Here is a 72,089-nt window from a genome sequence, read left to right as displayed (position 1 = left end):
TAGATTTGGGTACAGTTTTTACTGTAGAATATACTGTCACATCAAATAAGCTTTTCTGCTCATATATATAAAATACTATTTTGTCAAAAATAAAGTCATAGACTAAGATGTTCCAATGTTGGCTATATTCAAACTAATGAATACATATGATAAAATGTAGGCCTATAATCTTTTTTTTTTTTTTACAAAGAAAGAGTACTTTTTTTGCAGAAATATTGCTGAAATTGTAATTATTGTTGTAATTGTAACCTTTTTAATAAAATAGCAAAACATATTTACAAGATAGATGTAAGCAAAATCTTAAATGGTCAATATAAGTCTTCTTCTAAATATATAGGCTATTTTGTCCTTGCATTGTGGCTCAGTCAGTGTCACACCTGAATGAATGGCTAATTATGCAGAGTCATTATGCAGAGTGGGTGGGACTGGGTAATCTAAGGTGTAAACTACTCCTCCCCCTCACATATTGGCTTTCCAAGCAAAACCTGTTTTACACCATTTAAATCAATGTATTTTTTTTTGTGAACGATAAAGCAAGACTATTTTCACATAATTTTGAAGCTAGAACTCGAAGAGAAAACATCCATTAGTCAAAAGTCTTGTGGGCACATATTTTGTATGAGTTTTGTGGTCTTATTTCAGCAACTTTCATTTTTATTTTTTTAAATAACCACGCATAAACATTATTCTCTTAAAAATACAAACATCTACATACATGTTGCTCGCATATTATGGTAGGCCTGTTTGTGCTATATAGAGTGAATTTACACCTTTGCCATTAACATGTTTATAAATAACTGAAAAAAGCACAAATGTCAGAGCATGTCAGAACATCTCAAGGGCCCCAAAAACAGCTTGGTCCCCAGAGGGTTAAGATTCTGTAGTGCTTTCTTTGAAGCATCCTGTCTTTCTTTATCAGAGTATAATGGTGCGATGGCTCGACAGACCTGTTTTTGTTGTCTGCGTGTTGCCTCTTCTAACCATTTTACTATGATTTCACCACATTTCTTGTAATTCTCTTTGTCTTTTTTCTTAACAATATGAGTCACCCAATTCACTTTGGTTTGAGTCAACTGTGACACACTTAAACCCCCGTTAAATCCATATTGTCTTATTAAAAACGGCACATAAGCATGGTACCAAGTTCCCATTATTCTATCCATGGCTTTGTACGAGCTTTTAGAGAAATTAACCCGTTCCTCCTCTCCTTTAGAACTTTCACTTCCCATTGATTCTACTTAATAGTATTTATATTTGCGTATTTAAATCTTTCTCCTCACGTGGTCACCACGTACTATATTTACTGTGTTAATTCTTTCCCCCAGCGTGGCCACCACGCCTGCCTAAATCCGTCAATCTAGGACTTTCAAAAATGCCCACATCCGTCGATGCTAGGTCTTTTTCCCAGACAAGTGCCTTGTTAAATATTTGGAAGTTACTTTCAGGCTTATTCCAAACCGCAAACTTGTCTAGACTTTTGAGAAGATTACTTTCAGGCTTATTCTCAAAATTCTGGCCCTTCTGGGAAAACAATTAACACTGGCATTTTAAGAAGTTACTTTCAGGCTTATTCTCAAAATCCTTTTGGAAATTACTTTCAGGCTTATTCCAAAAATCTTGACCCTTTTAGGAAAAATATTCAATACGCAAATAATTTTCTTATTTACCACGTAAATAATTTTCTCTCACCGTGCTTTTTGCAGCTTGGTTCTTTATTCGGGATCGCGTCCACCTAGGCCTGCCGTGGTGTCTACAATTCTCCCGTCCCTTGCAGTTTAGCGTTGGGGTATCGGAGCCAGAGACTTCTTGTCTTTGGGATGATCAGTCAATTGCTTCGTCCACGGAGGTCATCAGTTTTGCGATCCTTCCTCGTCGCCATTTGTTATGGAAATAATTCTATTCGAGAGGAGGAAGAAGACAAGTCGAGACCTTTGAAAAGTCAAAGTATCAAAAAGGTTTATTTCTTGCAAGAAATTGACATTCACATACAGAACGCATCTGGTATGAGAAGGCAAAGGGCTAGTCCCCTTCCAGAGGTTATATACCCCTAATACATCCTGGGTAGGCTTCATCTGTGTCAAAGGATCGCTACCTTAAAAGGTAATGTCTTGTTCAAAATCTTTGTCTGGCATAAATTATATCTAGACAGAACAATATCATGCCTACATACAAGTTCCTGTTTTTAGCTGCAGCTTTTCACACATTTTGCTTATATCTCTATTTTGATCTGAGCTGCACACATACTTTTCACACTTGGAGCACACAAAAGGACACTTGAAGTACAAAAGGTCACTTGAGTGCGTATAGTCTCTCTGTTACTTAGTCTCCTATAACTCAAAACATTTTGTCCCTGCAAGCTTGTCTTAACTTATGCTTTTCTAAACACTTGATTACATATCTTTAATAACGTGCTTTAGCTTATATGAATATATTTCTTTAAATGCTTATGAGTACAAAGTAAAAGATGTTAATACAAGTTGTACACTTCTAAAAGTAAAAACACATCTAAAAGTAAAAGAACACATCTAAAAGTAAAAGAACACATCTAAATGTAAAAGTACACATCTAAAAGTAAAAGAACACATCTAAATGTAAAATTTCTATCACAGTCCACCAGCTCTACCAAAGCCGTCTTCAAAGGGTAGTTGACTCTGGCATTCACCTCCGACCACATTCTCTCGATCACATGGTTCTGTGCAGGTTTTTAAGGATAATGTTAGTCTGCCTGCCCTCATTAGAAATACAGTTGCAAGAAACCTGGATTAATTTTTAACAAAACATTTATTTTACCCTTGTAGAAGGAGTCTGAAGGTAAGGCTGCCTTTGAGGATTGTGTCTGTGTTCTGCCAGCTTTTCCTGTATGAATAATGCCAGATAAAACTCTTTCCCACAGTCAACTCTGACCTGATCCCATAGTCCATAGGAAAGTACAGCAGGTCTGAGGACAAATCACAGACATACATAAAATATAACCTTTACACATATACAGCATTAGTCTCAGCCATAAATGCCTAAAGTGCAAATTAAAAGTCCAAAGCACTTAACATTTTTTCCAGCTGCACTCCACACACACACACACATGGTGGTGTGACACCAAAATCTGTGACCCATCAGATTCTGTGACCCAAATTATTATTATTATAAGTAAAGCACTCAGGGTGGTTGACATTGTGAATTGGTCGCAGTTTGGTTAGGTTTAGGCACCAAAACTACTTGGTTAGGTTTAAGAAAATATTGTGGTTTGGGTTTTGACACAGAATCTGATGGCTCGCAGAATTTGGTGTTACAGCGGCAAGCTACCCCTCAACCACCGAGAAATTTGGGCACAGTGTCTTGCCCAGTGACACTTTGACATGCAGACTACCACTACTAGCACTAACAAAGTTATTTTACCTGTACACATCCTCAGAAATGATGATGTTGTTCTTTATTGGCATAGTGGAGTGACTGACAATCTTCTTGCTGAAACCATCGATAGCCATTACATGGGTCACTCCAAACATAACAAGCTTTTCATTCTGATCCATATGTAGCTTGTGCCCCATGTATTGTGCATTGTAGGGTATTGGGTTCAGATTTCGGGCACCCTAAAATATAGGAACAACATTATTATAAAATCTCAATAATCCTTGATTTGTATGATAAGATTCACCTACACCTAAGTTACAGTGGGGTCCAAACATCTGAAGCCCTATTTCAGCAAGCAGGCTTAACAGACACTGAGCTTATCCCTGAGCTCTGAGTTGACTAAATCTGAGATGGGAAAATCAGAGTTTTAGGTTCCAGAATAGCTGATAGAATTAGTTCAATCAACTCGTTGAACCGGTTGGAAGCACTTGAATGGGGAACTGGGGATGAAAAAAAGCTATCATCAATGAAGCTCTGATACTACGATTTACCATGGCAACGGGTGAATAAAGAGCAGAGCCTCCAATCTAATCCAGTGGCGCTAGAAATATGAATGTGTGCCAATGCGGACCATGACATTTATCTTAAAAAACAGGAGTGGAGGAAGGATCAATAAGTTAAAAATATAAAATTGTATTCAGTGTATTCCACTCGTGGAATATGTGACGTCCATCAGGTTCAACATACTGAATATTGAACTAATTCTATGAGGTGTTCTGAAACTGTGTTTCACCTCTCAGGGTCAGTCAACTCAGAGCTCAGGGTAAAGCTCAGAGTTTGTTAAGCCTGCTTCCTGAAACCGGGCCCTGATGTGTTCTATTGAATCGCAGAAAAACAAAACAATGCTATGACCTTACCTGCTGTCTTGCAATGTGGTAGGGTTGATGAATACTTCTCAACACTTTGCCCACTCTGCCCTCAGAAGCTTTAACCCCTTTTGCAGATAGATAGCCTGTCATAATTTTTCGGCCGAAAGACGATCCAGTCTGGGAGCAGGAGTGCAACTTAGTTTAAATGTTAATTGTTATGCCTAAACATTCTACTTAGTGATGGTGCACCCGCTTCGGATGTTATCACCCGATTGAATGGACATTATCAGTGGTTATCGGCCCATTCGTATGGGCCAGTAGGGCAGGTGCAGTAGGTTGTTATCATCTATTCACATCGCTGATCAGCATCATACAGGAAGACTCTCGATCCAGTCCCCCAGGAATACAGTCCGCCGCCAGACCTCAAACCTCCCGCGACTTTCAGGTAAAATGACAGAAAATTAAGACATTTTCGACTGTTCCTATTTAGTTTATGAGCTAAAAAAAAAAAAATCATTTTTAAAAAACTGTTATATTAAAGCTATAATAAGGTAACATAAAAGAGTTTAAACGAAATACCTGCTTTTTTAATTTGCATTTACTGTATTTACCGGTCAAGCTAGCATTACAGTTTACTACAAAAACGTTGTTGTTTTTTTTAATCGAAACAAAACTGTTAGTATTACTAACAATTTAGCTTCCACCATGGCTAACTAATGAGTTAAAAAAAAGTTAGCAGATGAGGGGAAAAAACGATTTATTACACCGTGAGTTTCCTGTAAATTACACCTTTTAGCCTTAAAGGCGTTCTGTGTAATGACTACACTGTACATATATTTTGTATCTGCTTCATACAAACTCTTCATTCAGGCTATATCATGCTCGTATACCTACTGTATATAGTGATAGTGATATCAGGTTTGTGGTAGCTCTATTTTGATTTATGTAAGCTAGCAACAACAGGCTAACAAAAATGCATTACTTGAATTAACCTTAACCTTAACCTTGAACTTGAAACATAAAACCTATACACAGGTCTTTCTATCTGTCTGCTTTCCTGCTTATGTTTCTCTGTACTTGACTTTGTCCATCTCATTTTACAACTTTTGATTCCCAGATTAGGAAAAACTGTTCCAAGATTGCAGTGGTAAGTTTGTTTATAAGTTGTCCATATTGCATTATTGTAAATAAGGTTTTAACCAAGCTGCATGGATTTAGTGGGCTGATTGTGAAATATATGTAAAGGCAAGTTTATATCCATTTATATTCCAGGTTGAAGATGGCTCAGAGAGGTACTTGTATTTACTAATCTAGAAGCCTAAGTCTAGTGTGTAAAAGAAAACTGGTATGGTGTGCAAAATCCACTCTTTCCCTCAGCAGTATGTTTTTTTAAATAACAGGGCCCGGTTTCCCAAAGCGTTCTTATCTCTAAGTAGTTCTTAACCTATTGCTTAACCTCTCTCTTAACCTTATGGGACGGTTCCCGAAACGTTCGTACGCTAAGTATATCTTCTGTAAGTCACACTTTCGTAAGGTTGGTCTGGACCATTCGTAGCTCTCTCTTAGCGTTGTTGCAGGTCTAAATGAATATAATTCTGAAGTTTTAATACACCCAGACAGTATTAAATTAGGCTAATTCAAGTGTTTTCATGCAAAGAATAAAATTGTCATTACACTGATTGTTGTTAGATTTTTAATTATATTATTATACAATATTTTTAATTGAATTAAAACGCTCTTTTAAAGGCCAGTGAAAGCATAGGCTACTGTCAGTTAAGTCCTATTCGGACGCTAATATTGTTTCTCATGGGCTCGTCCGGTATTTTAAACATTTACAGGGGTAAGTCGGTGATTTTAGTGCCGTCCGAATCCATAATATCAGTATTTTTCTCACCCAATCCGCGTAAAAATCCCTGGCCAAATTAGTACCTTCTGTTTTTTGACAAACAGGTCGTGTGGTAATTTAATTGCCGTCTGAATCCAAATCTCCGAGTTTACAAGAGTTTCAAAATTCACGGTTTGAATCCTTTTTGATCACTGCCGAGCACCGTACGCAAGATGTAAACTTTTATTACTGAAATGCTGGAAAGTATTTACACAAGAACAATATTTCATCGCAGCTCCACCTCAGCGAACAAAAATGGGAAAGAAAAGGCAGCACGTAAATTTTTGAAAAGGTTATTGTGGCAGCAATAGGCTATATGTTACAATTTTAAAATATGTAGGTTATGCTATTATAGGCTATTATAGTTTGGATTATTTTTTATAATATCCAATAATCATAATAAATTGCAATTTCAACTATTTCTGAAGTGCTTCTTTTATAAAGATGACAGCTTTTTCACATAAACAGCCCCTGCACGAGAGAATAATTGATTGTCGAGCCATCGATTTCAAACAATTCAGCACCATGGCCACGGACAGCGCCGGGTAACGTCGCACTTAAGAAGGTATACCTTAAGCAGCTATCTAAGGTATAGTTCGGGGAACACACTTAGGAAAATAAACAAATTTGGTAAGATATATCTTTCGAGTCTTCTTAGCAGGCTAAGAGTGAGCGTTATCGGGAAACCGGGCCCTGGTTTATTACTGACTACCTTTTTTGTTGTTTCTTAACAAGAGCGAACAGAGATAAGTGACGATCAGAGAAACACTCTTAAATCCTTCTATAAGGAGGGAATGACAGGTGTTGGCTCGCCCTTGGTACTACAAGCTGTAGCAGCAACCGGTCTTGACATCTGTGTCATACAAGTAAGGGTTACTTGCTGCACTAATACACAGCCCTTTAAAAGTAATTCATGCTGTATTACTTCTGCTTTTACAAAATGGAATTATTTTTCTTTGGTGGTGGTGGTGGTGGGGAGGGGGGGGGTTATAATCCCATGTCATTAATTTTGTTTACTGTCTTTCAGAACTGTGTAACAGTTCCACTATTACAGAGTGTAATTTTCCTCCCGGTCACTGGGGAGGAAGTTGTCGCTAGGACATGTTTTATCTAAGGTGAGGGAGAAAAGAAGGGCGGGAAGTTAACAGGTGGAGGGGGGAAGATTGTGATTTGCTATGTGAGAGGGTATCCCGTTACTTACCTGTATTCAAAGTTAAGTGAATGTATTTTATGCTTAACTGGTGATGTTTTGACATATTGCTAAACGGTGAATGAGTAGTGATATGCTCTTTGTTTGGAGTCTGTAGAAAACGTCTGCAGGAAGGAGTAATGTGGATACATAAATGACTGAAAGGACTGTGGGCGAAAGGAGATACTGATTTTTTTCCTTGCATCATTGTGGATTGGATTTTGTTGCTTGGACTCGGACTTCTATCACGATTTCTTTCAGAGACTTGGACCACATCTTTCAGGCCCCTTTGGACTCTTATCAGATAAGTTGTGTTTCAATGTGATTGTCTAAAGTGAAGGTATCCAGGGAACTGAGGGTATTTGAACAAATGGGAAATACTTGAATACTACTACTGTGTCCATCTGATATTGAAACAAGAGGCTTGTGATTGTCAAAACCAGTTTATTTTGTTTCCTTTTGGGGTTTTGTTTTCAATCTTTTGTTGTTTCATGTTTATTTTGGGGAGTTGTCATTTTCACTGTGCTCTAAAGCAATATAAATTGAGTCAGATGGTTCATTCACTCTGAAGATCCTGGTGTGCATTCAACAGACATTTTCCATAGGTAGAACCTTTTTTTTTCTGTGTAGCCCTTTGCCTGAGTATAGAGTGGAGGTGGTTACAACTGGATTGGAAATTACAAGAGATCCCAAAAAGGTTCTGAGACCCGGCCCTCAAAGCCAAAGTTTTACACTCGGGATTTGTCTCCATACAACCTTTTTTGCAGGGATGTTCTCCGAAAGAAAGGTGAGAGGGACTGTTTGTCATATTAGAATTTCATGTTGTCAATTTTCATCAGTGGTTCACAAGGGTCATGAAACTAATGTTTAGTATACTATTTGGCAGGCACTTTACATGTAGAAGTTACATAGATTGATATAAGACTGGTCTGTTTGTTGGTGGGCTTTAGGTTGGATCGCTGGATCGCTGATCGATTGCTCCTGTCTGCCTCGCTGCCTGCTGTGAGTGTGTTTGCCTCGGTGCTGTAAGCTCCGTCTTAGCCTCGTATTTCTTTGTTTTGAACCATCATTTACTACAATTTGTAGTTGTTTATACTAAATACAGCTTACCCAACATCTCAGATTGACATCGCTAGCTTCCATTACTACTAGCACAACACGCTAATTCGCTACTGCTAGCCTGTTAACGCGCCACCCGTGCGCTCAGCTGTTTTATTTATTTATTTTTTCTCTCGCGCGCTCGCGCCTTTGAGTTAATAAAAGCTCAGGTAAGTAATAATCAGTCAACAAACACGGTGAGTAATGTCTTGTCCTGTTATTGTCACCTGCACTTCATGTCACATGTTTAGCATAGACTTCTCTGTTGGCAATGTAGGATTTATATGTGATAAATGTAAGGAGACAGTTAGGCTGACAGAGAAGATTTCAGAATTAGAGACACGCATCCAAACTTTAATTGAGGATAGTAAGAGTGCTAGAGCTTTAGATACTATTTTGGATGCGCATAGCATAGTGAACTCTTTAACGTTACATGATTCGGTTCCAGCTGAAGTAGAGCCTGTGCAGCCGGGCAAATGGGTGACGCTGAGGGATCGCTCTAGTCGCGGATCAAAAAACCACTCTTCCGTTCCGATTACCACAACAAATCGATTTGCCCCGCTCAGTGAAACACCCACTGAGAATTCTGTTGATTGTGCCCTAGTAATTGGTGATTCGATCACACGGAACGTGAAAATAGAGACACCAGCGAACATAGTCACATGTTTGCCGGGAGCCAGAGCGCCTGACATCAAAGCAAATTTAAAAGTGCTGGCTAATGCTAATCGTAAATTCTCTAAGATCATTATTCATGTCGGCACTAATGATGTTCGACTCCGCCAGTCGGAGATCACCAAAATTAATATTAAAGAGGTGTGTGAACTTGCAAGTACGATGTCAGGCACTGTAATTTGCTCTGGCCCCCTTCCTGTTCGCAGGAGTGATGAGATAGTTAGTAGATTGTGTTCATTGAATCGCTGGCTGTCTGAGTGGTGTCCGTGTAATAATATAGAATTCATAGACAATTGGAAAAGTTTTTGGGGCAAACCTGACCTGTTGAAAAGAGATGGTATTCATCCCTCCTGGGATGGTGCTGCTCTTCTCTCTAGTAATATGGCTCATAGTCTTAGAGCTCAAACATGACAAATTGGGCACCAGGTCAGGAAGCAGACAGACTGGCTAAACCAACCGTCTGCTAGCGGCCTCGCGTCACCCAGGTCAGATAAATCCCATCACATAGAGCCTCTTTCACCTAGCTATCATCATATAGAGACTGTGTCTGTTCCCCGATTTTGGAAATCCAAAAAATGTTTAAACCTATCTAAGGTTAAAAATTTAATTGATGTTCAACAAATAAAAAACAGCTATAATACAGATGAACAAATGCTAAAGCTTGGGTTGCTGAATATTCGATCGCTTACTTCAAAAGCACTCATTGTTAATGATATGATTTCAGATAATAACCTAGATGTGCTGTGTTTGACAGAAACCTGGCTAAAACCAAGCGATTACATTACTTTAAATGAGTCCACCCCGCAAGACTACTGTTATAAACATGAGCCTCGTCTGAAACACAAAGGGGGTGGTGTTGCTGTAATTTATAGTAATATTTTCAAAACCACTAAGAAATCAAGTTCCCTTTCGAAAGGGAACTCTACACTACGTCAGAATGACGCTATGGGGAACGCCTCAGGCGTGACAGGTGTCTGAAATAAATATCAACTCACGTCAATTATGTTGACCGGCGACAGCCCGTGAATCATCAGCTTGATTGATTAACGCGCAACCTGGATGTATAAAGGGAAGCCTTGCATACATGACAACATCTTTTCGTCTTCAGGGACTGTTTGTCTGTATTGAGAATATCGCTGAAGCGCGCGGGAGGCTCTCGAGAGAGCCTCTTGTGCAAACTGTGAGCGTTTTTTATTTAAAAATGCTCCGCTTTCGCGGACCCTTTTCTCGAGGGAGGAGGGTTCAGCATCTGAGCTGTGGTGCGTGCGATCTGTGAAACAATACTGTTTGGGTACGAGGCGTTCACAGTCAGTTCCTGAGGGTGCTGGCAGTGTTCATTAAGAAATATCTCGGCGCGCGTGAGAAAGAAAAAATCCGTGCGCTGTCGGATGTTTCAACCTCGCAACTGTTGACTTTCTTCTCGAGGGATGAAAGCCAAATATTTTTTAACGGCTCTTTTCTCGCGCTTGCCGAGGCAGTGTGTAGATTACGAGAACGTATAAATGTTAAAACAGTATTGTCTGGTGAGTATGGCTGCATTTAATTCTATGAATTAAAATGATGGAATATTATCTGACTTTTAAGAAGTTAGATATTTAGTAATTCAGCCCATCATCCAGATCGCGTTACCCAGTGTTTTTGGCTGCATTTTAATTGAAAAATGAGCAGTGAACAAAAAGAGCAGGTGTAATTCTGGTCTTTTTGTAAAATGTGAAATTAACATATTTCTGTTTCTTTTCAGACCACATCTCCTGTTTTAGAGTCTGGGGCAAAATGTTATGGGAGTAAATCTAAAGATTTTTTCGATGGTCAGGTAGTAGGTCTTAACAGGCCTCCTTGACCAGACAGTCCCCATTTTGCAACCGGACAGTGCTTGGGCCTCCCTGAGGTGAGCTCCCAGGAATTGACTGTCAAGGAGTAATGTGGTTATCAGGTTATAGGCCTCACTAGGCCTTCCTGAATATGAGCTTCCACATACTATGGTTAAATGAGCTCCCACATATTATGGTTATCAGGTCATAGGCCTCACTAGGCCTTCCTGAATATGAGCTCCCACATACTGTGGTTATCAAGTTATAGGCCGCTCCAGGCCTTCTTGAATATAGCTCCCATATAATGTGGTTATCCGGTCATAGGCCTCACTAGGCCTTCCTGAAAATGAGCTCCCACATACTGTGGTTGAATATGAGCTCCCACATTCTGTGGTTATCAAGTTATAGGCCTCACCAGGCCTTCTTGAATATGAGCTCCCACATACTGTGATATGAGCTCCCACATTCTGTGGTTATCAAGTTTTAGGCTTCACCAAGCCTTCTTGAATATGAGCTCCCACATACTGTGGTTATCAGGTCATAGGCCTCACCAGGCCTTCCTGAGTATGAGCTCCCACATACTGTGGTTGAATATGAGCTCCCACATACTGTGGTTATCAGGTCAGAGGCCTCACCAGGCCTTCTTGAAAATGAGCTCCCACATACTGTAGTTGCCAGGTTATAGGCCTCACCAGGCCTTCCTGGTTATGAGCTTCCACATGTCAGGTTACAGGCCTCACCGGCCTTCCTGAATGTGAGCTCCCACATACTGTGGTAATCAGGTTACAGGCCTCATCCGGCCTTCCTGGTTATGAGCTCCCACATACTGGGATATCAGGTTACAGGCCTTTCTAGGCCTTCCTGAATATGAGCTCCCATACACGGTGGTCGCCACGTTACAGGCCTCGCCAGGCCTTCCTGGTTATGAGCTCCCACATACTGTGGCGCCAGGTTACAGGCCTCACCGGCCTTCCTGGTGATGGGCTTCTACATGTCAGGTTGCAGGCCTCACCCGGCCTTCCTGAATGTGAGCTCCCACATACTGTGGTCATCAGGTTACAGGCCTCATCCGGCCTTCCTGGTTATGAGCTCCCACATACTGTAGTCGCCAGGTTATAGGCCTCACCAGGCCTTCTTGGTTAGGAGTTTTCACATGTCAGGTTTCGGGCCTCACCGGCCTTCCTGAATGTGAGCTCCTACATACTGTGAGCTTCCACTTACTGTGGTTATCAAGTTATAGGCCTTACCAGGCCTTCTTGATTATGAGCTCCCACATACTGTGGTTTAATATGAGCTCCCACATTCTGTGGTTATCAAGTTTTAGGCCTCACCAGGCCTTCTTGAATATGAGCTCCCACATACTGTGGTTATCAGGTCATAGGCCTCACTAGGCCTTCCTGAGTATAGCTCTCACATACTGTGGTTGAATATGAGCTCCCACATTCTGTGGTTATCAAGTTTTAGGCCTCACCAGGCCTTCTTGAATATGAGCCCCCACATTCTGTGGTTATCAGGTCAGAGGCCTCACCAGGCCTTCCTGAATGAGAGCTTCCACATATTTTGGTTGAATATGAGCTCCCACTTACTGTGGGTATCAAGTTATAGGCCTCACCAGGCCTTCTTGAATATGAGCTCCCACATATTGTGGTTATCAGGTCATAGGCCTCACTAGGCCTTCCTGAGTATAGCTCTCACATACTGTGGTTGAATATGAGCTCCCACATTCTGTGGTTATCAAGTTTTAGGCCTCACCAGGCCTTCTTGAATATGAGCCTCCACATTCTATGGTTATCAGGTCAGAGGCCTCACCAGGCCTTCCTGAATGAGAGCTTCCACATATTTTGGTTGAATATGAGCTCCCACATGCTGTGGTTGTCAGGTCACAGGCCTCACTAGGCCTTCCTGAGTATGAGCTCCCACATACTGTGGTTGAATATGAGCTCCCACATACTGTAGTTGCCAGGTTATTGGCCTCACCAGGCCTTCCTGGTTACGAGCCTCCACATGTTAGGTTACAGGCCTCACTGGCCTTCCTGAATGTGAGCTCCCACATACTGTGGTGAATATGAGCTCCCATGTTATATGGTTATCAGGTCAGAGGCCTCACTAGGCCTTCCTGATTTGAGCTCCCACATGCTGTGGTCGCCAGGTTAGAGGCCTCACCGGCCTTCCTGAGTATGAGTTCCCCCCATGCTGTGGTTGTATATGAGCTCCCACATACTATAGTCGCCAGGTTATAGGCCTTACCAGGCCTTCTTGGTTAAGAGCCTCCACATGTCAGGTTTCAGGCCTCACCGGCCTTCCTGAATGTGAGCTCCTACATACTGTGGTCATCAGGTTACAGGCCTCATCTGGCCTTCCTGGTTATGAGCTCCCACATTCTGTGGTTATCAGGTCAGAGGCCTCACCAGGCCTTTCTGAGTATGAGCTCCCACATACTGTGGTTGTATATGAGCTCCCACATACTGTAGTCGCCAGGTTATAGGCCTCACCAGGCCTTCTTGGTTAGGAGTCTTCACATGTCAGGTTACAGGCCTCGCCGGCCTTCCTGAATGTGAGCTCCTACATGCTGTGAGCTTCCACTTACTGTGATTATCAAGTTATAGGCCTCACCAGGCCTTCTTGAATTTGAGCTCCCACGTGCGGTGGTCGTTAGGTCACAGGCCTCACCGGCCTTCCTGAGTTTTAACCTTCCACAATTAGTGGTCACCAGGCTTTAGGCCTCTGCGGCCTTCCTGGTTATGAGTTCTTTCATGTCAGGTGGCAGGCCTCACCAGGCCTTACTGAATGAGAACTCCCACGTATTGTGTCTATCAGGTTGCAGGCTTCTTCTGGCTTTCCTGATTATAGGTTCCCACGTAAGGTGGTTCCCTGGTTACAGGCCTCACCAGGCCTTCCTGGTTTTGAGCTTTTACATGTCAGGTTACAGGCCTCATCCGGCCTTCCCGAATGTGGGCTCACACATACTGTGTTTTTAGAGTGATGAAGTACGAGCAAACCTTTACTTCATTCCTTTTTGGTACATACGTTCCGTACCTTTTTTATACCATGCTTATGGTAAGTCACACGACTTATGTCTTGTGTATTTTCTAAAATCCATTTTCTATGGTAAGGGTCATGCGCGTATCGCTTCTGTCCCTTCCTATGTGGCTCAGACCCTGGTCTTTCTCTTCGGGTCCCATTCTAGATACTTCCTGTCGTCACTTTATTACGACAGATGTTTTTCTCTAGCTAACTTCCACATTCTGATGAGCTCCCACACACTGTGGTCACCGTGTTACAGGCCTCACCGGCCTTCCCGAGTATGAGCTCCCACATGCTGTGGTCGCCAGGTTAGAGGCCTCATCAGGCCTTCTTGGGTTCAGAATGGCTAAGTACATGCACTTTCTTTCATGTACTTTCTATTTCCATTTTTTATATGTAAGGGTTGTGCGCTGTACGCTTTATTCCCTTTCTGAAAGTGAGCTCCCACATCCTGTGGTCGCCAGGTTAGAGGCCTCACCGGCCTTCCTGATATGAGCTCCCACATGACGTGGTCGCCAGGTTAGAGGCCTCACCGGCCTTCCTGATAGGAGCTCCCACATGCTGTGGTCACCAGGTTAGAGGCCTCACCGGCCTTCCTGATATGAGCTCCCACATGTTGTGGTCGCCAGGTTAGAGGCCTCACCGGCCTTCCTGATAGGAGCTCCCACATGCTGTGGTCACCAGGTTAGAGGCCTCACCGGCCTTCCTAATATGAGCTCCCACATGTTGTGGTTGCCAGGTCAGAGGCCTCACCGGCCTTCCTGAAGGTAAGCTCCCACATATTGTGGTTGAATACAAGCTCCCCCATGTTGTGGTCGCCAGGTTAGAGGTCCTACCAGGCCTTCCTGGAGGTAGCTCCCTTTAGGCCCTCACAGGCCTCCTCAGTGTTTTGAAACACAAACACTGGGTAGATCCATGGATCGAGTAGAGAGACTCCCCTCGCTGGCAAGGGTTGTAAAGCACTATGCTGAGTCATACTCTCCAGGGTTTCCCGTCTCTGAGATCCGGGCTGAGTGGTTCACTGCCTGTTTTGCAGTCCCTCGGGTTGGATGCCTTCTTAAGGCAAGTGTCCAGAGGCTCTGTCTTCAGACAGACAGGAAGTGGCCAGACTCTAGTGTCTTATGTAGTGACACCAGGTCAGGCCTGCCTGGTGGTATTTCAGGTGGCACGCTCCCCTGAATAGTGACTGGCTGGGAGTCCCTTGGGCCCCCTAGCCACACTCCCTAGAAGGGACCCCTTCTTTTGGAAGCTGTGGTCCTAAGCCTTTGAGCTGGCCCAGATATACCCCCCATTAACTATGTTCTGGCGGTTTCTTGGTTCATTAGCTTGGGTGATGACCGGTAGGGAGTGCTGTCACTGACAGCCCGATGTGACCTAAGGGTGAGTGGTTCCAGTGTTTTCTGAATTACTGGTTCGGACAGTTGTCACTGCCTTTGGGCATGCACTCCCCTCAGCATGGTGGCGTTGGTATATCGTTCCCCATAGCGTCATTCTGACGTAGTGTAGAGTTCCCTTTCGAAAGGGAACGTCTCAGGTTACGACTGTAACCTATGTTCCCTGAGAACAGGGAACGAGACACTACGTCTTCCTGCCATGCCTCGGGGCCTGCCTGCAACAGTCCCTTCAGACGATAGGATGTTGTCATGTATGCAAGGCTTCCCTTTATACATCCAGGTTGCGCGTTAATCAATCAAGCTGATGATTCACGGGCTGTCGCCGGTCAACATAATTGACGTGAGTTGATATTTATTTCAGACACCTGTCACGCCTGAGGCGTTCCCCATAGCGTCATTCTGACGTAGTGTCTCGTTCCCTGTTCTCAGGGAACATAGGTTACAGTCGTAACCTGAGACGTTTTGAATATAATTCTTTTGAAGTGTTAGTGCTTAATGTAAAAATATATAGTATAAATGATAAATCACGTTTGAGATTTGTGCTGGCTACTGTATACAGGCCACCAGGGCACCATACAGACTTTATCAAAGAATTTGCGGACTTTCTATCAGAGTTAGTATTGGCTGCAGATAAAGTACTAATTGTTGGTGATTTTAATATACACATCGATAATGAAAAAGATGCATTGGGTTTGGCATTTAAAGACATTGTAAACTCAATTGGAGTTAGACAACACGTGTCAGGACCTACTCATCGTCGTAATCATACTCTAGATCTAATATTATCACATGGAATAGATGTTGATGCCGTTGAAATTCTGCAGCAGAGCGATGACATCTCAGATCATTATCTAGTCTCGTGTAAATTACATTTAGCCAAGGCTGCAAAGCCGACTCCGTGTTACAAATATGTTAGACCTATCACTTCTGCTACTAAAGATTGCTTTATCAATAATCTTCCTGATCAGTTTCATCATTTTAGCATCCCGGATAGCTTAGAAAAACTTGATATTGCAACAGAAACTTTTAACTCTCTCTTTTCCAGCACTTTAGACACAGTTGCTCCTTTGCGCTTAAAGAAGATTAAAGAAAATAATCCAACGCCGTGGTACAACGAGCACACTCGGGCCCTTAAGAGAGCAGCCAGAAAAATGGAGCGCAACTGGAAGAAAACAAAATTAGAGGTATTTCGCATTTCATGGAAGGAGAGCTCGATTGCTTACAGAGAGGCTTTAAAAGCTGCTAGATCTGCTTATTTTTCAAACCTATTAGAAGAAAATAAACATAATCCTAGGTATTTATTTGAAACAGTGGCTAAACTAACGAAAAAGAAAGCTTCAAACACAGAAGGTTCCAAGCAGCACAGCAGTAATGACTTTATGAACTTCTTCACTTATAAGATTGATAATATCAGGGATAAAATTATAACTATGCAACCGTCTACTACAGTATCGCATCAGGCAGTGCATTGTAGTCTTCCTGAGGAAAAATTTGATTCATTCGTTGCTATAGGAGAGGAAGAATTTACTAAACTCGTTAAATCATCTAAATCTACAACATGTATGTTAGACCCTATACCGACTAAGCTAATGAAAGAGATGCTTCCAGAGGTCATAGATCCTCTTCTTAATATCATTAATTCATCTTTGTCTCTAGGATACGTACCAAAAAACTTTAAGCTGGCTATGATTAAACCGCTTGTTAAAAAAATACAACTTGATCCTTCAGAATTAGTCAATTACAGGCCGATCTCGAATCTACCTTTTCTGTCAAAGATACTAGAAAAGGCAGTATCTTCACAACTATGTTCCTTTCTAGAAAGAAATGATATCTGCGAGGATTTTCAGTCCGGATTTAGACCATACCATAGTACTGAGACTGCTCTCGTTAGAGTAACAAATGATTTGCTCTTATCATCCGATCGTGGTTGTGTCTCTCTATTAGTGTTACTCGATCTTAGTGCTGCGTTTGACACCATTGACCACAACATTCTTTTAAATAGACTAGAAAACTATGTTGGCATTAGTGGAATTGCACTAGCATGGTTTAAATCATACTTATCTGACCGTTATCAGTTTGTAGCAGTAAATGAAGAGATGTCTTATCAATCACAAGTTCAGTATGGCGTACCACAGGGCTCAGTACTAGGACCGCTGCTGTTCACTCTGTACATGCTACCATTAGGAGATATAATTAGGAAACATGGAATTAGCTTCCACTGTTATGCCGACGATACTCAGCTCTATATTTCTTCAAAACCTAACGAAACTTACCAATTCACTAAATTAACAGAATGCATAGCTGATATAAAAAATTGGATGACTCGTAATTTCCTACTTCTAAATTCTGAAAAAACAGAGATTCTAATTATTGGACAAAAAACGTCCTCACGTAATAATCTAGAATACTGTCTAACACTTGATGGCTGCTCTGTTAAGTCTTCGTCGTCGGTTAGGAACCTGGGTGTGCTCTTTGATACCAATCTTTCATTTGAAAGTCACGTGTCTAGTATCTGTAAAACCGCATTTTTCCATCTTAAAAATATATCTAAATTACGTCATATGCTCTCATTGACAAATGCGGAACAATTAGTCCATGCGTTCATGACCTCAAGGCTAGATTATTGTAATGCTCTACTGGGTGTTTGCCCTGCACGCTTAATAAACAAACTACAGCTGGTTCAAAACGCAGCAGCTCGAGTTCTTACCAGAACCAGGAAGTATGACCATATTAGCCCGGTTCTGTCAAAACTGCATTGGCTCCCTATTAAACATCGCATCAATTTTAAAATATTGCTGATTACTTACAAAGCACTAAATGGTTTAGCTCCGCAGTACTTGAGCGAGCTCTTAACGCATTATACTCCTTCACGCCTATTGCGATCTCAAAATTCCGGCCAGTTGATAATACCTAGAATATCTAAATCGACTGCTGGCGGTAGATCCTTTTCCTATTTAGCACCAAAACTTTGGAACAGCCTTCCTACCATTGTCCGGGAAGCAGACACACTCTGTCAGTTCAAATCTAGATTATAGACACATCTCTTTGACATAGCGTTCACATAATACATTATAGACTTCTATAATTCAATATTAGGCTGCATAGATTAGGTCAGCTGGAACCGGGAACACTTCCCATAAATCCTGATGTACTTGTTACATCATGAGAAGAATGGCATCTACGCTAATTTTAGTGTCTTTGTTTATCCCAAGGTTTTCCCGCAGCCTGCCGGATCCAGGCCGTTTCCAGGCCGTTTCCAGATCTGATGAAGGACCTTCGCCTGGACCCGATGTCAACGCAGTGCTGAAGTGCCAACTAGTCTCTCCCTATGGAGGATCCCTTTCCCACTCTACAGATAACGCGTCGTCGGGAAAACTCAATTTGCGTATCTACCCCGAATTGATAAAATAAAATTCTGAATCAAAACTATAAGGAAACACCAGTAATTTGTTTAGGCTTGGTTTGCAGGGAATTCCAAACCTGCACACATATATTCAAACGCACATAACTATAGAACCCGTTCTTAATGCGCATGTGAACGCCATCAGCGTTTCTCACAGGTTCGCGTTTAAAGTCTGTGTAGAGAGAATGGTGTCGTCTTGGCGGCCCTAATTTAAAAACAAATGATCGTTGCGACGGAAGCGAATCAATCAAAACTAACTTTAGCTGGAAAATAACTTTATTAAAGAACCGCTATAAAGCCAAACAATCTTACGTTAAATTATACATTTATCTCTGTAAAGCTGCTTTGAGACAATCTACATTGTTAAAAGCGCTATATAAATGAAAATGACTTGACTTGACTTGACTTGACTATTTACAAATTATTGTTTGAAAGGTGGATTTCACAATCCGAGGGCAAACCGAGGTGTCAGACACATTTTCTGCAGACTGTAAAGTGTTAAGTTTACTGTGCATACATTTTTCTTCAGGGACTATGAAGGATATAAAAGGCAGGTGGTCCACACTAGAGGAGAAGCAGAAAGACAAATATAAACAGGAAACAGCAGCGCTGAGGGCACAAGGGCAAGACCTTAGCGTTGAAATGAGGGAGCTCAAAATAAAAAAAAATCTGAACCAGCTGAAATTACAGGTTTGGAAAGAAGGGAACTTAAAGGCAGGGTCCATGATGTTTTTAAAATACATTTTTACAATATTGATTTAATTCCACTTCAACAACTGTTTGTGACCAATTAATTAGATGATCTATCACAAAAGAACAACATTTAGTAACCTGGTGAACATACAGGACTGAAAAACACCAACCAGTCATTTCACAAGGATGAAGAAATGATTGAATGGTCATATGTCAATCAAAAACAGTTGGCATTGGTCCCTCCCCCAGACGGGTCCAAGCATTGCATGTTACTGTACTCTGGACGCGTGGTTTCGGGGCGAAGTCTGAAGAAAGGGGTTTGGACTTCTGAATTGTATATTTTCAAAATTTAGCTTGCTCAAGCTGTTTTTCCAGAAACTTGGACCCTGCCTTTAATTTGATTTGATAAGTGGTATTGTTGTTGTAGATTTAAGGATTATTAACCACAAGTGCGAATGGAGCAGAACACAATGGCTGTTTGTGTTCATATTTTGATTCTTTGATGATTCAGCATTCACACCAATTATATTCTCCACATTTTTTCTGCACATCATTTAGACTCATAATGTGTAGTAAATGTAATTTCCTTAAGCACTTATTTCTCACAATATTTTCACCCAGTAAAAGTGTTTTCATATAGACTGCCATGCCCTGTTATGAGTTGCTTCTTCAGTTTATGTTGGAATGTTGGTATGCCATGCCCTGTTATGAGTTGCTTCTTCAGTTTATGTTGGAATGTTGGTATGCATGTTGGATTTTTTAATTTGATATTCTTTTTTACCTGAAAATGGTAAAGGTGTCCAAACTTGAGGAGTTGGCTGTTGAGACGGCCATTTTATCTTTTGACCGACAAAAGTCTGGCCTAGAGGTCTACGAAGTCAGCAGCAAAGGGGCAGCTGACTTCCTTGACTCCACAGACACAGCAAACAACTTTGCACTGCACTTCAAAGGTGATACTGTTTTTATGAAAAGCTACACAAATGGCTTGTAAGAGTGCAAAGATACGTAATACAATTCTGTTAGATAAATGATATGGTTTGTCCTTACGTTTGCAGCCAATTCCTCTTGCACTACCGACAGCACCACCCACAGCAACAAAGGTCAAGTCAATGACCTGGTTAAGAAAGTGCAGGACCTCTTCAATCAAAGATATAGTAAGCATATTTTCTAACTTTTTTTTAGGCAAATGTGAAAAATTTATAAATATTTACATATATTGATAAGCTAATATGCCTCCATGAATCTGTGGCATTTTAAGTAACTTGTTAAATTGTTTACCTATAGCATACAATCTTAAGAATTACATGTTTACAGTCTATGCACTGATTATAAACGGGTAGGGAAGTCGGAATTGTCAAACTGAAAAATTGTGTGCATGCATGAGCATATTCATGTCTTTCAGAGGAGGCTGGAGGTTCTGGAAGGCTCCCTTACCAGGCCTTGTTAAACCGAGGCCTGACGGTAGTTGGTCTGCCAAATGGCCTTGGTCTAAGGAAGCCATCTTTCTATGGAAGAAATCAATTAGATGCCATTTTGAAAGATGCTGAGCAGATTTCATTTGAAATTAGTAAGTCATATTTAGACTTACTAGTGGCAGTTGTATTTCTGCATGCTATTTCGCTCTTTGAACACTGAGCGAATAATGAGGTAACAAAAATATTACAATATTGTGCAGGGCCATTATAAACATCCCAAACTGATTTTTGTGTTTTGTTCCAGAATCAAAATTATAGTGGAACACCATTTTTAAGGCACCTCTCCAGATAGTCTTTACATAGTTGAATATGATTTTGGAGACTGTGATTGCCCATTACAGTGGTTTACATTTACAAACTATGAAATGAATAAATCTATTCCTTTCATTGTTGTAACTTATATTCCCTGTATGATACTGTAGAATTTTTTCCTCCAGCAATTACGTGTCATGCATATCCTTCATACAGTAAGTGTACCTTTTTTGCCTTAACATATAAAGCAGATGCGACACAATGCAGTCCAACTGGGATGGGAGAGGGTGTTCTTGAGGACATGGACCCAGAAGCCATGGCAGACAATATCCATACAAAGGAAGGATGCCAGTCAGTGGAAGAGTTACTGGAACCCATGTGTGGAAATGGTAATTATTTGTAACTGATTTCTTTTTAATGTCAGTGGCTACAACCCAAATGCGTTTTATTGGATTGAGATTGGTGCACAGACAAATGCTCACAAAACTAACAGAAAAAGAGAGAAAAGCTCACAAATTGTTTAACCATATTTATTTTTCAAAAAGAAAAATGAACATCACATAGGTCTTTGCATGCAGTAGGGATCACACCCACAGCGCAAAGAGACGTCCAAACGGCGCATATTTTAAGGGGTTTCTGGACACCCAAATTACATCCCCTACAGGTTCACAACGTGACACCAGACGACTTCTTTTTTCCAACGTCTACTGAATGTCAAGTATTGATGTCCACATTACTTCTGTATAAAGGCTAATTGTGTCCAGATTTGGTCAATGTCAAATTTAGTATGTTTTTTAATACAATTTGTGAGCATATGTCATGGAATCATTGAGATCTGGTGACTGTGGAGGTTGTTGGAGGACAGTGAACTCATTATGATGTTGAAGAAAGCAGCTGGAGATGATCTGAGCTTTGTGACATGGTGCATTATCCTGCTGGAAGTAGCCATCAGAAGATGCTCCACTGTGCTCAGAAAGGGATGGACATGGTCAGCAGCAATACTCAGGTAGGCTGTGCTGGTTAAACCATACCACGTTGGGACTAAAGGCCTCATTATACTTCTGCGTCGGACCTACGCCGGAGCCTATACGCCGTAGGCAACATGTTGGTTTTAATTTATACTTCTGTGTCGTTGTCCGCGTTGACGCGCACCTAGGGAGCATGTGAAACCCCGAGGGAGGGGTTCTGGCAGACCAATCACAGCGCTTGTGTCCGTGTAGAATTGACGCGTTGTTACATTTTTGGAGAGGTGCACGTCAGGGTACGCCGTAGGGTACGCGCGCTACACACAGCCTACGACGTAGCTACGGCGGCAGTTCGACGCAGATGTATAAATAGGCCTTAAGGGGCCCAAAGTCGGACAAGAAACCCCCCCACCACCATTCCAGCAGCAGCAGCTGAAGCGTTGATGGGCGGCAGGATGGATCCATGCTTTCATGATGTCTCCAGCAGATTCTGAGCCTACCATCTGAATGTGGAGCTGAAATGGAGACTCATAAGACCAGACAATATTTATTTTATGCATTTTTAAGACCATTCTCTGGAAACCCTAGAGATGGTTGTGAGTGAAAATCCCAGTAATACTCAGACCAACAACCATGCCACATTCAAAGTCCCTTAAATCCCCTTTCTTCCTCATTCTGATGCTCAGGTTGAACTTCAGCAAGTCTTCTTCACCATGTCTACATGACTAGATGTGTTGAGATGCTGCTATGTGATTGGCTGGTTAGATATTTGTGTTCATAAGCAGTAGCACAACTGTATATAATAAAGTGTCCAGTGAATGTCAATACTAACACTGCTTACTGTATCCAATAGTCATGGGTCATATAAATGCTGACAAATTGGATTACAAATTTTCCATTAAGGTACAAGATATGTATCGAGTTTTTATCATATTGTTTTATGTACTGTAGGTGCACAGCAGATAGCAGAGAACTTCCCTGGAACTTCTTCAGCCACTTATGTCGTTGATGACTGCAGATGAGAGTATGTATTGAAATTGTACTATTCCACAGCAAAATATACATTATCCTTGCAACCACGAGTCTTATTGTCTATTGCAGAGTCTTCATATGAAAATGTTTAAGTTAAATTATTTTAGGATAACATTTATGATGTATATGATACAGCACTTTGAGACTTGTTTCACAGAGATAAAGTGCTTTATAAATAAAATACATTATTATTATTATAATATGAGGCTTGTGTGTCTCTGTATTTTTTCAGGTTGTCACTGAGTATAAGAGATGACTTTTGTAGTATTCAACCACCATATCAGATCAACTCAAAGTCGCTGAGCTTGCAAGCTTTCAGTTGAGCTGGCCAGTTGTAACAGAAATAGCCGCCTTTGAGACATTATTTTAAATATGTTTAATACTGTTGGTTGGTTTGGTTGGTTGATTGATTGATTACAAAATTTACATAAAAAAACGTATCTTTTGTTTTTCCTTACTTCCTTTTTTCTTGGTAGGTGAAGACACCTGCTGTGTCTGCCGCATCCATTTTGGTGACAAGAGAAAGAATGCTACCAAAAAATGGCGTTCATGGTCACAGTGTACAGTGTGTCAGTTCTGGTCACATACTGCATGTGGTTTTAAAAGCAACATGTGCCAACACTGTCAGTGCTGAAACACCTAAAATAAATGTCTTTGTGGTTTTGTTTAAAATGTTTTTTTGCATGCCTTTTGTAAGCATGGTTTTAGTAATTTCTTTACATGTATGTTTGTATACATGTGAACGGGGTGGGGGTGGGATATTTTTGTTTTAGGGCGTGCTGTTTATGTTCAGATGTGTTTGCTCTGTGCAGTGCGTGATTGTTAAACTGTTAAAAAAATAAAAAAGATATTGTTGGAAAAAAGAAGCATATGGTTTACTGTGAATTGGGGAGTTATTTGAGTTCATGTGATGCACACTTACAGAATGTTTATTTTTTATTCTGAGAAATACCTGGAACATAAATGTTCTCAATCTCCACCACCACAATAACGTTTTTATTCACAGATATGATGGATATAAATGTATAAATCGTAATACATATGTACAGTGTGTGCAGAATTATTAGGCACGTTGATTTTCTGATCATATTTTATTTCCAGGAACATTTTGCCAATTCCAAACCATATTATGCAATACTAGAGATTGCAGTTAAAGCATGACCATTGGACAGTGAAATGCTCATTGGGTCAGCAGGGTCAGGGTCAGCAGTGAAATGCTCATTGGGTCAGCAGGGTCAGACAAAAACAGATGGAGAAGAAAAAACACATGTTAACTGCAAAAGAATGAAGAATTAAGGTGAAGAATTAAGTGTGAAACCATCGGGAACCCTTTAGTCTCCAGCACCACCATTTTCCAGAACTGCAACCTACCTGGAGTCTCCAGAAGAGCAAGGTGTCAGGATATCAGAGACTTGGGTTAGGCAAAGAATCCTAAAAAATGACCCTCTCTTAATAAGAGTCACAAGCTGAAGTGTTGTTAAATACATGAAGACTGTTTTTTTTATAGGACCTCTTGAAGGACCAGCACCAGATCCTCTTCTACCACTGTTTGAAGAATTCATCTTCCAGAATACGTTTTAATACGTTTTGTGAGTTTATTTTTAGTCCATCTCCTACCCTGAAGTCCGTTTTGCAGAGATGGACTAAAAATTAACTCCCAAAACGTATTAAAATGTATTCTGGAAGATGAATTCTTCAAACAGTGGTAGAAGAGGATGTGTTGCTGGTCCTTCAAGAGTCACTCTCAATCTGTCTGTCTATAAAGCCTATAAAAAAACAGTCTTCATGTATTTTACTACTCTTCAGCTTGTGATTCTTATTAAGAGGGGGTCATTTTTTAGGATTCTTTGCCTAACCCAAGTCTCTGAGACCCTGACACCTTGCTCTTCTGGAGACTCCAGGTAGGTTGCAGTTCTGGAAAATGGTGGCGCTGGAGACTAAAGGGTTCCCGATGGTTTCACACTTAATTCTTCACCTTAATTCTTCATTCTTTTGCAGTTAACATGTGTTTTTTCTTCTCCACCTGTTTTTGTCTGACCCTGCTGACCCAATGAGCATTTCACTGTCCAATGGTCATGCCTTAACTGTAATCTCTAGTATTGCATTAGTTTTGCATTCTTCTCATGGGGATTTAATAATTTTTGACTTTTCAGTCTTTGTTAAATCTCTTTTTTGGCTTATTTTATCTGTAAAAGAAAACTTGCCTAATAATTCTGCACACCTGAAAATAAGACATTTTTCATTTCCAGCCTTCATGAACAATTATATATCACTTATACATGATTAAATACAAAATGAATAGTAGTTATTAAGATTAATATGGTTTGGAATTGGCAAAATGTTCCTGGAAATAAAATATGATCAGAAAATCAACGTGCCTAATAATTCTGCACACACTGTATAGATACATGTACACTACCGCTCAAATGTTTGGGATCACTTTCCCATTAAATCCAATGGGAAAGTGATCCCAAACTTTTGAGCGGTAGTGTACATGTATGGATATATGCCTGTATTCCTTATTTACTGAGACTGCTTCAAATGCCCAATGAGATTAATAAATCAGACTATTGAATGGGAAGGATTAACACCCAAAAGTTCAATCTTGGTCTCATTCAACCCAGTCTCATTTAAAAACGTACCCTGACTACGTTGGTCCAAAGTGCAAAACGTAGAGGGGTTACAATAATGGCCCTTAAATTGTATGAATGTTAAAAAAAAATTTTGCCTATTCTTTTCCTATTGTTTTCCGTCCGAGTCACGTGACTTTCAAGATTCCGGCTGTGAGAACAAAAAACATGGCGGACATTTCTTTCATTTTTAGTGAAAAAATCAATATTTTGAGTTAGTTTCTGCATAAAAATAAGTTTTGATTACATTTCTAGCGAGAAATATATATTTTATTTTCGTAATGTTCACTCAGTGAATGTACATAATCACTCGTTTGCTCGTTGTTGCGAAGATTTTTCAGATCTCGCCAGAAAAATGCGAAACTGAAACGTTTTGTTAGAGTCAGTGCTTTAAGTGGGCCGGTACGCGCCGGTACTCAGTACCGCCACTTCCAAATATAGCTCTTGAGAGTACCGCCACCTCTCCATGCGCCCAGAACGTGCTTTTAGCGTACCGGTACTCTCATTTGCACATCTGTTATAATCATTTGGCTGCGCTGCCGCTTTTCAGAGCGCCCTTCACAAGCACGCTTCCTAATTCATCCCACCGAGAGCAGAGACTACATTACCCACACACCCTTGTGTTTTACAAGTGAAAAGCGCATGCGTCGCTTTTGCCATTGTCATGTCAACAACTCAACGTGGTCCGGAGAGGGTGTGTAAAACGCGCAAACATAGCTGCTCGGTTAAAATACAAATACAATGAACACTTAATATGCTCTCCTGGCTTCAGACTCTGAGTAGTAAAAGAACAAGGTCAGAATCAGAGGACTCGCTGGCTGACACCCCACCAAGCCAGAATGATATCGCTGCAGGTCAGACGCAAGCTGAAAGCAGCACTTGTGCCGCAGCCGCGGACGAGAGTGACACCATTTCTACCGATGACAACAGCCGCGTTAGCGAGCATGAGTGGCCAGAATGTTGGTCCCAAGCACAAGTCCGGTATTTCTCCACAAATTACAAGTGGCTGATCAGCAGAAATCAAAAGTTGGGTTGTAGTGTGTGTAGTCAAGTTTGTGCTCGCGTGGACATGCAGCAAGGGCAGAGAGTGTCGCAGGAGTGGAGTGGGTGCTTAATCTCGTCTTTTGGAAGGGACAAGGCTGCACAACAAAACTCACTACGAAAGAAAATAAAAGAGCACAGAGACTCAATTTATCACAAGAAAGCAGTTGAAATAAAAGAGAAGGCAACACAAAATACAATGCAAAAACACATTGAAGATATGAGAAAGGCTGACTACGCTTCAACTTGCAATGTTTTTAGAACAGCTTATAAGATTGGCAAGCATGGGCGTCCCTTTACAGACATGCCAATAGATGTCCAGTTGCAAGTCTTAAATGGTGTCAAGATGGGCAGAGTTTTGCACTCTAATAACTCATGTGCAAATATACTGGATCACATTGCAGCTGAAATGAAAAAGAAGGTAGTCAATGACATAGTGATGAATGAAAGAAAATTGTGTGTGCTCATTGATGAATCCACTACAATAAGTGGAAAGTCTGTGCTTGTCGTGTGCCTGCGGTCAGCTATTTGCAGTGAAAATCCAGACACAATATTTTTTGAACTGATTGAGCTGCAGGGGACCACAGCAAAGGACATCACTGAAGCACTGTTAGGATGTCTTCATAATAATGGCTTTGACCCTCACTACCTACAGGAACATTTGTTGGCATTTGCTTGTGATGGAGCCTCAGTGATGCTTGGGAGGAAAGCAGGAGTTGCTGCGCAGCTTTGCTCCAAATTCCCTTACCTGTTTGTCTGGCATTGTTCCAATCACAGACTGGAACTGGCAGTTTGTGATGTTTTGAAGGAGGTAGGAGGAATCAACCACTTTAAAATATTTTTAGATCAGCTTTACTCCCTCTACCATGCATCACCAAAAAACCAAAGGGAGTTAACCGAGAGTGCTCACAATGTTGGACAACGTCTCCTTGTGATAGGCCGTGTTTTATCAGTGCGTTGGGTTGCTTCAAGTGAGAGAACAGTGAAAGCAGTATGGGAGAACTACCAAGCTCTGCAGGTACACTTTACAAGTGCTGCTGCTGATACCAGCAGGGACTCAAGAGAGAGAGCAAAATACAAAGGACTCAATGATGTTCTCACTACTGTTTCTTTTGTGGTCAATCTTGGCATCATGTATGACGCTCTCACAGAACTCATTGACCTCTTAAGAATGCTCCAGAGACGGGACATGACTTTGGATCAAGCCGACAGGCAGCTGGACCGACAAATCCGGGTGTTTGAGTCAATGGTATCTACACCTGGTCCCTACACACAAACTGCCATTGAAGCTGAAAAGAAGAAAATCTTCGGAAATGTATGCCTGCATGAAAATCAGAGGGTTATAAAAATCAACCATGGGCAATTTTTCCGTAGCCTGGCTGAAAATGTTAAGTGCAGGATGACTCCAACAACTTCCTCACATGTCAGTAGAACCTCATCTGAAAAGACAGATAGTCACCTCCTCTCAGACATCAAGGTCCTCCAGTCTGACTCCTGGCCTGCATCTCTAGATATTCAATATGGGGATGCAGCGGTCAGACGTTTATGTCAGAGATTCAGAGTTGGGGAGAGGGAAAGTGTCCTAGGATTTAGGGAGTATAAAGACCTTAAAGCTTCCAAGACATCAGCAGCCCTGAAGCCGCTTCTTTCAGCTGTCCACACCATTGCAGTATCAACAAGTGAATGCGAGCGAGCTTTCAGCTCAATGAATGATACTTTGACAGATAAAAGAAACTCTCTCGACATCAAAAGGCTTTCAAATCTGATCTTCCTGAAATGCAACGGACCACCCTTGGATCAGTTTAATGCACAAACATATGTGCAGACATGGCTGGCACTAGGGAGGAGAAGTGCAGCATCCACAAACTGCGAAGCCCAAAGTGAAAGGAAAGTGGAGCCCAAAACGTGCTGGAGCCTTTTCTAGGTAAAATGATTTGTACAGTATTTCTCATTTTTCATTTGGTGTACTGTGATTGTATTTTGCTGAATCTGCTTTTGTATATTTTTCAGGGGTAAAGAAATGAACCATCTTCAAGACTCAAGTTTATGTTCTACTGTTCTATGGTTATTATGTTATTATGTTTGGGTTGCTTCAAGTGAGAGAACAGTGAAAGCAGTATGGGAGAACTACCAAGCTCTGCAAGTACACTTTACAAGTGCTGCTGCTGATACCAGCAGGGACTCAAGAGAGAGAGCAAAATACAAATTATTTTATAATTTATTTTATGTACATTTTGTTAAAAAAAAAATTCAATACCCTTTTGCACATTTTATTTATGTTCAGTAGCTCTTTCTACAGTAGCTCTTTCTAAGGGTATTTTTTCAATACCCTTGTGCACATTTTATTTATGTTCAGTAGCTCTTTCTAGCTCAAAGAAATCCACAAACTAATAAAAGGATTTATTATTTTGTATAAGGTCGTCTGTTGACTGCTGTATATAAAACCCCTTCAATATAGTTGTTGTTACCTCAGGGGAGGAGGGGAGTCAGCTAGAAGCAGGAAAAGGAAGCAGGAAAGAAGCAGGAAAAGGTAAACAAGGAGGAAAAGGAAGCATGGAAAAATAACTTGACCAAGCTGAACAAATGAATCACCTTGACCCAGAAGATGCCATATTCCTGGTTGATGCGTTCCTGGATGATTGCAAGGTAAACTAGAAAAAAAAAGTTTGTTGAGACAAACTTTAAGTTGGCTTGAGAAAGCCGGACCAGAGAGTTTGAAGAAGTTAAAAGTAGTTAGAAGTTTAAAGTAGTTAGAAGTTTGAAGTAGTTTGAAGTTTAAAGTAGTTTAAATTTTGATTTATAAATTAGTTAGAAAGAAAGAATAGTTAGAAAGAAAGAAAAGTTAGAAAGAAAGAAAAAATAAAGAAAGATTAGTTAGAAAGAAAGAAAGATTAGGTATAAAGAAAGAAAGAAAGAAAGAATGAAAGAAAAAATAAAGAAAGATTAGGTAGAAAGAAAGAAAGAAAGAAAGATTAGGTAGAAAGAAAGAAAGAAAAAGATTAGGTAGAAAGAAAGAAAGAAAGAAATAAAGAAAGAAAGAAAGAAAGAAAGAAAGAAAGAAAGATTAGGTAGAAAGAAAGAATGAAAGAAAAAATAAAGAAAGATTAGGTAGAAAGAAAGAAAGAAAGAAAGAAAGAAAGAAAGAAAGAAAGAAAGAAAATTAGGTAGAAAGAAAGAAAAAGATTAGGTAGAAAGAAAGAATGAAAGAAAAAATAAAGAAAGATTAGGTAGAAAGAAAGAAAGATTAGGTAGAAAGAAAGAAAGAAAGAAAGAAAGAAAGAAAGAAAATTAGGTAGAAAGAAAGAAAAAGATTAGGTAGAAAGAAAGAATGAAAGAAAAAGAAAGAAAGATTAGGTAGAAAGAAAGAAAGAAAGATTAGGTAGAAAGAAAGAAAGAAAGAAAGAAAGAAAGAAAGAAAGAAAGAAAGAAAGAAAGAAAGAAAGAAAGAAAGATTAGTTAGAAAGAAAGAAAAAAGCAAGATTAGTAAGAAAGAAAGAAAAGTAAGAAAGAAAAAAGAAAGAAAGATTAGTTAGAATGAAAGAAGAAAGGAAGAAAAAAGAAAGATTAGTTAGAAAGAAAGAAAAGGAAGAAAGGAAGAAAAAAGAAAGATTAGTTAGAAAGAAAGAAAGAAAAGTAAGCAAGAAAGAAAAGAAAGATTAGTTAGAAAGAAAGAAAAAGAAAAAAGAAAGATTAGCTAGAAAGAAAGAAGAAAGATTGCTAGAAAGAAAGAGAAAAAAGAAAGAAAGATTTGTTAGAAAGAAAGAAAAAAGAAAGATTTGTTAGAAAGGAAAGAAAGATTAGTTAGAAAGATTAGATAGAAAGATAAGTTAGAAAGAAAGAAAGAAAGAAAGAAAGAAAGAAAAAGATTAGGTAGAAAGAAAGAATGACAGAAAAAAGAAAGAAAGATTAGCTAGAAAGAAACAAAGAAAGAAAGAAAGAAAGAAAGACAGATTAGTTAGAAAGAAAGATAGAAAGATAGAAAGAAAGATTAGTTAGAAAGAAAGAAAGAAAGAAAGAAAGAAAGAAAGAAAGAAAGAAAGAAAGATTAGTAAGAAAGAAAGAGAAAAGAAAGATTAGTAAGAAAGTAAGAAAAGTAAGAAAGAAAGAAAAGTAAAAAAGAAAAAAGAAAGATTAGTTAGAACGAAAGAAGAAAAAAGAAAGATTAGTTAGAAAGAAAGAAAAGTAAGAAAGAAAGAAAAAAGAAAGATTAGTTAGAAAGAAAGAAAGAAAAGTAAGCAAGAAAGAAAAGAAAGATTAGTTAGAAAGAAAGAAAAAGAAAAAAAGATTAGCTAGAAAGAAAGAAAGAAAAGTAAGCAAGAAAGAAAAGAAAGATTAGTTAGAAAGAAAGAAAAAGAAAAAAGATTAGCTGGAAAGAAAGAAAGAAAAAGAAAAAAAGATTAGCTAGAAAGAAAGAAGATTGGCTAGGAAGAAAGAAAGAAAAAAGAAAGATTTGTTAGAAAGGAAAGAAAGATTAGTTAGAAAGATTAGATAGAAAGATAAGTTAGAAAGATTAGAAAGAAGAAAGATTAGTTAGAAAAAGAAAGAAAGAAAGAAAGAAAGAAAGAAAGAAAGAAAGAAAGAAAGACTAATTAGTTAGAAAGAAAGATAGATTAGTGAGAGAGAAAGAAAAAAGATTGATTAGTTAGAAAGAAAGAAAGAAAGAAAGATGGATTAGTTAGAATGAAAGATTAGATAGAAAGATAGATTAGTTAGAAAGAAAGATAGATAGATTAGTTAGAATGAAAGAAAGACAGATTACTTAGAAAGAAAGATAGATTAGTTAGAATGAAAGAAAAAGATATATTAGTTCGTTAAAAAGAAAGAAAGATGGATTATTTAGTTAAAAAGAAAGATAGATTAGTTAGTTAAAAAGATAGATAGAAAGATAGATAGATAGATAGATAGATAGATAGATAGATAGATAGATAGATAGATAGATAGATAGATAGAAAAGGTTTGAAGATAGATAGATAGATAGATAGATAGATAGATAGATAGATAGATAGATAGATAGATAGAAAAGGTTTGAAGATAGATAGATAGATAGATAGATAGATAGATTAGTTATTAGTTAGAAAGAACATAGATAGCTTAAAGCTTAATTGAGTATCAATGACTTCTAGCAGTTTACATTAAACATAGTTCAAACAGACATGGACTTTTGGTCAATGAAAGTCTATGGGATTTTTATGATTTTTAATATTAATTTTTAAGAAAACCATAACTCAAACCAGTCTGAAAAGATATAGCACACCAAGTCAGAACAGTATGAAGGTCTATAGCAGGGAAGAAGTATCAAGGTGCAAAACTGAAAACACTCCAAACAAAGTGCAACTATACAGTACCTGGTTCAATGTCTTGTCTTTATTCAAATGCAAGCTATAGTGCTGAGCTGAGTTCACACATTAGAGCCAGTGAGAGTTTAATTAAATATTCTGTCAAAACGTTTCACTTTCTTTTCTTTTTTTTTCTTTTTTTTTTTTTTACGTAGAAAGGGTTTTCTAGATCTGTCAGTACAGTACAGGACCACAACCGTTAGACTGAATTTTTACAATATAATATTTATTAGCCTATAACATTGGTTCTCTTACGAGAGATTCTCTCGTACTGCGTAGAATACGCTAGGGGAAAATCCTTTTCCACGAGAATACTGAAGCCAAAAAATTATCCTTAATTTTGTATTAATGTAAAACGCGTTGCGGCAGCATACAGACATAGGCGAGGCAGCTCGCGCACCTATTGGCTGGTCTGCTGGCAACTGCTTAAGCCTATCGAGCGAGACCTAGAGTGACGTCAGACCCAATGAGGGCGCTTCGCGGCGGAGAAAAGTGTTTACAGTCCCGTCGAGACCGGACTGACCTCATTTCTCACACATGTCTCAGTTCCCTGATCAGGCGACTGGAAATGTCTATACTGCAGCAAACGTGCCTGTTTTTTAATACACGCACGCCTGCAAGCAAACGCCGAAGAAAACATGTTGACGCTCTTTATATGCTCGTGCATCTGAAAGCCTTTGTGTTTCCCCCCTGTGGCTCAGTGGCGGAATCCTAGGTTTTTTCACACAGGAGACCGGTGTTCGAATCCCGGTCTAACGGCAGATAAATTATGCCGCCAATGCTTTGTTCTGTCAGTTCCCTGGAAGGCGACTGCAGACGTGCATTTTGCAGCCGACGAGCGCGTTGTACAACCCGCTCGCCTGCACCCAGACACCGTTTCTATGGTTCCCGTGCGTCACTGGCGAAAGGAGAAAAGAGTGTTCTAGTCCCGCTGCGGCCGGGTCGATCTCAATTTCTCACACATTTCTCATTCCCCTCTGAAATTCAGGCGACTGGAAATGTCTTTATTGCAGTGAGCGAGCCTGTTGTTACACGCACGCCTGCAAACAAACGCCAGCATGTTGACGGTCTCTGATAATACTCGCGCTGACTGAAATCCTGTGTGTCTTCCCCTGTGGGCCAGTGGCAGATTCACAGATTTCCGCACGAGAGACCCGTGTTCGATCCCGGGTCTACCGGCAAATAAAATTATGCCGTCAATGCTCGCTCTGTCAGTTCCCTGAAGAGGCGACTGCAGATGTGTATTTTGCAGCCAACGAGTGCGTTGTACAACCCCCTCGCCTGCACCCAAACCTTGCCGCTCGTCCAGTTCCAAGAAATGTGACTGGTCCAGCGTATTTAGCAGCCAACAAGCCGGTTCCATTGCCCGCTTGCCTGCACAAAAAAGCCATTTTTACGGCTACCCAGATAAATCCCTTAAAGAGTGTATTTTCTGGTGTCCCGGCCACGGCCGATGGTGTTTTCATGTGTAGAAAAAATGCCCACTACTCAGTGCCCATTCCTACACACAAGCACAGCCCTTCACACAGGGCTCGCGGACATAAAATCGACTCAGATCGATTGCGCTTTAAACGTAGCAAACGTGCCCACTACCCAGTGCCCACAAACGCTACTTCCCACATGTCTCATGGTCTCTGTAAATACAGGACCAGTATGCATACGCTCTGCTCACGCGAGCAATGCTGTAAAAGTGGTGTATGTGCCCGCTGCTCTGCGCCCACGCCCACACACAGACATGAAACTAGCCCAGCCCTCCCCCTCTCAGTTAGACACTGCAGAGGAGTCGAGCGCGGGCATTCTGCCCGCTGTTATCAGCGCGCCCCCTGCCTCAGATGTCATGAGCGCGACGCTTATGTCACAGCACACAAAAGCCGCTGTATCGCGAGCCGATCAGAGCGTGCTTCGCATCCAGCCCCTAGCTACTCGCGCACTTGCGTGGGAAAAGCTTCCCGGGGTTTCGAGATGGGTGCTGAACATCATAAAAGAAGGCTATTCGCTGCAGTTTCGCCGGCGCCCTCGCCGCTTCATGGCGCGCGTCGAGACCACGGTAGAATCGAAAGTAGCTCAACTACTTCGAGCCGAGATTCTGAAACTGTTGAGCAAAGGGGCTATAGAACCCCTATCTCAAGCTCAAAGCGAAGGGGGGCTTTACAGCAGAGACTTCCTGGTGCCCAAGAAGGATGCGTATTTTCAAATACAGATAGCGTCACGTCACAGGCAATTTTGAGATTCGCCTTTGAGGGCCAGGCATATCAGTACACAGTCCTGCCTTTCGGCTTGTCCCTGGCACCCCGTACATTTACGAAGTGCATGGACGCAGCGCTCGCACCCCTCAGACTACGGGGTATGCGAGTGCTGAACTATCTGGACGACTGGCTGATTCTAGCCCAATCTCACTCGGAGCTTGTAGAGCACAGGACCATTTTACTCGATCACCTCGAGAATCTCGGTCTCGCAGTGAACTGGGAAAAGAGCTCGCTATTCCCCAGTCAGATTATATCTTTTCTGGGAATAGAGCTGAACTCGCTGCTAATGACAGCACGCCTGTCATCTCAGCGCACACTGGACATTCGGCGCGCAGCCGGCTCGTTCCGCTGCGGCGCGATAGTCCCTCTCAAAACATTTCAAAGGATGCTAGGTCTGATGGCCTCAGCATCTTCAGTTCTCCAGTTGGGCCTTCTGCACATGCGCCCACTGCAGTTCTGGCTCAGAAAGAGAGTACCACGCACAGCGTGGGCCTCCGGTCGGCTTCGCTTCAAGGTCAATCAAGCGTGCATTGCAGCTTTGAAACCTTGGGAGGCAAAAGACTGGTACCAATCAGGTGTAAGCCTGGGGACTTCCTCGAGAGTGATGGTGGTGTCCACGGACGCATCCACCTCGGGATGGGGAGCACTGCTCGAGGGCAGACCGCTTTTTGGCCAATGGTCAAAGCAGGAGAAGCTCTTACATATCAACTGCCTCGAAATGTTGGCAGTGAGCAAAGCGCTCACGCGCTTTTGTCCCCTCATAAAGGGACACCACGTGCTAATACGTTCAGACAACGTCTCAGTGGTGTCCTACATAAATCGCCAGGGCGGCCTCAGGTCCCTGACTCTGTACAGGCTAACCAAGCGCCTCCTGATATGGGCCCGCAGCAACCTGCTCTCGCTGAGAGCGGCGCACGTGCCAGGGCTCCTAAATATAGGACCAGACAGACTGTCCAGGAACCAGGTTCCGACAGGGGAATGGTCTTTGCACCCACAGACAGTCCAGCTGCTGTGGAAGAAATTCGGCAGAGTGGAAGTAGACCTGTTCGCGTCTCAAGAAAACGCTCACTGTCCAGAATTTTTCTCGAAGAGCAAGGACGCGCTGACCCACGAGTGGCCTCGCCGTCCTCTCTACGCTTTTCCCTCCGTCTCCCTCCTGACTCAGGTGGTAGAACGGGTCAGGGAAGAAGGATGCTCAGTGCTGCTTGTAGCCCCACTTTGGATGAGCCAACCTTGGTTCCCAATTGTGATGCAGTTAGCGAGCACCGCCCCGTGGCCAGTGCCTCTGAGGAGGGATCTCCTCTCTCAAGCCAACGGCTCGATCTGGCATCCTCACCCAAGAACTGTGGTCCCTCCATGTGTGGGCCATCAACGGGTACCCGCTGACCTCCCACAGGGAGTGTTAAACACTATCACACAGGCCAGAGCTCCGTCTATGCGACGTCTCTATGCCTCAAAATGGTCAGTGTTCTCTAGCTGGTGCACAGCTCGTGGTGTGTCACCCCTGCATTGCGGTGTGACGGAGGTTCTCTCCTTCCTACAGGAGCTGTTGGATAAGGGCAGGTCCCCTTCCACGCTCAAAGTCTATGTAGCGGCCATAGCAGTGTTCTCTTCGACCACGCTTGGCCAGTCTATTGGAAGGAACGATTTAGTCATTCGCTTCCTTAGAGGAGCTAAGAGACTGAATCCTCCCAGACCTCCCACAGTCCCTATATGGGACCTTTCTACGGTACTGGAAGCCATGAAAGGTCATCCATTCGAGCCCTTGCAGAAGATTGATCTTAAACACCTGTCTTTCAAGACGGCGTTTCTTCTGGCTCTCGCTTCAGTGAAGCGCATAGGGGACTAACAGACGTGCATGGAATTTGGGCCGAATGACTCTAGAGTTATACTCAAACCTAAGCACGGTTATGTTCCTAAATCCCTCAATACACCGTTCAGAGCACAGGTCATCTCCCTGTCTGCTCTGCCGGTCACTGAAGGAAATATGGACGAAAGCTCCCTTTGCCCAGTCAGGGCGTTAAGAGCTTATGTGTCTCGCTCGTCTGTTTTCTGACAGACGGAGCAGCTCTTTGTTTCGTTCAGCGGGCGTTCTAAGGGACTAGCCGCTTCGAAACAGACCCTATCCAGATGGGTAGTGGACGCAATAGCGCTAGCTTGCATAACCAAGGGCATGCAGTGCCCGCTGGGTGTCAAAGCGCACTCCACGAGAAGCATGGCTTCATCGTGGGCCTGGTCAAGTGGGATTGCCTTGCAAGATATTTGTATGGCGGCAGGCTGGGCCTCTCCGTCTACATTTATAAGGTTTTACAACCTAGAGGTTCCCGCACTACAGGCCAGACTACTGTCGGTCTAGTATGGCCAAATCTCATAAACTGACGCTGTCAGTTATGCAGCTATTTGAGTATTGCAGTCCTTGCTCTATGCTGCCATAAAGGAAGATAGTGGCTAAACCCCTCCTCTTCCAGGATTCCCTGTGAGTCCCCTGGGTGATTGTGTACTGTATGAACTCCGGGCTGTCGCCCTTGAGTCTATAGTATCAGATCCCAGCACGCACGGCGTTTTACAGTAGGTTCCCCTAGCGTATTCTACGCAGTACGAGAGAATCTCTCGTAAGAGAACGTACTCGGTTACTAACGTAACCTCGGTTCTCTCTAGAGAGAGGAACGAGTACTGCGTATCCTGCCGTGCATGCACGCGCTCTGGTTGCTTCGACTATGAAAAACCAGAGATATAAGGCCTGCGAGCGGTATTTATAGACCTAAGCCACGCCCGTTTCGGCGGGATGTGACGCAAGAGGGCGCGAAGCGCCCTCATTGGGTCTGACGTCACTCTAGGTCTCGCTCAATAGGCTTAAGCAGTTGCCAGCAGACCAGCCAATAGGCGCGCGAGCTGCCTCGTCTGTATGCTGCCGCAACGCGTTTTACATTAATACAAAATTAAGGATAATTTTTTGGCTTCAGTATTCTCGTGGAAAAGGATTTTCCCCTAGCGTATTCTACGCAGTACTCGTTCCTCTCTCTAGAGAGAACCGAGGTTACGTTAGTAACCGAGTACGTTTTATAATGATATGTTTGTAGGTGGCGATAACCTTAGTGGGTGGAGGTTTATTCTGTGGCTCAATTGTTTATTTAGGTGGATCAGCATGGACACACTGAAGGAGGGTCAAAACAATCCACAAAGCTGTGTGTCTGGCTTGATGAAGACAAAGATGGTCAACCTCTGCCAAAAAGATGTAGAGCTGGGGAGAGACGAAAGCAAAATTCAGCTAACGTTACTGGTTGTTGTTTTTTTGTTTGTTTTTTCATCATTCATTATTCATTGAGCAAGTTCTAAATGGATATTCATATTTTTACAGTTTCTTCAGCAAGCGTTACACCCTCCTGTTCTCCGTCTACCAGCACAACTGAAGACAGTGTGACCATAGAAAATTTTGTTTTTTTTCACTTAATACTTGTTTCCTCATTTGTTATGTGGTAATTGCCCAGATTTACCATTGCCGCCTTCTATTTCATTTTCAGACTCCCTCATTCAAGATGTCCGAGACCTCTTGGGAAGTGGTGCTGAACAACCTCTCCCCTCACATTGGAGGAACAGGCAAACTTCCACTCTGGAGAATTGGACAGTAATGAGGCCCTTCATGGTGAACAATATGTTGTCATCTGAGAAGCCCAAGGAGGGGGTTTGCCATCATTGTGGACACAAGGCTGCAGTAGTGATGTGTAGGGACTGTTTACCGCGATCACTCTACTGCACAGCCTGTGACCTTTCCACACATGAGGCCCTGGTGCTTCATAACAGAGCATCCATGGTGGAGGGGTTCTTCAGACACCTGCCGCCATCCACTTTTGTTCAGCAGGATGAGGGAGGGAAGTTCTCCTATTATGAAAAAGGTAGTTTTTAAGTCTCAGGTTAAATAGGCTGTTTTACATTTTACATGAACCCTGGTTTAAGTCAAGTCAAGTCAAGTATATTTGTATAGCGCTTTTCACAATACAGATTGTATCAAAGCAGCTTCACAGTATTAAATTTAAATAATACAACAATGTTTGTTTCTAGTGGAATTTATTGATAAAATCAAATTAGATATCCCCAGAATATACCCAACTGAGCAAGCCAAAGGCAACAGTGGCAAGGAACCGAAAAACTCCATCAAGTGACCTAATGGTGTCCTAAAACTCCATCAGGTGACCCAATGGAGAAAAAAAAAAACCTTGGGAGAACCCAGGCTCAGTCGGGGGCCAGTTCTCCTCTGGCGTTTATTAACTAGAGGCCGGATTGTAATTTGAACTGTAAGATTAAAAATATTATATGAATGCCTGGCTGAAGAGATGCGACTTTAATCTAGTTTTAAACTGGGAGAGCGAGTCTGAGCAACGAACACTATCAGGAAGGCTATTCCAGAGTTTTGGAGCTAAATGTGAAAATGCTCTCCCTCCTTTAGTGGTTCTGGATATCCTAGGTATGACCAAAAGCCTTGAATTAAGTGATCTTAAAGAGCGCGATGGATTATAGGGCGATAGAAGATCCGTTAAATAGACTGGAGCTAAGCCGTTTAGGGCTTTATAAGTAAGTAGCAATACCTTGTAATTAATACGGAACTTTATAGGTAACCAATGCAGTGATGATAAAATCGGTGTTATATGATCATATTTTCTTGATCTAGTAAGAACTCTAGCGGCGGCATTCTGGACTAACTGTCAAGTCAAGTCATTTTCATTTATATAGCGCTTTTAACAATGTAGATTGTCTCAAAGCAGCTTTACAGAGATAAATGTATAATTTAACGTAAGATTGTTTGGCTTTATAGCGGTTCTTTAATAAAGTTATTTTCCAGCTAAAGTTAGTTTTGATTGATTCGCTTCCGTCGCAACGATCATTTGTTTTTAAATTAGGGCCGCCAAGACGACACCATTCTCTCTACACAGACTTTAAACGCGAACCTGTGAGAAACGCTGATGGCGTTCAGATGCGCATTAAGAACGGGTTCTATAGTTATGTGCGTTTGAATATATGTGTGCAGGTTTGGAATTCCCTACAAACCAAACCTAAACAAATTACTGGTGTTTCCTTATAGTTTTGATTCAGAATTTTATTTTATTTTATCAATTCGGGGTAGATACGCAAATTGAGTTTTCCCGACGACGCGTTATCTGTAGAATGGGAAAGGGATCCTCCATAGGGAGAGACTAGTTGGCACTTCAGCACTGCGTTGACACCGGGTCCAGGCGAAGGTCCTTCATCAGATCTGGAAATGGCCTGGATCCGGCAGGCTGCGGGAAAACCTTGGGATAAACAAAGACACTAAAATTAGCGTAGATGCCATTCTTCTCATGATGTAACAAGTACATCAGGATTTATGGGAAGTGTTCCCGGTTCCAGCTGACCTAATCTATGCAGCCTAATATTGAATTATAGAAGTCTATAATGTATTATGTGAACGCTATGTCAAAGAGATGTGTCTTTAATCTAGATTTGAACTGACAGAGTGTGTCTGCTTCCCGGACAATGGTAGGAAGGCTGTTCCAAAGTTTTGGTGCTAAATAGGAAAAGGATCTACCGCCAGCAGTTGATTTTGATATTCTAGGTATTATCAACTGGCCGGAATCGCAATAGACGTGAAGGAGTATAATGCGTTAAGAGCTCGCTCAAGTACTGCGGAGCTAAACCATTTAGTGCTTTGTAAGTAATCAGCAATATTTTAAAATTGATGCGATGTTTAATAGGGAGCCAGTGCAGTTTTGACAGAACCGGGCTAATATGCTCATACTTCCTGGTTCTGGTAAGAACTCGAGCTGCTGCGTTTTGAACTAGCTGTAGTTTGTTTATTAAGCGTGCAGGGCAACCACCCAGTAGAGCATTACAATAATCTAGCCTTGAGGTCATGAACGCATGGACTAATTGTTCCGCATTTGTCAATGAGAGCATATGACGTAATTTAGATATATTTTTAAGATGGAAAAATGCGGTTTTACAGATACTAGACACGTGACTTTCAAATGAAAGATTAGTATCAAAGAGCACACCCAGGTTCCTAACCGACGACGAAGACTTAACAGAGCAGCCATCGAGTGTTAGACAGTATTCTAGGTTATTACGTGAGGACGTTTTTTTGTGTCATCCAAAAAAAGTCATCCAATTTTTTAAATCAGCTATGCATTCTGTTAATTTAGTGAATTGGTAAGTTTCGTTAGGTTTTGAAGAAATATAGAGCTGAGTATCGTCGGCATAACAGTGGAAGCTAATTCCATGTTTCCTAATGATATCTCCTAATGGCAGCATGTACAGAGTGAACAGCAGCGGTCCTAGTACTGAGCCCTGTGGTACGCCTGACTGAACTTGTGATTGATAAGACATCTCTTCATTTACTGCTACAAACTGATAACGGTCAGATAAGTATGATTTAAACCATGCTAGTGCAATTCCACTAATGCCAACATAGTTTTCTAGTCTATTTAAAAGAATGTTGTGGTCAATGGTGTCAAACGCAGCACTAAGATCGAGTAACACTAATAGAGAGACACAACCACGATCGGATGATAAGAGCAAATAATTTGTTACTCTAACGAGAGCAGTCTCAGTACTATGGTATGGTCTAAATCCAGACTGAAAATCCTCGCAGATATCATTTCTTTCTAGAAAGGAACATAGTTGTGAAGATACTGCCTTTTCTAGTATCTTTGACAGAAAAGGTAGATTCGAGATCGGCCTGTAATTGACTAATTCTGAAGGATCAAGTTGCATTTTTTTAACAAGCGGTTTAATCATAGCCATCTTAAAGTTTTTTGGTACGTATCCTAGAGACAAAGATGAATTAATGATATTAAGAAGAGGATCTATGACCTCTGGAAGCATCTCTTTCAGTAGCTAAGTCGGTATAGGGTCTAACATACATGTTGTAGATTTAGATGATTTAACGAGTTTAGTAAATTCTTCCTCTCCTATAGCAATGAATGAATCAAATTTTTCCTCAGGGAGACTACAATGCACTGCCTGATGCGATACTGTAGTAGACGGTTGCATAGTTATAATTTTATCCCTGATATTATCAATCTTATAAGTGAAGAAGTTCATAAAGTCATTACTGCTGTGCTGCTTGGAACCTTCTGTGTTTGAAGCTTTCTTTTTCGTTAGTTTAGCCACTGTTTCAAATAAATACCTAGGATTATGTTTATTTTCTTCTAATAGGTTTGAAAAATAAGCAGATCTAGCAGCTTTTAAAGCCTCTCTGTAAGCAATCGAGCTCTCTTTCCATGAAATGCGAAATACCTCTAATTTTGTTTTCTTCCAGTTGCGCTCCATTTTTCTGGCTGCTCTCTTAAGGGCCCGAGTGTGCTCGTTGTACCACGGCGTTGGATTATTTTCTTTAATCTTCTTTAAGCGCAAAGGAGCAACTGTGTCTAAAGTGCTGGAAAAGAGAGAGTTAAAAGTTTCTGTTGCAATATCAAGTTTTTCTAAGCTATCCGGGATGCTAAAATGATGAAACTGATCAGGAAGATTATTAATAAAGCAATCTTTAGTAGCAGAAGTGATAGGTCTAACATATTTGTAACACGGAGTCGGCTTTGCAGCCTTGGCTAAATGTAATTTACACGAGACTAGATAATGATCTGAGATGTCATCGCTCTGCTGCAGAATTTCAATGGCATCAACATCTATTCCATGTGATAATATTAGATCTAGAGTATGATTACGACGATGAGTAGGTCCTGACACGTGTTGTCTAACTCCAATTGAGTTTACAATGTCTTTAAATGCCAAACCCAATGCATCTTTTTCATTATCGATGTGTATATTAAAATCACCAACAATTAGTACTTTATCTGCAGCCAATACTAACTCTGATAGAAAGTCCGCAAATTCTTTGATAAAGTCTGTATGGTGCCCTGGTGGCCTGTATACAGTAGCCAGCACAAATCTCAAACGTGATTTATCATTTTTACTATATATTTTTACATTAAGCACTAACACTTCAAAAGAATTATATTCGAAACTTGATTTCTTAGTGGTTTTGAAAATATTACTATAAATTACAGCAACACCACCCCCTTTGCGTTTCAGACGAGGTTCATGTTTATAACAGTAATCTTGCGGGGTGGACTCATTTAAAGTAATGTAATCGTTTGGTTTTAGCCAGGTTTCTGTCAAACACAGCACATCTAGGTTATTATCTGAAATCATATCATTAACAATGAGTGCTTTTGAAGTAAGCGATCGAATATTCAGCAACCCAAGCTTTAGCATTTGCTCATCTGTATTATAGCTGTTTTTTATTTGTTGAACATCAATTAAATTTTTAACCTTAGATAGGTTTAAACATTTTTTGGATTTCCAAAATCGGGGAACAGACACAGTCTCTATATGATGATAGCTAGGTGAAAGAGGCTCTATGTGATGGGATTTATCTGACCTGGGTGACGCGAGGCCGCTAGCAGACGGTTGGTTTAGCCAGTCTGTCTGCTTCCTGACCTGGTGCCCAATTTGTCATGTTTGAGCTCTAAGACTATGAGCCATATTACTAGATAGAAGAGCAGCACCATCCCAGGAGGGATGAATACCATCTCTTTTCAACAGGTCAGGTTTGCCCCAAAAACTTTTCCAATTGTCTATGAATTCTATATTATTACACGGACACCACTCAGACAGCCAGCGATTCAGTGAACACAATCTACTAACTATCTCATCACTCCTGCGAACAGGAAGGGGGCCAGAGCAAATTACAGTGCCTGACATCGTACTTGCAAGTTCACACACCTCTTTAATATTAATTTTGGTGATCTCCGACTGGCGGAGTCGAACATCATTAGTGCCGACATGAATAATGATCTTAGAGAATTTACGATTAGCATTAGCCAGCACTTTTAAATTTGCTTTGATGTCAGGCGCTCTGGCTCCCGGCAAACATGTGACTATGTTCGCTGGTGTCTCTATTTTCACGTTCCGTGTGATCGAATCACCAATTACTAGGGCACAATCAACAGAATTCTCAGTGGGTGTTTCACTGAGCGGGGCAAATCGATTTGTTGTGGTAATCGGAACGGAAGAGTGGTTTTTTGATCCGCGACTAGAGCGATCCCTCACTGTCACCCATTTGCCCGGCTGCACAGGCTCTACTTCAGCTGGAACCGAATCATGTAAAGAGTTCACTATGCTAGGCGCATCCAAAATAGTATCTAAAGCTCTAGCACTCTTACTATCCTCAATTAAAGTTTGGATGCGTGTCTCTAATTCTGAAATCTTCTCTGTCAGCCTAACTGTCTCCTTACATTTATCACATATAAATCCTACATTGCCAACAGAGAAGTCTATGCTAAACATGTGACATGAAGTGCAGGTGACAATAACAGGACAAGACATTACTCACCGTGTTTGTTGACTGATTATTACTTACCTGAGCTTTTATGAACTCAAAGGCGCGAGCGCGCGAAAGAGAAAAAATAAATAAATAAAAGAGCTGAGCGCACGGGTGGCGCGTTAACAGGCTAGCAGTAGCGAATTAGCGTGTTGTGTTAGTAGTAACGGAAGCTAGCGATGTCAATCTGAGATGTTGGGTAAGCTGTATTTAGTATAAACAACTACAAATTGTAGTAAATGATGGTTCAAAACAAAGAAATACGAGGCTAAGACGGAGCTTACAGCACCGAAGCAAACACACTCACAGCAGGCAGCAGGCAGCGAGGCAGACAGGAGCAATCGATCAGCCTGTAGCTTGTTAATTGAGGATGCAGGACAACCGGCTAATAAAGCATTATAGTAATCTAGTCTCGAGGTCATGAATGCATGAACTAACTTTTCTGCATCAGAAACTGATAGCATATTACGTAGCTTAGCAATGTTTCTTAGGTGGAAAAAGGCAGTTTTTGTAACATATGAAATATGATTTTTGAAAGACAGGTTGTAATCGAGTATAACACCCAGGTCTTTTACTGTAGAGGATAAAGTAACAGGACATCCTACTATATTAAAGTTGTATTGCGAGAGGTTTTGTGGGCGGTTTTTTGAACCGATAAGTAGTACCTCTGTTTTGTCTGGATTTAATAAAAGAAAATTACGCGTCATCCAATCTTTTATATCTTTAACACACTCTGTCAATTTGGATAATTTAGCGTTTTCATCCGGCCGTGATGAAATATATATTTGAGTGTCATCAGCATAACAATGGAAACTAATTCCATGTTTCCTTATAATATTTCCAAGTGGCATCATATATACTGAGAATAATAGAGGGCCTAACACAGATCCCTGCGGCACTCCATAGTTTACTGGAGTTATGATCGATTTTTCTCCATTTAAATAGACAAAATGGTAGCGGTCAGATAAGTATGATCTGAACCAGCTTAATGCTTGTCCTTGAACACCAGTATAATTTTGTAGTCGATCTAAGAGTATTGTGTGATCTATAGTATCGAACGCAGCACTAAGATCAAGTAAAACTAGTATTGAGATACAGCCTTGGTCAGAAGCTAAAAGTAAATCATTTGTGATTTTAACGAGCGCAGTTTCAGTGCTATGGTGCGGTCTGAATCCTGACTGAAACTTTTCATAGATATCATTTTCTTGCAAGAAAGAACACAATTGAGCGGACACCACTTTTTCTAATATTTTTGACATAAATGGAAGATTTGAAATGGGTCTATAATTTGCTAGGTTATTATGATCTAATTGTGGTTTCTTAATGAGAGGTTTTATAACTGCCAGTTTAAATGTTCTTGGAACATGACCTAAAGATAAAGACGAGTTAATAATATTGAGGAGAGGCTCTTCCACTACAGGTAACACTTCTTTCAGTAGTTTAGTTGGTATAGGATCTAATAAACATGTTGTAGTTTTAGATGAAGTGATAAGTTTATTTAACTCTCTTTGTTCTCTAATTGTAAAGCACTGTAACTGTTCTTGCGGGGTGATAATTGAGGCTGAATTATAAGGCGCAATTGAAGATTGACCGTTTACAATTGTGGTTCTGATGCTTTCTATTTTCTCCGTGAAGAACTTCATAAAATCATTACTACTAAACTGTAACGGGATATTTTGTTCGGGTGACGTCTGTTTATTTGTTAGTCTAGCCACGGTGTTAAATAAAAACCTTGGATTATTTTGGTTGTTTTCTATTAGTTTGCGGAGGTGCTCAGCCCTGGCCGCTTTTAGGGCCTTTTTATAACGTGACATACTGTCTTTCCACGCGATTCTAAAGACCTCTAAATTAGTTTGTTTCCATTTACGCTTTAAAATACGGGTTTCTCTCTTTAGAACATGCGTAGTATTGTTGTACCACAGTGCTTTAATTTTCTTTCTGACCTTTTTTAATCTAATAGGTGCAACTACATCCAATGTTCTAGAGAGAATAGTGCTCATAGTGCTAGTTAGTTCTTCTAGTTCATCTGTTTGTTTGGGTTCAGGCAGCAGCTGAGACAGATCAGATAAGCAATTTGAGAAATTATCTATGGTGGATGGAAGGATTGTTCTGCCTGGTTGATAACGCGGCGCCGCATGACATATTACAGCAGTACGTAATATGCAAGTTACCATGTAATGGTCAGTGACTTCATCACTTTGCGGTATAATATCTATATCGGTTGGATCGGTTCCATGTGATATAATTAAATCGAGTGTATGATTAAGACGATGAGTTGGTCCGGTGACGTTTTGCTTGACCCCAAAGGAGTTTAATAAATCTGTAAACGCAGCCCCTAACGCATCATTTGGATTATCTACGTGTATGTTAAAATCTCCAACAATTAATGCTTTATCGACATTGACTAATAGGTCTGAGAGAAAATCTGCAAACTCTTTTAGGAAATCAGCGTAAGGCCCAGGCGGTCTATATACGGTAGCCAAGGCTAGAGATAATAGCGATGTTTTTCTAACATCTAAGAGCGTAACATTTAGTACAAGTACTTCAAACGAAATAAACTTATAACCCGCTTTCTGAGTAACATTGAGAATATCTCTATAGATTGTTGCAACACCACCGCCACGACCAATCAGACGGGGCTCATGCTTATAGGAGTATCCAGGAGGAGCAGACTCATTTAGACCGAAATAATCATTTGGTTTAAGCCAGGTTTCAGTAAGGCAAAGTACATCGAAGCTATTATCTGTGACTGTTTCATTTACAATAACTGCCTTAGGTGTGAGTGATCTAATGTTTAGAAGACCTAGCTTTAGAAATAGTTTTTTTTTACTAATAGCAACATTTTCTGTTTTAATAACAATTAGATTTTTCCTAGATCCTGCAGTAGATTTATTATTTGATCTCACTAAACGAGGAATAGACACGGTTTCTATGCAATATTCTACACTAGTATTTATATCAGTTAAATTGGTGCAGCAGAGACTATGATTTGGACTTTTGGTTACTAGTCAAAAGGTATTTAACATTTTGGAGATGTTATCCGACAGAAGATCTGCTCCGAATCTGCTTGGGTGTAAGCCATCGGCACGGAAAAGCCTAGGACGCTCCCAAAACAGATTCCAATTATTTACAAAGAGCAGTTTCTGCTCATTGCACCATGACATTAACCATTCATTTAGCGCGAGTAATCTGCTAAACTTTTCATGTCCTAGTCGGTACGTGGGAAGCGGTCCTGACACTATGATCGTTGTTTCAGGCGATGTGCTGCGTACCGTATCGATCAGATTCCTGAAGTCTTTCTTCAGAATCTCCGTCTGGCGCATCCTGATGTCGTTCACTCCCGCGTGCAGGACAACAGTTCCGACGCGCTCGTCACCGTTCAGAATCTCGGGAACGTGAGTAGCGATTTCAGAAACACGAGCACCAGGAAAGCAGTGACTGTGCACCTTACTTTTACCTAACGTTGCGCGTACGTGCCGAACGATGGAATCGCCAATGATCACAGCATGGCGTTCTGTTTCGCGAAGAGGGGAGAAGCGGTTTTGTGTGGATAACTCGAAAACCGGGAGGGTCGGAGAGAGTCTTGGTCTAGACCTGACTCGCGTCTTCCGCTGCGGAACCACCCAGGCTTCGTGGTGGCGTGTTGGAGCCGGAGTGAACGAGACCATGGCTGATCGCGACCTCGGCGCTCGGGACCGATGTTGAGAAACGCACGGAGTAGACGAAGTCGGAGTCAGCGGGTTAGTAACGTTAATCTCTGATTTGTGTGCATCGGCGCGTGATGTTTCAAGAGCTAACCGCCGGTCTATCAGCTCGGCTTGTCTCAATAAAAGGTCGTGGATCTGTTTCTCAACAGCTTCCAGCTCAGACTGTAGTGCGTGCAGCTCAAATGTGTCCTCACCTGCACCAAAAGGTAGACTACTTACATCTGATATATTCGCCATTTTAACAGATGGACAGTAAGTTAGCAACGAAGCTACCAGTGATGCTATCAATATTAATACTAATTTATGACTGAAGTCTTAGATATAATCCGTCTTTTTAGTGGTACGGGTGTAGAGTAGACGCACGACAGGCGAAAAATGTTTGTAAGTGAGTGTTGAGAAGACGCGTTCAGCCGTGATCCACGGACGTAACCTATAGGAGTATCCAGCGTTGGATCACTAATAGGCTTGAGAAGCGTCTGCTCAACAGTCCGCGTTGTAACTATGAGGGTTGAGCAGTAGTGCTTCTCAGTGAGGTAAAGTAGAAAATGTTTGTTGTAAGTTTAAAGAATAAAATCAAGATTTATAAATCAAATCGATGGAGCTCCAAAGACAACAACGCGTTCAGACGTGACGCATGCGCATTCGAAAACAGTTTACTCCAACAAACATGCTGGATGAAGTTTTGTTTGATAGAAACAACACCCTCATTGTTTCATTTACACTAATACTGTATGTAAACTAATTCTGCTTTTTAGATTGCATGTTACCAATCATTCCTCCCTGCTGCGACTGCTCCACTGGGCAAACATGCTTTTCCAAGGGAAAGCCAGTTATTTTAATTGGAATGAATGGTAACTTTTTTTTATTTCTTCATATTGTGTTTTTTGTTTCTTGCGAACAAGAGATAATTGTTTTTCTCTGAAATTTCAGGAAGATACAACCTCTTCCTTCCATCAGTAAACTGCTCCTGTGGAAAAACTTTGCCAGTGACCATAAGTGATCTGGTTGAAAGTGGTTACTGGCCAGCCACTGTCAATTTTGAGACCTTGTACATGGTAGACTTGTTCACCACGTATGAGGATCTAAAAATCACTGCCCCAGGGATGTCGAGACAAGCTTTTGTCAGCATGCTCGAGTGTCGTACAAAACTCTTCGGGCGAGTGAGTGGACTGATCTTATTAGGATTACCTTTTAAATAACTGATTCATTGTTAGGACTTGTTCTTACAATCCCCAAAATTTCAGTACATATTTCTTGACAGAGCCCTTTCTTCGTCATGACCACGGTCTGTCTGAAGCCAACCTTCGAAACAGTTACTTACTGTTTTGTTTTGTTTTGTTCACTTTTGCTCTCAGAGTGGTAAGATATGTGGGGACACAATGCAGAGGGCTTTCCTCTAATGGGCCTATGCCAAATTTAAGGTTGACAAGCTGTCTCAGGTCCAGCATTTTCAGTGCCCTGCATGCACACCCTCCATGTTGGCAGTTGCAGTGGGAACCGCAAATTATATCGTTTCAAAAGCCAACCAGGGTGTGTAACATTCATGTACAATGAAATGCTAGTGAGCCACAAATTACTTTTATACAATAAATTTTACCCACATCTACATATATCTTTCAAGACCTGATGGAAGAGTCTTTTTGGCCAATGATGCTGAGGTGTCCTCCTTTGTTGATTACATCCATGGAACAACTGGACATGTAAGCTAAATTGATATTTCTTAATGTGTAACACCACAATTTCACATTTTTAGGAATGCTTGCCAGTTTTTTCCCCCAAAATTTAAACATTATTTGGTTTATTTAAGTAATAGAGGGGCATTGCTGCATCAAATGCCATAATACCATGATTTACAGCTTATTTTGTAAAATGTAACTGTGTAAATGTCTGTATTTGCCCTCATCTGTTTAAGAATCCAGGGAAAGGGAGATGTGGTGCGGGTCAGTGGACCGCAGCACGAGAGTCTGCTAACAAGTCTGCAAGCAAACTACACGAGGAAGGTGTTGAAGTTGCTGTCTGCCGTCTGCCGTCATGGGGTTTTGCTGAAGGGACTGAATATGTTCCGTGGAGAAATATTTACATACCCATTATATCTCCAGAAACAGCTAGCTTCACAGACCGTCCAGTTCTTTTGCTCTGATGTGGTCTGCAAATATTGGCCATATCTGCAGAGAGTTGTGGACCACTGTCCAGAGTTGGAGGACTTGCTGAACATGCGCCCATTTCTCTCCATCATGCATGCAAAAGCGCATTCATGGATGTGTGAGGTAATCATGACAATTAGATGTATTTCTTACCATTTGTACCACACATTATGATTGTCTGTCCTCTGCTCCTACTTGTTGTTTTCCAAATAATAACATTCATGTAAATGTGTTACAGTTAAAATGGGGGGGACGCAATCAAGAAGGAGCTGGAACAACAATCGGGAGGAGGTTGAACAGGTTAACAGCTTCCTCTCCCGAGCAGCCATATGTTCCAAGTACATGTCAAAAGCCGGTAAGCATTTTTCATGTATAGTTGTGTCCAAATTGAGACCAAGGGGTTTGAACACTGATGCTCGGCCTTTGCATTTTACAGTTGCTCCCTTATAAAACAACTGTCTAATCAGTACTTTTACACTGATCAGGATTCTATTTTTTTATTTAACTTCTGACTCGTTAATTAAGTGTATGATTATTTCCCAGGTTTATGTGACAATATTAGAGAATGATCAATGTAGTATCTGACCTTTGGTCCTCACTGTGAACAAGAGATAATTGTTAAAATTACTGCATATACATTGTGTGTCAAGTTCGCACAGACATGCTAACAATCCAGGCAAGTGGCTGGAACAAGCGAAAGGCAGAAAATCTTGACCGGGCATTGGCCAAAAGATACATCAAGGTACTAACTAGGCAAATATGTATAATAACATTTTTGTTTTTAAATTGTCTCAGCATTTGTTAACATGGACATTTCTTTTGGACAGACTGTACAAAGGATTGCAGAGGCAACAAAGGACCTGGAGAAACTCAGCGCTCAGTTATCTCTACAGCAAGACAGTCCAGCAGTGGGTGTCTGATGTTCAGCAGTGGACCTCAGGTTCTTTGAAAAAATTATTTAATGGCATATTTTAAAGAATCATTGGCTCTTGTACAGGGGATCTGAAAAGAGGCTGATTGTAAACTGAAATGGGCATTAATTTGTTTGTTGTCGTACAAAGGAGCAACAATCCAAAATGACCTGCAGAGGACCATCGAGGGGCTATATTTGGGCATCAAACAGCGAAAATTTCAGCTGTATCGTCAGTTTGGTGAGAGCATGACAGGCCACTAGTAATGCAGATTTGTGAAAAAATGAATTCACTACTGATTTATACATAGTAAAAATAGCAAAGCCATTTATAAAAAAAAAAAAAATCTGTTTACTACAAGTCAGGGCAGCATACTGAAAAACTGTCAAAATCATAATAAGGTTGAGTGCAATATCCAAATATTTCCAATATTTCTGCAAAGTGCAGGGATGTCCTGACCTACCAATTTTGTCCTCTATTTTAAAAAAAAATATGATTGTTTAAAATAGATTCTGAAAAAAAATCCCAAGTTTTTTCACAATTTTTCAAATGATAATGAAACTTGTGATGCAAAAATGATCACACAAAATCTGTCACAATAATCATAACACATACATGCATATTGTGAAGTCGTATTTTGTATGGTGCTATTGTGTAGTCATCGTGTGAATGCACACTCATTGTGTGTTTCTCTTTGTAGGTGGGAATAAGCGAAGGCATCAACTGAGAAGAAAGATTGCTGTTGAGAAGAAAGCCTTGGAAGTTGCCATCAATGACCACAATGCTACTGTGGGGGAAGTTGAAAAACTGCCTCCTCCCAATGAACTCCTGGCTGTGAACAACTACTCCTGGCCATGGGAATGTAAGTACTTCCTCTGAAATGCACTGAATACAAATTGTTTGATGCACACATCTTGATGTAAATATGGAATCTGATGTAAAAAATGTTAAAGGTCCCATTCCATGGATTATTTTTATTATTTTATCATGTTTCCAGGGGTGCCCTTATAATGTTAGTATGTTTTTTAGATCAAAAATTGTTATAATTTAGAAATAAAAGGCATATTTCCTAGCCTGATTTCATTCCCTGGTTTGAACACTCTGTTTGAAGGGGCGTGTCTGCTGAGAGACTTCAGTGTAAACGCCCTCTGCTGTGATTGGCTGACATGCTTGCATATGAAATATCTGGCATTACATGTGGAACTATCTGGAAAACTTTTACTATTACAGCTATTATATGTTTTTACTATTACAGCTATCGGGATTAACGAATCGTGAGAAGTTTTTTAAGTATTTAGATTTCTTTCAATCACATAAAAAATTGCAGTGACGAGCATTGAGCAGATGACAGCCTGTTGATCGCGTGAAAGATCTTATCATTGCAACGCAGTTTCTGCACTCACTAATGATTTCACCAATGCAAACATGAGGCATATAAATACAGTAAGAGCTTCGTTGTGCAGTGTAACAGCGTCATTGATTTCATAACGAGTGTTGGCAAGTGTCCATATAAACTCGCGCTGTGTGATTGACAGCTTGGACGATTGGAAAGGGATTGTTCTTTGATCGCTTTCTGTATATTAATCACAGTTTAAGTTAGATTATTTTCATCCTACTAAGAGAAACGACGTGAAGTTGATCGCTACTTCCATATTAAATCACTACTTGTACTTACCGCTTGCTGGAATATAGTTGAAATAGTCCCCTTCGTCAGTATGAAACGCTGAGAGAAGTCTGCTTGATATTATTCCAGGTTAGAAAAACAGTCCGTGGTGAAATGGACAGAGCAAACTAACTTCGAATTAAACTTTTGCGGTATCCGATTATAGATAAACATCAACCATCTGTTGACATTTCGCCATCAATACGCCTGTGTTCCTGTGGGCGGAGGTTAGTCTAAACACGGTTCTGGTGATGTCATGTTAATGAAAAATTCATTGTTCTTGTGTCCATTCATTTAAAACTTGTTGATTTCATTTGAGTGTGTGTAAAAGCATTTCTAACAGCTGAATTGGGGGTAGGAAAGAGCAGATGTAATAAACCAGATAGCCCGGGGAGATAACAAACACCTAGGCACGAGAAAGAATCTTAGTCGAAGAATACAGGATGTCATATAGTAGGGTCCCAGGCCCCCTCCTGAGGAAAGCAGGAGGTCATTTAGATTGTAAATGAAGGCCTTTTGGCTTCTCAGGGACAAAGAACAGCATGACCTGCCCAGGGGGGGTAGAACCAGTCCATACTAGCTTGAGATATAAGATGTCTTTAAGGAAATTTACTGAAACTGGGAAAGGAGGAGTCAAGAGTGTCAGAAACCTGTATAAAATGTCTCAGTTTTATTATGTCAGTAGGCTTTCTGTTTCACATCTGGGTGGCTGCGGTTGCGAAAAGATTCCTCAAAGAATAAAAAGCCTTTTCTTCTATATTACAATTTTGCCTTTTGAGTGTTCCTTAACCCTGTGATGCTGTTTTTCCCAGTGAGATAAAAATTGCTATTACAGCTGGTGTCAAGAAGAGGGATCCTGTGCGGACGCTTCTTCTCCTGGTCCTGAGAACGGATTTGACGGGAAAGTGCACAACCTCGGCAGCACCTAGGCAGCCGTCTCATACCTCGACAGTTTGGGATAGAAACTCAACAGATTACGGGAGAGAGAGCAATTCCGCATTCAGGGCCAGTGAGGGAAGCTCCCACCAGGACAATAAAGAATCCGCGGATTGCGGGAGAAACAGAAAAAAGCATCTGGGTAAGACACGGCAAATTGTTTTATTGAAGTTGAGTGTAATTTGATAATTGTGAGTGAACGTGAACCATATTGGCTGAGTTTTGCTTTTTGGTACGGGCGAAAGGTGATTCAGGGGAATCACAATTTTTTTGGGGGTAAGGGAATTGATCTGAGGAATTCGAATCAGTTTCTACCTCACTTAGCTCGTTGGTGGACGGAAAGCCCACAGGTGATTCAGGGGAATCACAGATTCAGGGGAATCACAGTTATTGATTAATTAGTTTCACTCAAAAGTGCTAGTAACCAAAAAAAAAAAAAAAAAAATAATCGATTTAGGTGGACGGAAGAGCCACGTCAAATCAGAATTAATCGAGCGCTGGAAAGTGCTTATAGGAAGTTTTTGAGTGAAACGTAATTACAAACCACCCGACCGATCTTGGGGTAAGGGAAAGATCGGGTCTGTCGAAGACGTTTGACAGATTCTGTAAGACACGTGTCGAATTGTGAAATCCAGAAAAGAGGAACTCAGCCAAAAATGGGGTCATCTAACAGTAAAGTAGATCATTTTTATACACCAATTTTCTGTTAAAAGAGAAATAATGATGGTGGTAAATGTAAATGTATTTCCCCGAGGCGGGAACCTTGAGTAAGATAAGACTCAATGTTGTAAAAGAATCAATAGAAAAGAACGAGGGAAAACAGAATGGTTGTTGTGTGTGTGTTAAACGTGTGTAAAGGATCTTTATGTGTGGCTGATGAAACTTTGAGCAAAGCTATGACTGATGATTTGAGCAGTGTTGTGAATGATGAGCATATGAGATTGTACAAAAGTAGCCTACAGGGTTTTCTGAAATGCTAACTTATCCGTTACTAGTCAGAAAGGGTTGTTGAAGTTTGTTCATGAGTGTAAAACTGTGAACGGACAGTGAATTGTTGGATGGGAAAGAAGCAGATAAAAGAGAACAGAGTCGATGCAGAAGGAACTGACATGTAGGGGAAGATAGGATGTTTTTCCTGATGGAAACAGTGAATCGTTGGATTGAGCACATGCAGAAGGAACTGACATGTAGGGAACGATAGAGTTCATGGAACTATTTATGAACGCCTGATTAAGTCAAATTAAGTTGAAATGGTACGAAAGGTGAGTTTTAGATGGAAATGGGGCGTTGAGTATGATTAACAGGGATTGGCATGATATAAGGATAAGGAATGTTTCATTAAGTAAAACGATTGTCTTTTGAACCTAAAGGGTCCAGCTATGCTGGGAGTACAGCAACAGCGCTTGCTTGTTCAAACCAGCTTCTGAATGTTAAATGTATACTTGTTTTGTATGTGTTGTTGATGATAATATCAAATTAGAAAATGTCCAGAGATTGGATATTTTGTTGATATTAAGCCATTTAAGGAAATATATTGTTTTATAAAGGAAATTATGGGTTGGAGATAATTTCCCCAGAAACGTGTGACTAAAGTTAATCAGAAACTTTGTGAAACCCGTTTAGAATATTTAGATTTTCCGTGTCGCTTATGAAAATTAATGTTCTGCCAATAATGACGATGTGAATGCTTTATTGTATTAATGTTATGAAAACAAGGGTATTGAAGAATAGATTGCCATATTTTTGTAACAAGAGTTGAAGGTGCAAGCGGCTAGGATAGCTGTCTGTGTAATTTAGAGACTGAGAAGATTTAGAGAATCTTGTGTTTTCTGTGAAACAGTAGAGATAAGTAGGACTGAATAATTATAATACAATCTTGTGATTTATGTTGAATCTGCAAACTAACCATTTGATAGAAGAATAAGCTTTTAAAACCAGTGTTGATGAAATTAATGACACGTTAAAGTTTTAATACTGTATGAAGAGTAACTGAACAGTCCTGATAAATAGTGAGATAATAGAGAGCAAATGCTATAAGCAGTTCTGCTCATGCTCTGAAGAGATTTGCAGATGATGTTTTGTAAAAGTTTGATTGTGATTGGAAAGATAAACAATAACTTAATTGGCTCCAAACAAAGAAAGTGCCAAAATAACACAAATTTAAAGAAAAGTCTGTGTTAATATGGATTAGAAAGTAGATCAATGTTAATATGATGAAGATTATAATTTCGGCTGTTGTAATTGAATTTGCAGCTGGGACAGTGGGGGAAAATGCAGAGAACTTATCAGTGGCTCTGTTTGCATTTCCTGAATAGGAACGCTCTGCTTCAGGGGCGTAAAGTAGGGTGGAGATGTTAAAAAGATCACAGTGATTGTAGGTAGAATAACAGAGAGTGTTTTATTGCAGTCAGCTGGGTCATTCAGTGACTGTATGCGCACTGTATGACTGTAAAAGTAAATGAGGGAGAAATAAAGTTGATAGTTGGAACTTTTGAAAGTTGTAAGAAGATTGAAAGATTTAAGTGTAAGGAATTCCTTTTGAAAGGAAGGAACTATAACAAGTACCGGTTGACGTAAAATTACGGATAAGACTAAATGAGTTGCAAAATATTTTAAAAGTACCGGTCACTAAAAGGATGATTGTGTTTTGAATGAAACGCTTTGATAAGGTTTTAGATGGTATGGAGAGACAAATCTAATGAATGATTTATAATGATAATCAAAAAAATGTATCACAAGCAGGGAGCAGCCTCAAAAGTTGAATCATAGAAGCAGATTGATAAACTCCTAGGGAAAACATTGAAGTAAAATTGAAATGAAATTGTTATTAAGAACTAGAATAATTCGTATTATTTCTTTAAGATAAAATAAACAGAAGCAGTGTTACAGGATTAACAGTTGCTAAATGTAAAATGTGTAAAAGGCATTTGATTAAACAAAGGCTTGTTAATGTTGATTTTAAAAGATAAGATTGTGATTTGGCCAAAACAGGTTTGCTTATCTAAATCTGGCATGTGCTGTGACTGAAACTGCCACAGTTTCAGTGCAACAGAGACTCATTCGGAGTGGATATTTGTAATGTCTAAATTACAATACATGTAATTTATGGAAAAGATGCCTTAAGATGGGCTACAGTTAAAGAAAAGATGGCAGATAAAGTCTGAAGTTAAAAGTTTATGAGAATGCAGTGTACCAGTCCTGAATGCCTCAAGAGTCTCTCTCTCATTCAATATCAGCGGAAAGCTGTTGTCTGAGCCTGTGTAAAGCACAGTGTTTCAACTGAACAGATTCATAGATGCGGAAGAGCTAAAACAAATCATGCTACAGGCAGTTCAGATTTGACAAATTTAGAGGACAATTTGTAAATGTTTTAAAAATAAAACTGAATGATTTTAAAGAAGTCTTTAAAATAATAATGCAGACCTTAAATGATAGAAGTGACATTTTTGACTAGTTTATTTTAGGACCGCTTCTTTGTCTGATTTTAGCCTCCACCATAAAACAGGGCTGATGGCTCCGGCTACAGAAGTAACAGTACACTGAATGTACGATTGTGATCTAAATTCACTGACTACAATCTAAGCAGGTTGCTACCTTTAAGATGATTAATGAATTTAAGTGATTAAATACTGTTGTTATTAACCTGTCTCCCTGTGAACACTATTAGGTCAGAATGGCTCTGATGACTCTTGAATGTGCCTTTTCCTAAGCTCCAGAAAACAACAGATTATGTTGAAGAAAACGGTCACAGATTCTGTGATGGTAAAGAGCGGTAACCACGTGTGTACGAAGTGTTTACCCCAGAGACGGGTAAGACCCTCTGGCCAAAAGGGCAACCTAAGACAGGGGAATTCACGCAAAAACACTGGGCATTTCCTGATGGAGGTGTTTTTATGTGAGATGGATATGAGAGTGGCGCTGATTGACTGAGTGGCGACCAGCATCAGCAGATCATTGAGAGGCGAGATGAGCTGTGAGAAGTTACGGCCGTCTGACCCAGAAAATGTGAGTTCCTCTATATACCACTCACCAGAAACCGCGTTGATTGAATGGCTTGTTTTTTTCTGACAAGTGTCTGCAACTATGCCAGGGGACAACACCCTGAAGAAAAGACAATTATAGGTTAAGAGCTGATCTGAATGGGCATTCAGGAGCCAGCAGAGACCATTGAACTAGTGGTTATCTGTTGTGGAGACAGCTTAAAAAAAATAAAAAAATAAAAAAATAAAAAAAAAATTGTAATGTTAGTTGCCTGATGAGCAAGGAAAACACAGAGATTTGTGTCGATGCTGAACTAATGTGTCAGTTCTGACTCCTGTAGATCATTTAGACATGACAAAGGACCACTATAAGACATGGTGGTGGCTAAAGATGACTCAAGAGAATTTTCTGGAAAACAAAGGTTAGGTAAATTGAGTATTTAAACTAAAGATAACCTTAGAAAAGATCATAGAACGATTGAATATGACTATGATTATTTTAGTTACAGTCCTAGGAGGCTGTTGAAAAGATTATTTGCTTATAATGAGAGAGAAAGAGACTGCTTGAGTGGAGGAAGAGGATGGTACTCTGTCTGTCTTTCTGTTATCAGTCAGCCAAAGAAAGCTGGAGCAAAATAAGATAATGCACCAAAACAATCCAGCTGACTTTTCTAAAATCAGATGGATAATGAACAGACATGCTTTGAAACTGGTTAAGAGGCCATAAAAACATTAGATAAAAGATACAGGAAAATGTAAGGTTAAAATGTCATTTAAAATTTAAATCTTTTTAGAGAAAAGATATGAATAAGAAATATGAGCAGTTCATAGTCAGGGATGAGTGTGAGTGTTAATTCATGTTTGTACAGTATGTGTTAGTTTAGGACAACTATTCTGTCTGAATAGTGTGTATAAATTTGTCATTAACCTCTGGAAAGAGTGTTTTAGCATTATAGATGGGTTAAGGCGAATGACAAATTTGAAAAGTAAGCTGAGGATTGTGAGTCAATCTGATGAGAAGGCAACACAGAACAGGATGAGCTTTAAGTTGATTGATCATCGAGCTCTGTCTGTTAATTATTATTTTGGTCATTCATGATGTGCAGTAGATTTGAATTACTTTCTGGACAGGTTTAAGTATTGATAAATTAGAATTGTGAAGTCGTAGATAGCCGTCAGTCATGTGTTGAGAAAAAGTTATAAATTTGACAGCAACAAACACGTACAGTAGGCTAAGTAAATATCAGATTATCCAGAGAGCCCTTAACAGTTATGTATTGTAAAAAGGGGAAGATTGTTATTCGACTGACGTTGACAAAGTGTACACGACCTGACCTGACCAATTGATGACCTGGAGAATGTTCGTAGATGACAGTTGATTAAGAGACCAAACAATAGGCTTGAAAAGCAAGAAACGCTGTGAGACTAGGGGCCGTTGCCTTAAAAAATAATTTGATAAGAAGATGAAATTGTGGCTTTAAGTAATATTTTTATTTCAGAGGCAGAGAAAGATGGGAAATTTGGCTGAAGGACAACGTTTGGGTTAGCAAACTTTATCCAAACAAATGTCACCAAATAAATATTAACAAATATTGTAGTTTTCTTGTAGCTCAAACATTAGAGTTTGACACCTGTAACGCCAAGGTCATGGGTTTGATTTCAGAGGGAAAGCAAGAACTGATAAGAATGTAAATGTGTACTTTGAAATGGAAGTCACTATGGATAAAAGCGTCTGATAAAAGTAAGAGAATTTTATTATATTAAATTTATGCACGAGATGGGTGTTGTGCATCAAGAGGAGGATGAATATGCTCATGGCGGGAACAAGAGAACGCACAGTAAAACAAGTGGTCAGATGAGTCTTTGAACTTTTTAGTATGGATAATTTGTATTCAGGCCACAAACAAAGACATTTCGGCCTCACAGGTGGGAAAACAGTAAATCCAGGGGGGGAGGGCTAAACCCATTGTCTTCACAGCAGGCTGAGAGGTTATCTAGCTTTGACCTCATCGGTATATGAGGACAGTAAAAGTCCAGGAGGGGTTTATTTGAAGAACTTTATTTGTATTAACCAGCTAGATCTGGTTTACTAAGGGGTTCACATTTGCTGAAAGCCATCGCACAGGTGGGAAGATAAATGTTGGGAGGACATTGGGTTTAATTGTGTGTATTGTTTGTATTTTAAGTGTGCTAATAACAAGAATTGTTTTGACAGGAAACGCCGGAGCAGATGTGGCAGCACAGCAGACAAAAGAAAACTATGTGACAATAACCTCAACATTTGTTTTTCTTTACAGAAGATGCAGACTTTTGCGCATGGCATGAGCAAAGTGAAGAAACAGTGCCTAACCCTGTGTAATGCCTAACTTAAAATTTATTTTGCAGGATGTCAGGATGGATTGAACCAAACAGAACTGATTCTGTATTGTTTTGTTAACATGAACAACATGGGTTGAATGTTTTTCAGGGGAACAAGGACCCTGAGTGCTATTCAATGAGCAAGAAATTATCCGGTGATATGTTTCAGGTTGAAAATTTCACAGGTCACACCAAAGGGACGACAAGACACGCGCTCACTAACAAAATCACTTAAGGCCTCCATTCGCAGGTGACAGTAGACAGTAAACGACTCATTCCAGTGGGGGTGCGATCGTGATCTAAGGGAAAATCTTGTAAGGATTTGAAAATGATTGAAGGATGTTAGACCTGGGTCCGAGCATCTGACCTAAACTATACCAACCAACATCAACAACCTCACACGCCAGCGCAAAGAATAAAGTGGAAGATCAAGGATATGCGCTAGAACATACCTCTCCTGCCAACGTTGGAAAAAGACCATTTCAACAGCACACAAAGTGTCATATTGGTGAAGATGGAACGTCCATGAGGCAACGAGATGATCAACATATCTGGAGAAAATGTTGACCAATTAATGGTTGAAGAAAAGTTTTGCGATTTTATTTGATTGAATCAAATTAGGGCTTAGTATTGATATACATGCTTAAAGATTTAATAGTAAAATGGGTTTGATTGATTTTAGAAAATAGAAATGAATTTTTATTATTTTATTGGTTATCAGAGAATGATAAACAGGGGGGAGATGTTAATGAAAAATTCATTGTTCTTGTGTCCATTCATTTAAAACTTGTTGATTTCATTTGAGTGTGTGTAAAAGCATTTCTAACAGCTGAATTGGGGGTAGGAAAGAGCAGATGTAATAAACCAGATAGCCCGGGGAGATAACAAACACCTAGGCACGAGAAAGAATCTTAGTCGAAGAATACAGGATGTCATATAGTAGGGTCCCAGGCCCCCTCCTGAGGAAAGCAGGAGGTCATTTAGATTGTAAATGAAGGCCTTTTGGCTTCTCAGGGACAAAGAACAGCATGACCTGCCCAGGGGGGGTAGAACCAGTCCATACTAGCTTGAGATATAAGATGTCTTTAAGGAAATTTACTGAAACTGGGAAAGGAGGAGTCAAGAGTGTCAGAAACCTGTATAAAATGTCTCAGTTTTATTATGTCAGTAGGCTTTCTGTTTCACATCTGGGTGGCTGCGGTTGCGAAAAGATTCCTCAAAGAATAAAAAGCCTTTTCTTCTATATTACAATTTTGCCTTTTGAGTGTTCCTTAACCCTGTGATGCTGTTTTTCCCAGTGAGATAAAAATTGCTATTACAGTCACTAATGACGGAAGTAGAGGGGTGTAGTCCAATCGAGACGTTTTTTTTGTAGTCAACTTCTGTTAAATAAAATATCTCGCTTGGCATTGAACTTTGAGCTTTATAATTTTACAGATATTATTTATACTCTAACAACAACATTACACACTAACTAAAGTTTGAAACATGGGATCACGTAGAACGGGACCTTTAAGACATTAGGCAATATGCAAAAAAAAAAGAATGCAGTAATTTGTAAATGGATGTGATCGAACCCCTTCGCGAAGCGCTGGGGTTCTATCTCATCCTTTCAGGGTTTATTTCTCTATTGTAGTAGTACAGCATGCAAAATATCTTCTGTCCCAATATTTTTATAGGTTGTAAGATAACAGTTTGATGTAATGTATTGCAGGTCATGGTGATGTTTTTGTGATGGGTAAAAATGTTTTTGACAAGGTAATGCTGCTGGCTAGACTGAAAGAAGAAGAAGTTATTGTGGTTCGTGAAGTCAAGCAGCACATGGAGTACATGAGGAGTGTTGCTGGACTGATTGTAGAGTTTACCTTTCAGCTCACTGAAGACACCAATGGGAAATGTAAGGACAATAAATAGTTAGACTTTTTCTTCAATTTGCTTCTCTGGGAACCATTGGCTCATTTCTTTATATTTTAATGTCACATTTTCAGGCAGTACAGAGGGCTTAATAGAGAAAGGAGGTGAGGGACTACTCTGTGTGCTGAAGAGAAGATTGTGTGAAGTTGGGGGGGGGGAGCTGTACAGTGTGTGGTCATTGAAAATGTGTTCTGAAATATATTCTTCACAGAAAATGAGCCAAGACCAATGAGTCTGAGGTTGAAAAAATAATTAATCGTATAATTTTTCTTTTGATATATACAGTGTCACAAAAGTGGCATCACGTTTTTACGTGTGGGCAACGTAGCTGTCGCTGATTGACAAGTGGGTTGCCCTATCACAGAGGCACAGAGGTCAGCAGATTGACAACTGAGTGAGGGGGGGGGGGGGGGGGGGGTGTCCGCTCTCTCCGCCACCATCATACTGTACAACCTCAAAGGTAGGTAATGAATACACGTACTGATATGAACATATGCTTACGGAACCTGAATAATAAAGTTAGATAGCGCTGTCTAAGCCATCATTCATTAATTATTTATCACCATTAATTTATAGGAATGTATCTAATGACATAGGGGTTTATCCAGCATTATTATTAGCCACCGCATTTAACGTTAGCTGCAGTTGGCAGCAATGTGCTAACCGAGGTCAGAATTATGTAAGTTGAAAACTTTATTGACTCCAATACCTAGATGAAAACAGAAATCAACTATGGAGTATGGGTTATTGTTGCATAAAAGTCATATATCGATATTTTTTCCGTGGTCGGATAATTTCATACGTCTATCATTAAATCGCACTCCCACTACACACTCATACTACAAATCCCACAATGCACTGCGACAGCTGACACACAGATCTGGCAGCTCAAGGGCAGAAATGTATAGTCATTTAAACGCAAAATAAACTATATCGATATTAACGATATCTCGTGCTGTATCGCGTGTGAAAATATGAAACACACATGAAGTGTTGTCTGACACTACTGATAATACTGAAGTAGGCCAAATTACAAACATTTGCAATGTAACACTTAAATAATGCAGTGCCTTTGTCACTTTGGTTGTCATTAAATGTTGTCATTAAATGTTGATTGTTTTATATTCTAGTTTTAAGATGCCAAGAGGGTCAACAATAACAACCTGCGTGAGTTGCAAAGCAGCTATTGGTGTGGCCACCAAGACCTGCAAATATTGCCAGTCAGTACAGCCAAGAAAGCAAAGACTGGCAAAAAAACTCCAGAAATTTGAGGCCAGAAAGGAGACGTGGTTGAAAAACAAAAACAAAAACCAAACCACCTCTCATGTTATTGATGAGGCATCTGTCTTGGCATGTGTTTAACGTCTGTAGTTATTATTATTTACATAATTACAGCCCACAATGCTTCAGACATTTATAATTGCTTATATTTCTGTATAAATTATATAATATATATCTTTATTTTCAGGTCGAAAAGTTAAACACATTGGGGTACAAGGCCATAGTCTTCATTGGAAAGAAAACAAAGAAGCAGAAAACCTGGTCCGCACAAGTCCTCCAGCCAAAATGGCAGCTGTCAGACCATTCTGAAAAAATGCCTTGACAGGATGAAGGCTCTCTATGAAGTGTTAATTAATAGTAAGTGTGTGCGATTATTTAAAATCTTACTCCAGTCAACATAAAAATAAATGTGGCACAGACACAGCAATTACAGTTGGGAATTGTCTTGGTAGCGCTGCCACAGGGCAAACCACAGTGGACCAAAAATAGCTATTCACCTGTTCATCAAATTTGATCTTTGCTTTATCCAATAGGTTTTTCGGTAACACTTTAGAATAATGGTCCGTCATTAATAAGTAACTATGCAGGAACTACTAGTGATCTGGACCATCTTAAAGTGAAAAACATATTTTTTTACTTTAAAATAATGGTCCAGATCACTAGTAGTCCTTGAAGACTGGCTAGGTAACCCTTGAGTATTTAGTGATGCATTTTATGACCATGTTGAGAGTAAAAAAAGACAATTGCTAACGTCTCAGACACGTTAATGTTGTGATTAGTAATGAATTTTATTAGTAATTCTTTATAATTTGTCATAATTACCTATTAGTTCTTAATTATGCGAATCTCATTAAGTAATTATTGATTATCTAATAATGAACTATCTCCTAAATTTGATATTACTTACTGATTAGTTAAGCTTGTTTCTATATTAGTTAATAGTAGTAGCTGAAGTGTTAATGTAGTAATACTCATTAGTCCTGCATTACTTCCTGCATAGTTACTTATTAATGACAGACCATTATTATAAAGTGTTACCGATTTTTCTTTTAGAGCTGCGACAATTAATTGATATTTGAGATTATTAATCAATTATACAATTAATCACCAACGATTTTGATAATTGTTTAAATAAAAAATGCTCTGCTTTCAGAGTCTTACATTTGTATATATATATATTTTCATACATCATCTTTTAGATTATGATTAATAATTTGCAGACTTAGTTTCTTTTACTAGTCAGTGAGCCACATAGCTCACTGATTGTCTGCCATACATAGCAAAAGAGTCAACAGCAAGATGCATTGCTCAATTCAACTTCAAAAAACTATAAACACATATCTCCACTTCACATGGGGTAATGAGATCCTACAATTTGCACCAGAGTACAAAATCAGCCTCGCCTCAGTTCTATAGAGAGCATAGAGTCCATAGGGCAGCATTTATAGACAGAAGAATACAAAAGACAAATGTACTGGATGTTTCCTTATGGAGCACAGTCACTGCTAGAAAAAAAGGGTACATTTGTTCCTATTACAGGAGGTGAATAATTTCCTCTTTTTGTACCATTTGTACAGGTTGTACTAACCAGCAGTCCACCACCAGTCCTCCTCCCATCCGGTCCCTCATCCAGCCCACCACCAGTCCTCTTCCCATCCAGCCCACCACCAGTCCTCCTCCCATCCAGTCCCTCATCCAGCCCACCACCAGTCCTCCTCCCATCCAGCCCACCACCAGTCCTCCTCCCATCCAGTCCCTCATACAGCCCACCACCAGTCCTCTTCCCATCCAGTCCCTCATCCAGCCCACCACCAGTCCTCCTCCCATCCAGCCCACCACCAGTCCTCCTCCCATCCAGCCTACCACCAGTCCTCCTCCCATCCAGTCCCTCATCCAGCCCACCACCAGTCCCTCATCCAGCCCACCACCAGTCCCTCATCCAGCCCACCACCAGTCCTCCTCCCATCCAGTCCCTCATCCAGCCCACCACCAGTCCTCCTCCCATCCAGTCCACCACCAGTCCTCCTCCCATCCAGTCCCTCATACAGCCCACCACCAGTCCTCTTCCCATCCAGTCCCTCATCCAGCCCACCACCAGTCCTCCTCCCATCCAGCCCACCACCAGTCCTCCTCCCATCCAGTCCCTCATACAGCCCACCACCAGTCCTCTTCCCATCCAGTCCCTCATCCAGCCCACCACCAGTCCTCCTCCCATCCAGTCCCTCATCCAGCCCACCACCAGTCCTCCTCCCATCCAGTCCCTCATCCAGCGCACCACCAGTCCCTCATCCAGCCCACCACCAGTCCCTCATCCAGCCCACCACCAGTCCTCCTCCCATCCAGTCCCGCATCCAGCCCACCACCAGTCCTCCTCCCATCCAGTCCCTCATCCAGCCCACCACCAGTCCTCCTCCCATCCAGTCCCTCATCCAGCCCACCACCAGTCCCTCATCCAGCCCACCACCAGTCCTCCTCCCATCCAGTCCCTCATCCAGCCCACCACCAGTCCTCCTCCCATCCAGTCCCTCATCCAGCCCACCACCAGTCCTCCTCCCACCCAGTCCCTCATCCAGCCCACCACCGGTCCTCCTCCCATCCAGTCCCTCATCCAGCCCACCACCGGTCCTCCTCCCATCCAGTCCCTCATCCAGCCCACCACCGGTCCTCCGGTCCTGTAATATGTAGGTCTGGATAACTTACCTTTCAAATATTACTTAAAGGGAAATATAACGTTTCAAAATTCTGACAGGATGATTGACATGATTTCCAAAAACTATTTTAAATGTGGACAGCACTTGTAGTAGCGACAAACTGTGTTAACTGACAATTGTTTTCCAAGGTGTTCCTGAGCCCATGTTAATATCCTTTATAGTTGTGATTCCCACCATCACATACTGTAGCATCCCCAGAAGGCTCAGTCATTCACAACCAAGGATGACTTGCTTGTGAATGAATTCCGGGGATGCCCCTTTTATGCCCAATCATGACACTCACTGTTTTCAATGAACCTGTTCACCTATGGATGTTCCAAACATTCCCAGTCTTGATCCTGTCCCAGGTTTTTAGGAGTATGTTGCAGGCCTCAAATTCAAAATGAGTTAATATTAGCTAAAAAACAATAAAGTTTTTCAGTTTGAAGATTAAATGTCTTGTCTTTGTCTTGTCTTGTCTTTGTAGAGTATTCAATAGGTTGAAAATGATTTGCAAATTGTTGTATTATGTTTTTATTTTCGTTTTAGAGTTGATCCAGCTTAATTGGAATTGGGGTTTGTAAAACCCATTGAATCAGATTGACAGAATCTTCATACTTAGTAAATCATTCTGTGAGACCCTGTGCCCTGTGAATTGAAGCATTATCAGTCTGGAAGACACATCTCCCATCAATATTAAAATTATAGGACAAAAGTGATATGTGTAGGAGGAACTACATTCATTTTTTCCCCTCATCTTCCAGGCTTTTCCTTCAATTGATCACCTGTTTGTACATCTTGTACTCTATAACCCTTGGTAGAGTGAATAAGTGACCATGCAGCATATGGTTTAACAATTTCCATGTATTTCAATGAGTGCCCTGCAAAAAATTACAATCTATATCTTTCCAATTGTAATGTGACATTATATATTTGTTATTGGAATAAAGGTATTTAGACCAGTATTCATTGTAATAACAGCTCTTCACAGATACATTTCCTTAATCTCAACAGATATGTCTGCAAACAACAAAAAGAAGCGGAAGAAACTGAGGGGGATACAATCACCCAAAGGTTATTAAGCTTTCCTAGATTTACATTTCACCATTTCAAATCAGATTTCAAATACAGTGATTCTTTTGCCTTAGCCAGATATACTTAAGTCATAAATATATCATGTGTTGCCTGTCAAAATCATTTTTTAATACATTGATGAAGATGTATGAGGTCAAACTCATACTCATGTACTTTTTTTGCTCTTTCAGAATATAACCATGGGATCCTAGAAGGGGAACCTTACTACCCAGTGAAGAGCCCTGTTCACTCTGGTATGTACAATTTATCATAGTTTTGATTGGAGTAGCCTAATTCTTAGTACTTCAAAACTTAAAGTAATAGCCTTGGCTTGTATTTGTGGGCGGCTGTGGCTCAGTGTGTCAAAGTGTCCTTGGGCAAGACACTGAACCCACACTTTCCCCCCAGTGTGCCATTGGGTGTGTGAATACGTGGGAATCCAATCTCCAAAGCCTGTCTGCAAACAGTGTTGTATGAATGTGTGTGTAAAAGGGTGGTAGTGATGAACATTGTAAAAGTACTTTGAGTGGTCCCAAAAAATTATAAAAGCACTATATAAGTGCAAGTCCATTTAACATCCACAATTGCTTCAGCCACTTAACTGAACGGGTTGTATTTGGGATAGCCATCTATATGTGGCTTGCCTTTAATTTATTTTGTGCAAAGCTCTTGCTCAAATCTAAATGAATTATAATTTGGTGCATGTGGGTACCATGAGATTAACTGGATGTAACGGATGATAGACAGGATGTATATGCAAAAACATTCTCTTTATTGAAAACACACAGATGGTCAGAAAACTCAGCACACAGATGAACGCCAGACAGCGGGACAGGTGGGCGGACACAAACGCAGGTGGAGTGGTGACGCAGGGACCTCGGTGGGCAACTGGTGCTGGTGCTGTAATCCTGAAGTGATCCCTCGTGAAGTGGTTGATGATCAAGTGAAGAGTGCAGGTAATCCAGGAAGACTCAACGAAGACAGGAAGATCCAAACGGCACAGGGAAACACAGGAACAGGCACGGGAAACACACCGGGAAACCACAACGATCTGACAACATGAGACACCAGTTACTGAGCTTATAAAGGGACATACAATTGAAACCAGCTGGCGCTACTGATCACTGATGATCAGTGACCACGCCCACAGACACACACACACACACACACACAACAGCACGTTAGACGAGAGAGAGACAGTGAATTCATGAACCGTGACAGTACCCCCTCCCCTAGGAACGCCTCCTGGCGTTCCCCGACGGACTTACCTGTCGATTGTAATCATCGATAAGGGAGTGATCCAGAATGTCTCTAGCAGGAACCCAACTTCTCTCCTCCGGACCGTAACCTTCCCAGTCCACCAGGTACTGAAATCCGCGTCCCCTCCTTCTCGAGTCCAGAATACGGTTAACCGAATAAGTTGGTTCCCCATTTACGAGACGCGGCAGGGGGGGGACCGGGACTGGCGGATTAATGCGTGCCCAAAACACAGGTTTAATCTTTGACACATGAAAGGCGGGATGAATTCTCCTGTACGCAGGAGGAAGTTTGAGTCGGACTGCCACCGGACTAATGATCTTGGTGACAGGAAACGGGCCGATGAATTTGGGAGCAAGTTTATTAGAAACGGAGCGGAGAGGAATGTTCTTGGTTGAAAGCCACACTTTTTGACCAACGACGTATACGGGAGGCTTCGACCGGTGGCGATCGGCCTTAGCCTTGGTGCGCGCCCCCACTTGGAGAAGAGTCTCACGGGCTCTAGTCCAAGTGTGGCGACACCTCTGGACGAAGGCGTGAGCGGAGGGGACCGCGACTTCGGATTCCGTACTAGCAAAAACTGGTGGCTGGTAACCTACACTACATTCAAACGGAGTAAGGCCCGTGGATGACACTGGTAATGAATTGTGGGCGTACTCCACCATAGAGAGTTGTTGGCTCCAGGAGGAAGGATTCTTGGAAACCAAACATCGCAACACTCTCTCCAGATCTTGGTTGGCTCTCTCCGTTTGACCATTGCTTTGGGGATGAAACCCCGAAGAGAGACTGACAGTCGCCCCCAGTAACTTACAAAATTCTTGCCAAAATTTGGACACAAATTGGGGTCCCCTGTCGGAAACCACGTCCATCGGGAGGCCATGTAAGCGAAAGACGTGATCTACGACAGTTACCGCTGTCTCCTTGGCTGAGGGTAATTTGGGCAAGGGAATAAAATGAGCCGCCTTCGAGAACCGGTCCACGACAGTCAAAACGACCGTCTTGCCCTGGGAGGGTGGGAGGGCGGTAATAAAATCTAGCGCAATGTGGGACCAGGGTCTCGAAGGGACAGACAGCGGTTGGAGTAACCCATCCGGGGGTCGATTGGAGGTCTTGCCAGTGGCACAAACCGAGCAAGCCAAAACAAAACTGCGGATGTCGCGAGCCATTAATGGCCACCAGAATCGTTGCTTCACCAAAAAACTGGTGCGATTTACTCCTGGATGACATGCTATACTGGAACAGTGACCCCACTGAATGACGTCGGACCGACACCCCTCTGGCACAAACAAACGATTCGATGGGCAATCGGGCGGAGGCGTTACCCCTTCTAAGGCTTTCATAACCTTCGATTCGACCTCCCATCTGAGAGTGGAGACCACTAATGTCTCGGGTAAAATACACTCGGGAGTAGACGGGCGTTCGGATTGGTCAAAAATACGAGATAATGAATCGGGTTTGATGTTCTTGGAACCCGGCGGTACGAGAGAGTAAAGTCAAAACGTCCGAAAAAAAGTGCCCACCGAGCCTGCCTAGAGTTGAGTCTTTTGGCGGTTCTGATATATTCTAGGTTCTTATGATCGGTCCAAACGATAAAAGGTACCCCTGACCCTTCTAACCAGTGACGCCACTCCTCCAGCGCTAACTTGACTGCCAACAATTCTCTGTTACCAATGTCATAGTTACGTTCTGCAGGTGATAAACGATGAGACAAAAACGCGCAAGGATGCATCTTGTCGTCTGTGGAAGAACGTTGGGAAAGAACTGCTCCTACCCCCACCTCTGACGCGTCGACCTCCACCACGAACTGACGTGATGGATCAGGGGCAACAAGGATGGGAGCCGAAACGAAGCGGCTCTTAAGTTTGGCGAATACAGCTTCCGCTGTATCGGACCACCTGAACGTCGTTCTGGGGGAGGTCAAGGCGGTCAGAGGTGCGGCTAGTTGGCTGAAGTTGCGAATAAAACGCTGATAAAAATTGGCAAACCCCAGAAACCTCTGTAGGGCCTTACGGGAATCTGGACTTGGCCAATCTATCACAGCCTTAACCTTGTCAGGATCCATACGCATTCCCTCAGACGAGACGATGTACCCTAGAAAAGGAACAGACTGTGCATGAAAAACGCATTTCTCCGCCTTGACAAAAAGCCCATTCTCTAGCAACCTCTGAAGCACTCGTCTGACGTGCTGAACGTGTTCCTGGAGAGAAGATGAAAAAATCAATATGTCATCCAGGTAGACATATATGAACTGGTCAACCATATCTCTCAGCACGTCATTGACGAGTGCCTGGAAGACCGCTGGGGAGTTGGACAGCCCGAAGGGCATGACCAAGTATTCAAAGTGCCCCCTGGGGGTATTGAACGCGGTCTTCCATTCATCGCCCTTCCTTATGCGAACCAAATGATAAGCGTTACGTAAATCCAATTTTGTGAAGATGGATGCTCCCTGTAACCGCTTGAAGGCTGAAGACATCAGCGGCAAAGGATAAGTATTCTTTACCGTGATGTTGTTCAACCCTCGGTAATCAATGCACGGTCGCAGAGATCCATCCTTCTTCCCCACAAAAAAGAACCCCGCCCCCGCTGGAGATGAGGAAGGTCTAATGAATTTGGATGCTAGAGAATCAGAAATATATTTCTCCATAGCCTCCCTTTCTGGAACAGAAAGTGAATATAACTTGCCTTTAGGCGGAGACTCACCTGGCACTAAGTCTATGGCACAGTCATAGGGACGATGTGGAGGGAGAGAAGCAGCACGAGACTTACTGAACACTTCTCTCAGGTCCTGGTACTCCCCGGGCACGTTAGACAAATTCACCGCCTCCTCCTGGAACACAGACACAGGTACAGACGTACACGCAGACACAAGACATGACTCATGACACGTATTACTCCACATAGAAACAGAATTGTGACCCCAATCGACTCTGGGATTATGTAAAGTGAGCCAGGGATGTCCGAGTACGATGGGTGCGAGAGGTGAGTCCATAAGGAGGAATGATATTGTCTCTGTGTGGTTGCCAGAAGTGATGAGAGTGATAGGTTCAGTGGAGTGTGAAATGTCAGGAAGTTGTTGTCCATTGAGAGCCTTGACAGAGATTTTGTACGGAAGAGGGGAAACCGGGATGTGAAGATGATGAGCCAGTTCTGAGTCCATAAAATTACCTTCTGCCCCCGAATCCAGTAAACCCTTGGTGTCGTGCGTGTGGGTTGCCCACCTTAGTCTTACCGGAAGGAGAGTAGCTGATGATGGTGATGATGAGGTCTTCTCGGCGGAGATCCCACCCGATAGTAGCCTCATTGTTACTACCGGGCTTGATCTTTTAACGGGCACGAGTGGATGAAGTGATCCCTCGTGAAGTGGTTGATGATCAAGTGAAGAGTGCAGGTAATCCAGGAAGACTCAACGAAGACAGGAAGATCCAAACGGCACAGGGAAACACAGGAACAGGCACGGGAAACACACCGGGAAACCACAACGATCTGACAACATGAGACACCAGTTACTGAGCTTATAAAGGGACATACAATTGAAACCAGCTGGCGCTACTGATCACTGATGATCAGTGACCACGCCCACAGACACACACACACACACACAACAGCACGTTAGACGAGAGAGAGACAGTGAATTCATGAACCGTGACACTGGATGGATTATGATATGAATAATGATACTAAATAATGATATGTTGCATGCTGCCTAAAGGTTAAACATACACGCTAAACAGCGCAAGGGAACGGAGATCTACTATGAAAAAAAAACTAACTGAGACTGAGTTTCACTTTTCAAAATGTGCTATCACATCAGGCCCATAAGAGGGCGGACAATTTTTGGCACTGAGCTTTTAGTTAAAGTTTTACAGTGTTTGTGTATTTTATCAGTTATGTGGTGCTTAAGGCAGATACACCTGACTGCCATAATGGAGAGACATATGTTGGACATAATCACCAATTTATTCTGAGCAAGGATTTCCTTTTTCTTTACATTGAATTTTGATTAGATGTTGACATTGGGATACTAAAGTAACACACATTGGTTAAAGGCATTTACAAAAGTCCAAAGACTTGAGAGGTCTTTCATAACTAGGCTACATTTTCAAGACTATTATTGTGCAGCAAATTGCAGAGGTCTTTTACAGTGGATACCTTCAGAGCAGAGGTATATGATTTCAAATAAATGTCTACACCGTAGGTAATGCATATTCAAACCTTAACCAAAATATTACCATAGGCAGGCAATTGACTGTTATCAGGTTACTGTAAGTTTATAAACCTACTGAATGAAGGGGTGGCTTGCTGTTCCTCATTGCCCTTAACCTTGTCATGTTTGTTTTGAATTTAATTCATGGCTGATGTAAAGACCTAAATTAATAACAATCTCTTTTAATTACAGTGGGAAAACTTGGCTGACACAGTGGGTGACGGAGGAGAACACCAAGAATTAAGGAAATGTTCA

The 72,089-nt window shown here is 41.1% G+C and overlaps 1 protein-coding gene and 2 long non-coding RNA genes across 3 annotated transcripts; all 3 read left to right on the top strand.

The window, feature by feature from the left end:
• Positions 1–19,227: 19,227 nt before the first annotated feature.
• LOC311295664 (uncharacterized protein) lies at positions 19,228–23,100 on the top strand (the record flags this gene model as incomplete). Its single annotated transcript, XM_084417129.1, has 6 exons — positions 19,228–19,383; positions 20,183–20,336; positions 20,442–20,540; positions 20,789–20,953; positions 21,365–21,502; positions 23,030–23,100. The coding sequence occupies 6 exons, from the start codon at positions 19,228–19,230 to the stop codon at positions 23,098–23,100; spliced, it is 783 nt and encodes a 260-aa protein (XP_084273255.1).
• Positions 23,101–29,289: 6,189 nt separating this feature from the next.
• Positions 29,290–48,284, top strand: LOC311295443. Its single transcript, XR_014628336.1, has 3 exons — positions 29,290–29,427; positions 37,499–38,256; positions 48,178–48,284. It is a non-coding gene; the product is annotated as an uncharacterized lncRNA (long non-coding RNA).
• Positions 48,285–50,391: 2,107 nt separating this feature from the next.
• LOC311296239 lies at positions 50,392–51,359 on the top strand. Its single transcript, XR_014628536.1, has 3 exons — positions 50,392–50,506; positions 50,628–50,717; positions 51,178–51,359. It is a non-coding gene; the product is annotated as an uncharacterized lncRNA (long non-coding RNA).
• Positions 51,360–72,089: the final 20,730 nt, after the last annotated feature.

Source organism: Rutilus rutilus (assembly GCF_951802725.1).
Source record: "Rutilus rutilus genome assembly, chromosome: 8".
Lineage (NCBI taxonomy): Eukaryota > Metazoa > Chordata > Actinopteri > Cypriniformes > Leuciscidae > Rutilus > Rutilus rutilus.
The sequence above is the reverse complement of the archived record's forward strand: the minus strand, read 5'-3'. Positions and strand labels throughout refer to the sequence as shown.